The sequence below is a fragment of the Plutella xylostella genome, chromosome 28, assembly GCF_932276165.1.
Source record: "Plutella xylostella chromosome 28, ilPluXylo3.1, whole genome shotgun sequence".
NCBI lineage: Eukaryota > Metazoa > Arthropoda > Insecta > Lepidoptera > Plutellidae > Plutella > Plutella xylostella.
In genome coordinates this window covers 214,533-286,621 of record NC_064008.1, presented here as the reverse complement: position 1 = coordinate 286,621, position 72,089 = coordinate 214,533, and the positions used below count along the sequence as shown (strand labels likewise).

Below are 72,089 nucleotides of genomic sequence, written 5' to 3'. Positions count from 1 at the left end.
CGAGGCACACCTCCGCCTGCACCTACTATGCGGATGACACCGAGGACGCTATCGGCAACCTCGCTAAAACGGCAATAACAGCACCGAAGAAACGGATCCTCGAGTACAACCTAAAGATGGCAATAAAAAATCGGGACAAAGAGGTCGTTGCCCAGCAATCAAGGCTTTTGGCAACGCAAAATGGAGCGGAATAGGAGAATTTTGATTTTAATTTTATATTGACGGCCAAACCGTATTGCATGTATTTTATAGTTTTGTTATGTATAGTATATAGCATGTATTGTATAGTTTTGATATGTAGGTATTGTATAGTATATCATGATTTAATATTATCTGTATAAGAACTAACCAATAAAATTAAGATAGTTTTAAGAACACTGTCACACATTAACACCAGGCAAAACAACAGCGATGACAAAAGGAGTGTGTGGCCACTGACAGGCGTCTGTTAAGTTCTCTGAAGACAGCTGACACTGGCCCTACCCTTCAAATGTTTGTTGCCATTATAATTGTAAGTGTGACTGTGTGAAACAAAGAAAAAAAAAAAAAAAAAAAAACAAGAAATGCACAACTGGGGGTTTTTAGTCGGTTAAAGGCCGACACTACCTGGGTCCCCTTCCCAGGTGTCTGTGTAGATTTTCCTCCAGGAGTGCAAAAAAAAAAAAAAAATTATTAATAATATATAGGTATATATATATAAAAGATAAAATATATATATTATAAGCTTCCACATTGAGTAGTGAGTAGTTAAAAGATGAAGACAAAAAACAACCAAACTCTCACAATATATTGATCTCTCAAAAAGGCACGGACATAAAGTCTGTGGAGTGATAACAAAAACTTTAAAAAAAAAAAAAAAAAAAATGATTGATAGGCGGTTCCAGATTGACAAGGTACAAAAGTGTATAGCTACTTATGCAGCTGACTGTATCTATGCCTTAAAACAGTAGTACGACACACACATACACTTCATAATTAAGATACCACCACTTTAAAATAAACCTACGCTTGGAACTTAGCGACTATATGTATTCCTATCGCATTTAAAACAAGCCCACGACCGCACTAAACTCAATAAAAATCCAATATTCATACCGAGCAATAATAAACAGCCGTAGCGTATTAATATTACGACCTACAAGGCGGTGGGCGCTGATTTTTTAATAAAAAAATTGCCCCCAAACTTTAATATTGGGTATCTGTATTGCACAAAATAGAACAGCCCACGTATAACACTAATCTAAACCAATTACAATGTTATAGTCATTGTAGTAGAGTAGAAATTCCTTCGATAGGTGACGGTGGTTATTTGGTATAGATAGAGAGAAGGGTACACTTCGGGACAGTAAAATCGTGTGTAGTTTATTATAAGTTGCGCGCTGGAACTTCGCGCCTCCAACCTACCCGTACAGTGAAAGACAGATAAGTAGAACACCTTTAATGTTTTTAGTTTATTTTGTTGAGGGTATTTCGTTAAAGACTACAATTATAAGATTTAGAATAAATCTACGACCAGATTTTTATTTTACATTCAGTTCTTAGTGTTCATATTTTTGTTTTTCTTTTTGTATGTAACGGGAAAATTTAGCAAGGCCATGATTTATTTTATTGCTTACTTAAATATTATGTGTTATGATGAGTACGAGAAAAATATGAATATAAAATACTTATATAACTACCTAATAGTTTTTGCCTTTGCAGGCTAAGAGAAATCTTCGACTTCCCCAAGAGATTCAAAACTTGGATAGTATCAGAAAACTGGAATACCTACTAAAAAAGCGGGCGCTACCCGACTGAGCTACCACCGGTCTCCGCTGCTCAGCTGCACTATTTACTCATTTACTAGTATGCTGGTATTAAATTAATCAGATAGATAGATCAGCAGATAATGCGTGAATATTTTTATTAAACATTCTTAAATAAAATTAAAAAGTGTCTCAATTTCCTTGCCAGCCGCTGTACACAGCCCCTAATATTCGGGCCTTGCAGTGTAATAAACTTACACGGTTTTTAACTCAGGCCACCCCAGCCCTGTGTATCTAATACGCATTATCATATTTACATGCTTTTGTTATGGTTATGCATTTATCGGGCAGGCCAGTGGATGTTCGGGGTCGGCTGATGCGAACTATGTTTGTTTGCTTTTTAACCGACTTCAAAAAAAGGAGGAGGTTCTCAATTCGTCGGGATCTTTTTTTTTATATATTTTTTTATGTATGTTCACCGATTACTCCGCCGTTTATGAACCGATTTTGAAAATTCTTTTTTTGTTGTTTTGGGTTGAGCTCCCAGGTGGTCCCATTTTTTTTTCAGAATTTTATCTCACCCCCAAGGGTGGGTAAAGGGGTAAAAACAGGGTATGAATTTCCATTTTGGGCACATATTAACCGATTCTAATGAAATTAAGAACGTAAATATAGTTCTTATAACAAAAAAATATGATGGTGACCTTGAGCTGATATGATGATGGAAACGGAAGGCAGTCAGGGGAACTCCTCAACGGTATATAGCAACTACTTCGTGTTTAGGCTTGAATGATTCGTATTGATTAGTAGGACTTTTTGGTATCATTTGCACCTTACTTTTGATTGAAAATTATTACAAATAAACTAAAAACTATTAAATAAAATAATAATTTAAAAAATTAAAAAACCGACTTCAAAAAACCACTAAAATGTAAGAAATAATTTAAGGTTTACACAAATTCTACTCGTATGAGACAGTACAAATATACCTAAGCAGGAACTGTTCTTTTTTGAAGTTGGTGCCATATTTCTTCAGATTACTTTGTCACCGCACCAACATCAAAAAAGAACAGTTCCTGCTTAGGTATATTTGTACTGTCTCATACGAGTAGAATTTGTGTAAACCTTAAATTATTTCTTACATTTTAGTGGTTTTTTGAAGTCGGTTTTTTAATTTTTTTAATTATTATTTTAAATTGTAACAATAGAGAAAGTCAAGTAGAACTACATGAACTTGTTAAGTATTATATTATAATTTTGATCTGATGTACCCATTCTGTTGCGAAACAACGAGTTGTCTTCTCAACACATTTAATAAACAAAGACATAGCCGGTATTGATGATCCTTTTTTGATTTATAAAAAGAAAGTACGGTGACAAGTAACATAACATTTTGACATATAAAATAACAAACTTTGAGATCAATAATAAAAGCTATTGAAGGAAGATCATTTCTATTTATTGTGAGATATTTGACCAATTCTCTACATTTGTGGTCCAATCGAGTCCGGCATGGATCGACCACTACGCCGTAGTGCTAGATTAAACAAAAATGAAGTAAGTGCTGACCAAGAAAGTAGGCCTGACGACCAACAGCCGAGGGTGCCGTGCTCCGATCGATCATCGAGCGCGCGCTCCAGCGCCGCGACCATGCGCCGGCTGGCGGAGGCTCGGGCGGCTCGAGAGCTTGCCGAGCTGGAGGAGAGACGGCTGGAAATTGAACAACGGCGCCTGGAAGCTGAGCGCGCAAGGATAGAGGCTGGACTAGAGGAGGAAAAGGCCCAAATAGAGGTCGAGAGGTGGAGAAGGCCTCAAGTCGTGCCTCGCTTTCACGAGTGGAGAAGGCCTCAAGTCGTGCCTCGCTTTCACGAGTGGTACATTGGCTTAATCAAAATCACTCGCCCAAGCCTGAAGCGAATCGAAGTGACAAATTGCTAGGCCGCCTGTCAGCCAGAGACCTGCCTACGTTCTCTGGCGATGCACTCGAATGGCTGCGTTTCAAACACGCCTTCGAGTCGACGACTAGAATAGGCCAGTACTCGGAAGACGAAAACGTAGCCCGCCTACAGAGATGCCTGCGTGGAGGGGCGTGGGAGACGGTAGCGGCCCGCATCATCACCGTGTCCTCGGCCCAAGAGATCATGAAGACCCTCGAAATGCGCTTTGGAAGACCAGATCTTATAGTGCAGAAGATTATTGGAGAAATAAAGAAAATACCGAAGCTAAGTGGCTCTAGGACGGAGTTAGTAACGCTCGCGACTAAAGTTTCGAATTGTTTAGCTGCAATCACAGCGACCAACTGTTCAGATTATTTATACAGCCCGGATTTGGTAATGGAAATTGTAAATAAATTAACTGAGAACTTAGTTTATAGGTGGATAGATTATAGCGTTACCCAAGATGCCGCCCGCCGTCCGAAATTAGCCGCATTATCCGATTATTTGATGCGTGAGGCCGAACTAGTGTGTAGGGCTGGGGTAATGGAGCCGCAACTAAAGACTAAGACTTTTTCCTCAGGTTTTGGCCGTCATCCTGTGCTCGCGATGGTCGATGATTATTCCGATCCCGGTGCGACCAATGCGACTAATATGGCTTCGATCAATGCAGTTTCCTTTCAGAAGCGCGGTGGGCAGACCGACACAACACGACCATACTGTCCCTTCTGCGAGAAAGATGGTCACGACTTGGACAGCTGTTCTCCATTTAGTGCTAGGTCTGTGGACGAGAGATGGGACTGGATTTGTAATAAGAAGCTGTGTTTCAAATGTTTCAGCCCCAAACATCGACGTGAGCGCTGAAGGTCCAGACGTCAATGTGCCACGTGTAGTCGTGGGCACCACACATTGCTTCATCGCGAAGACTGGCTAAATTGGACCAAAAGTAAGCAGTCTAATGGCGATAATGATAAAACGACTGAGACTACGGCCAACTTATGGACTAAACCCGAACAAGAGGGGCGGAGGTATGTAGGAGTCTTACCTGTCAATGTGGAGGGTCCTGCTGGTAGCGTCCGCACGTGTGTCATGATAGACGGGGGGTCTACCATAAGCTTGATAGACTCCCGCCTAGCTGAAAAAATTGGTGCAGAGGGTCCTCGCGTGAACCTTAATTTGCAGGGCGCTGTCGGCGAAACGAAAAGAGAGAACGATAGCCTTGCAGTTGCCGTGACGTTACACACTTCTACGGGTTCCTTTTATTTGCCGAAAATACGTACTGTAGACTCACTCCGCTTGCCCACACAAAAGGTCGATAGAAAATTAATAGAAAGTTGTCTACATTTACAGGATGTGCCGCTAGAGGAGTATGATGGCTATCCGGAGATTCTAATTGGCCAGGATTATTTACAGCTGATATTGATAAGAGAGAACCGAGAAGGACGAGCGAACGAGCCTGTTGCTTCGCGGACTAACCTGGGCTGGGTACTTCACGGATTCGTATCATCTAGTTGTAAGGTAAACAAAGAATTCACAAACCATCTCCATCACTCTGAAGCTGACGTCGAATTACATGACTTGGTTAAGGATTATTTTCGTGTCGATACCCTTGGTGTAAAACATGAGGAGAATGATAAGTTTTCACCAGGTGAACAGCGAGCTATGAGTATTCTCGACGCGAAGACCAGGAAGATCAGTGACAGATGGGAGACCGGGCTGCTGTGGAGATCGGATGACGTCGCTCTGCCGGAGAATAAAGGGAGCGCAGTGCAGCGACTGAAGGTGATAGAGAGGATGATGGACGTTGACCCCGCTTTCTCGATTGACTATTCGAGGCAGGTGCATAATTTACTGGAAAAACATTATGCAGAAGAAGTCCATGAAACTTTGGCCGGCCCGAGACTTTGGTACTGGCCACATTTCGGAGTACGCAATCCGTCTAAACCGGGAAAGCTTCGCCTAGTGCATGATGCGAGAGCAGAAACAAAAGGCATTTCTCTGAATACGGAGTTGCTAGCAGGCCCTGAGCTTCTTAATTCATTAGTTGGTGTTTTGTTCCGTTTCCGAGAGAGGGCGGTAGCAGTTACGGGAGATATCAAAGAAATGTTTATGCGTGTCAAAATAAACGAAGAGGATCAGAAATCGCAACAATTTTTGTGGCGTGGGATGAATAGAGATCAACCTCCCCATACGTACAAAATGACTTCGATGATTTTTGGCGCGAAATCATCCCCGTGTACTGCTACGTACATTATTAGAAAGAATGCTGACCAATATGCTGAATCTCATCCGCGCGCCGTGATAGCTATTAAAAGAAGACACTATGTAGATGACTATTGTGATAGCGTGGACACAGTTGAAGAGATGAAGCAACTAGTAGCCGATGTCACTGCGATTCACCATGCTGGTGGATTCGAGATAAGAGGCTTCGTATCCAATAAACCTGAATGTCTTCCTGAGCCAACAGAGACGCCGTCGGTTAGCTTATTGCAAACGGAGAGCTCTCAGCGCACCTTGGGAATGATATGGAAGCCACAGAAAGATGCTCTTGGGTTCGACCTGAGTTTCAAGAAGTTGGAAGCAGACATTGTCGACGGATCACAAAAACCCACTAAACGTCAAATGCTTAAAGTCATAATGTCTGTTTTCGATCCTTTAGGTTTCCTTGGTCCACTGTTAATTCGAGGCAAAATTTTGTTGCAGCAACTTTGGCGAAGCGGCGTGAAATGGGACGAGTTAATAAGTGATACCTTTACACGAACCTGGAGTGAATTCCTGATAGATTTAAAGTCGTGTGGAGAGTTTATGGTACCTCGTTGTTATGGTTTCAGTGCTTTCGATCAGTTTCAACTGCACGTTTTTGTGGATGCCTCAGAACAAGCATTTTCGGCAGTAGCTTACTTGCGTAGACACAACGGTGAGGTAGCCTTTGCAGCTGGAAAATGTAGAGTCGCGCCATTGAAATTGATTACCATACCTCGTCTAGAGCTTCAAGCGGCTCTCATGGGTGCTCGGCTAGGCGCCACTGTTCAAAGGGAGCATGACCTGAATATTGTGGATCGTTTTTTTTGGACAGATTCCAGAGTAGTGTGGCACTGGTTACAGAACAAGACAAGAAATTATTCGTCTCGAATCGAATATCCGAAATCAGAGAGCTGTCAAATTCAGATGAATGGAAGTGGTTACCAGGCGAGTTAAATGTTGCCGATGAAGCGACAAGGGCAAAGCGACATGACGCCACAAAACTCAAATGGACGACAGGCCCTGATTTCTTGAAACTTACTGAAGATAGATGGCCAAAGATTACGCCGCCTACTATCTTAGATGACATTGAATATACAATGGCGACACGTACCCGACCAGCAATGCCACTACCTGACATTAATCGTTTCTCAAGATGGTTACGTTTGATACGAGCATCAGCTAACGTCATTTTATTTGTTGAGAGGCTCCGAAATAAATCACGAGTGTCTTTGGAGAGTCGGCATATGGATCGTGCTGAGCAATTGTGGATCATACAGAGCCAGCATGAAAGCTTTGGCGAAGATATAGCCAGAATCGAAACGAACAAGCCGATCGAGAAATGCAGCAAGCTTAAGAACTTATGCTCGTATATAGACGACAGTGGAGTTTTGCGACTGAAAGGAAGAGCAAGGGTAGTTCAAGACGTAGACACGGGTACACTTGATCCTGTACTGCTGGACGGAAAGCACCAGTACACGCGATAAATGATACGTCATTACCATGAAAAGGCCTTCCATGGGAATACCGAAACCGTCGTGAACGATCTGAGACAGAAGTACTGGGTGATAAATCTGCGATCAACTGTCAAGGCTGTTCAACACAGCTGTTTGATTTGTCGTCAACGAAAATCTCAGCCTTTACACCCCCCTACAGGAGACTTACCATTAGCGAGATTAGCTCATCATCACAGAGTATTCGCACACTGTGGGCTGGATTACTTTGGTCCCATGACTGTTACGATCGGGAGACGGCACGAGAAACGATACGGTGCACTGTTCACGTGCATGACGACCAGAGCGGTGCACATCGAGTTGGCCGGCAGCTTGACTACTGACTCGGCCATCATGGCGCTGAGACGCATGATGAACCGGAGGGGAAATCCAAAGGTCATTTATTCCGATAACGGAACCAACTTCCGAGGCGCGAACACTGAACTTAAAAGGGTACTGAAGGAGGTAGATCAATCGGAACTATCGAAATTTTTGACCAATGAAAGGATCGAGTGGCGCTTTAATCCACCGCTGGCTCCGCACATGGGCGGCTGCTGGGAGAGATTAGTGCGGAGCGTTAAAACATCGCTGAAAACGGTCCTCAACGAACAAGCACCAAAGGAGGAAACGCTGATGACATTGCTGACAGAGGTTGAGCACACGCTGAACTCACGTCCCTTGACGCACGTCTCTGTGTCGGAGAGTGATCCAGAATCTCTTACACCTAATCATTTTCTTATGGGTGGACCATCTAATGTACCCTGGTTGGGTAACTGTGATCAGGTTTCCCGAAAGTGCTGGAGAGACGCGCAACGGTTAGCCGACGCGTTTTGGAAGCGATGGCTGCGTGAGTATTTGCCCACATTGGTTCCTCGACCGTCTCGAGTACAGGATTGTTTGTTAGTCGAGGGGTCTTTGGTTTTGGTGGCGGATCCATCTCTACCTAGGAATGTTTGGCTTAGAGGAGTGGTTGTTAAAGTTTTCCTTGGGCCCGACGGTTTATGTAGAGTAGCGGACATTCGGACGTCGGGCGGCATATTGCGGCGACCACTAACTAAATTAATAATGTTAGGTAGTTCTGAATGAATTTTATTTTGTATCTTTTTAAATTTATGTATTTTTTTTGGCCGGGAGAATATTGATGATCCTTTTTTGATTTATAAAAAGAAAGTACGGTGACAAGTAACATAACATTTTGACATATAAAATAACAAACTTTGAGATCAATAATAAAAGCTATTGAAGGAAGATCATTTCTATTTATTGTGAGATATTTGACCAATTCTCTACAGCCGGTAATAATGCATTTCAAGATATGAGCCTCCTCCAAGACTGGGGCTTATTGCCATAGGCAGCAGCGGTGGGTTGGAGATATCGTACAACATAGACCTGTAACATGTACAAGAACCGAGAGGAAATCTAAACACCTCGGCTGGCGATTGAATCCGGGAACACTAGACACTAGCACAACAGTAAGAGTTACTAACCAATGCGCAATTTATTTTATTTATTTATGCTTTTATTGCACAATTTACAAAAGTAGATGTACAATGAGGTGGACTTAATGCTAATAGCATTCTCTACCAGTCAACCTGCAGGAGGTTCAGGAGCAGAAAGTAGGGAAGTGCAAAAAATAACAAAAATCACAATCAATCAATGAATCGCACAAAAAAAAGCAGTGACTTATAAAAATAAGTAGGTAAATTAAGGATTTGGTTAAATACAATTAAATGCTTACTCTTATCATTCATTCATAACTTATTTGAACTACTGCATTTATATTAAAACTTCTCTTTAATCCATCTATCATTATTAGTGGCAAAATTTAAAAAATATATCAAACTAACTCAACACTGAAGGTTAAAAAAGCGCCACGCGCCAAAAATTGTTTTCTTTTACCTTCAAATAATAATGGATGCGTGATGCAGATAATATTAATATAATAAACATGACTTTAGCTTTAGACTAGAGGGGAGACCTCGGACAGTGGAGGATATCTCACGTGAACCACTTGCAGTTGAAATAACACACTTATTGCTAATGAATTATGAGAAGCAAGAGTCAGGTGTTATCGGTCCGCTACTTTACTTGCATGAGGCATCTGATGATACATTTTTTGGTTACGAAAGTTACTGTATTGTAACTTGGCAGTAGTTTTAGCTGATTTATTATGCATACCAATAATTATGTACACGACTATACTGGGTGGAATTTCATAGCTTCCGCAGGCAGGTGAATGCACCCAACATAGTAAACAATTTTCAGTATGGAACCGACCCTGAAATCGAGACACTGTACAAATAGATATTTACTTCGCTACATGCAAGTCGTATAATTAATTTCACCCTGTATACCTATCCAGAATGGGTAATTGTAATTATTGTAGTAACTGGTAAGCAAAAACCCAGATTTTGATGTTGCGAGTCGTATCGCCCTTTTAGTTTTAGGTATACCATATAGAGTTACGGCACAAAATCAAGTACATATAACTATATCTGTTTCCTCTCGCTCTTTCTCCAAATTGATGACACACGTTAGAATTCAAATCCACGGCCTGTAGCATGAGAGGCCCATCCCTCGCTCTCTCAACAAGCCCTCGTCTCTCGGTACAAACATACAATTTTAATAATTTCCGTCAAACGCAGCGTTTCATTAGCGGAGCATTCCGAACATATTTCACTATCGCAGTCCTATTTCCATTCTGTAGCCCGATCCGGAAAAAACAGAGCTAACGTATAGAATCGAGTGCGAGTGTTCTATTCGAAAGTGCTGTCAACCTGTCAACAAAATGGCGGTGAGTTTTACAGCTATCATTGCATAGGTCATTCTCAGAATAATATAATGTACTCTGTGGTCATTCTATTCGATAGGTAAAAAGTGTTCGAAAGTGCTGTCAACTTGACAGCACTTTCGAATAGACTATCGAATAGAATATGCTGCGGTTTTTCATGATACGGGTACTGTTTTTTCCGGATCGGGGTGCTGGTATTAAACGTCCACGGCGCAAGCACTCTTAATCAAATACAGACGAAACAACCGACCTTTACCTTTCCTCAAGCTAAACCCACCCCTATCATCTGGACATACGATTCACAGCGAATGCACAGGTGAGCTGGTTAATGAAGGTTTCTGTGACGCTACAAATTTATCCCAATCGTTGGGTTGAGGGAAAATAGTCGGTAATAGTACGGGTTAGGGTGCGTGTTGGGTGAACGAGTGTGGTGGTTTAGTTACCTTTGTAGTATTGCTGAGAATGATTGCATTCCTCGCGTTTTGTGAACCGTGCTGGTGCTGACTGGAGGCTTTCACCACTTCGGGAAATAGGAGGCTTTGTGATTGTGTGTTATATATCATATTATGTAAAAGAATGATAGCGTTAGAAAATTAAAAATTTATCGGGAATATATTTTTGCCTAATAAAATGTTACAAATAAATTATGCAGATTGTAATAAAGAGATACCTTCGATATTGGAAAATGGTAAACGAAACAAGAGACCATGTCTGCTACTAGTAGAGTATAATCTTAAGTTCTTTTAATTATCTAAAGATACATTTAGCGTAGATTATGTTAGTTTTAAGAAGCGTCCGTAGTCGAGCGGGCCTCAGTGATCGTAACTGATCGCTGAGGTTAAGCAACAACTGACACGGTCAGCCATTGGATGGGTGACCAATTTCAAGTGGTACTTTTCTGGACGCTTCCGTGCTTCGGACGGCACGTTAAGCCGTGGGTCCCGGTTGCTGCTTCGGCAGCAGTCGTTAAGCCTAGTCAGAGGCCTTCGGGCGGCTTGAAAACATCTGACAGTCGGGTTGCCCACTTACCCGACAACTCTCTCAGCACAAGCTTGCTTGTGTTGGGGTCCACCAACCCGCACTTGGCCAGCGTGGTGGACTAGGCCTAAACCCTTCCTTCATTGGAAGGAGACCCGTGCCCCAGCAGTGGGGACGTAATGGGTCGTGATGATGATGATGTTAAGTTTTCTAGACCAAATAATAATAAAAAATAAAAATAAAGCATAAAACATCGCAGACTCGTATAACGTCACAAAGTAACGAAGCAGTTATAGGTAACATAAATAAATAGTAAAATTGAAAAAAAAAAGTTTTTATAATTGCTACACCTTTTCGTAGCCGCCTACGCGCTACGCTGCTACGCCGCTACGAGGTCCCGTCAAGTGGTTGTTGGGAAATTAGTTCAACGCGTTTACTGAACTTTCATTTATTGTCATTGTAAATTCGAAAGCATGTAGGTATGTGTTTCTTCTTTTGCGTAGTGCTTTTTAACTGGAACTATTTTGATGAATTAAATTTAATTAAGCCGAACGTGGCCTAAAAGCGCCTTACCGAGTGACCTATCAAGTGTATCGAACATGCGTCCTGTGTACCCTGAGCAGTCAGCGGCTGACAACTTTATCCAACATGGTGACAAACACTAGAGCTGAATTAGCGTTTTCACTGTGGTGGCAAGGCAGTGACGCTACCTAGACGAAGTCATAGAAAATGGCAAAGGCTTTTTTTCCTGGTATAAAATAGAGAAAACTTTTTGAAGCCAAGTAAAGCTTGTGGACACAATCTAGTACCTAGTAATGTAATAGGTGCTTAATTACTCATTTTACTATATTTATAATTAAAGTATTATATATTTAAATATCTATAAGTTTGTATTTAGTAGATAAATTATTATGTAAAAACTCCCGCTACAAATTTCATAATTACTTTGTATATGCAGTTGTGATGTTAAAATTAAAAGCTTGTTTTTGCTAATATTAGATAGTCGTGGTTAGATAATATTGGCTAAAACTGGACAAATATTGCAAAGTTTTAATAAACTTAATGAATGGGTACAAATTTATCATCACTGCTGTTTCAGAATAAGTTATTTAGGTACTACCAAGAATTACTGCGGAATAGTAGATAAATATATGTTACAGTTATTTAGGTGTTATAATAATCTTATTATAACCTTAATAACCTTATCGCCGTGTGGTGCCGGTGGAGTAGAATAGCACCACCCCTCCACACTCGGGGTGTCGTAAAAGGCGACAAATGACAGAGGCTGACCATATAGTTATCAATATCGGTCTGCGTCAGGGGCCTCGCTGACGCATAGGGACGTTTCTACCTCTTGCCGATCGTAGCGGCTCCCCGTTCCATTGGATTAAGAGAGGTAGGGATAAGAGTGCACCTGTGTTCGCGCGCACACTGTCATTTTCAAAAATGTTCTGTGCACTTTAATATTTCCTGCGCAAATGACTTGGTTTCTGACAACGGACTCCGAAAGTCCTGCGGCGATGGACAGAGGTAGAGAGGTCTGGTTGTGATGCTAACTGGGCTTTGTCTGATGTCTGCACGTAGGCGGCTCAGGTAAGATGGTCGCTTTGCACTGCACTGGGTTAACAGTGTGACTCGGCAGCTACCTGAGTGACAAAGCAGCTCTATTTAGAGGGGCCCTGCTTTCCCCAATCTGGGGAGGGGGCTAGAAAAGGTGTCCCAAAAAAGGTTTAACCCTAAATTACAGGAGGTAGTAACCACGGCTATCTCTGCATCAGTCAAGACGTGGTCGAAAGAGTCATAAAAAATATATAAAAACCGTCAAAACAAATAATATGACCTTCGCGGCGTGGAACGTGCGTACCCTCCTTGATCGCGAGAGCAATTTGGGTCCTCCTCGCAGAACTGCCCTCGTTTCCCGAGAACTCCGACGTTATGATGTGGATGTTGCTGCTATCAGTGAGACACATCTGGCTGAGGAGGGGGAGAGGGTGGAGCGCCTGGGCGGATACACTTTCTTTTGGAAAGGAACCCCGTCTTCAGAGCCTAGGAGATCCGGTGTAGGTTTTGCGATCAAAAACCATATAGCTTCTAAATTGGAGGAGCTTCCTGTTCACATCTCGGATCGCGTAACTACGCTGCGATTACACCTGGCCAATGACAATTATTTGAATGTCGTCAGTGTATATGCGCCAACCATGGATAAGAATGATCACCTCAAGGCCAAGTTTTACGAAGAAGTCACGCAAGCCCTCTCTAGGATTCTCCCCAGAGAGCAGGTGCTGTTGATGGGTGACTTTAATGCGAGAGTTGGGCGTGACTTTGAAGCTTGGCCTAAGGTCTTGGGAAGACATGGTGTTGGGAATATGAATAGTAATGGAGAACTCCTACTATCCCTGTGTGCTCATTTTGATCTGGCAGTTACCAACACCATGTTTAGGCTTCCGGCAAAATATAAGACCACATGGATGCATCCGAGGTCAAAACATTGGCACCTGATTGACTATGTAATTGTACGTCAAAGAGATATTTCCCAAGTACATGTCACCCGCGTGATGCGTGACGCTAACGCGATCTGTTCTACGGATCACCGGCTTGTCGTCACAAAACTAAGACTGCGATTGCATCCTCCTCGCAGATCGGAAGGAGTGAAGCCTAGGCGCCTCGATGTAGACAAATTAAAACGTCTAGATGGACGCCAGGCCTACGCTCACACAGTAAGTGGTGCGATTTCGACGTTGGACATAGAAACCGGTGATACTGTGGCTAACTGGCAAACGCTTTCGACCAATTTAGTCGTCGCGGCCTCGCAAACATTAGGCATACAAACGAGTAGGCACGAGGACTGGTTCGATGATAATGACGAAATTTTGACCAGGGCTATTCAGAAACATCGGTCCCTCTTACGTCGGCACCGTGACGATCAACAGGTGGAACAAGTTAAGCGTAGTGGTTCCGAGCTGCGGAGATATGTACGGGAAATAAAAGACAAGTGGTGGCAGGACAAGGCTAAGCGCATGCAGTGGCTCGCTGATACTAAACAGCTAGGTGCATTTTATGAAGAAGTTCGTAAACTTGTTGGTAATGTCATTCGTACTAGAGTGCCCCTGAGGACGCTCGATGGCACAGAATTGCTTACCAATAGGAAAGACGTGCTCAATAGATGGGGCGAGCATTTTAACACTCTGCTCAATGTTGACCGTGCTGCGGACATGTCGCACATCAGCTCGATGACATCATTCCCAACGATGGACAAGCTAGACGAGCCATTGTCTCTGCGAGAGGTTGTTATTGCCGTTCAACAACAGCAGAACAAGAAAGCGGTCGGTATTGACAACATACCCGGAGAACTAATAAAGTATGGGGGTGGTGAATTGCACGAAGTGATTTGGAAGTTGTTCGTTCGAATGTGGGACGAGGAGCGAGTACCTGATAACTTTCGAGTCTCGCGTGTTTGCCCCTTGTATAAGAACAAAGGAAACAGATCTGACTGCAATTCCTATAGGGGCATCTCTCTGCTGACTTCTCCGGGAAAAGTCTTTGCTCGGATTTTATTAAACCGCTTGCTACCCTTGTCTGAGGACATACTGCCTGAAACCCAATTTGGTTTCCGACCGAATCGAGGCACATGCGAGGCAATTTTCTCTGTTCGCCAACTACAAGAGAAAAGTCGAGAGCAGGGTCAACCGTTGTACCTGTGTTTTGTTGACCTCGAGAAAGCTTTCGATAGCGTGCCTCGAGAAGCCCTGTGGGTGGTACTGACGAAACTAGGCTGCACGGATAAGTTTGTGAGACTGCTCCGTCTCTTGCACGATGACATGCGTTGCTGTGTCAGTGTGCAGGGCGAAGATTCAGAGTTCTTCTCAGTGAGTTGCGGCGTAAAGCAAGGCTGCGTTCTCGCTCCAACTCTGTTTGCTCTGTACTTTGCAGTTGTAGTTCGGGAAACCTTACAAACCTTGCCTGATGGTATCCGTATTCGTTTTCGTGCAGATGGCGGTGGTGTCTTCAACCTGGCTAGACTTAGAGCTCACACCAAAGTGTCTCATATGAATATCACTGAGATTATGTATGCGGATGATTTATGTTTTGTGGCAGAATCCCCAGATGGTCTACAAAGACTTATGTGGAGTCTTGATGAGTCGTGTCGAAGATTTGGGCTTAAAATCAGCGTAAAGAAGACAGAAGTGATGGTATCTGATACGCTGAATAGTGTCCCGGTCGACATAAAACTCGGTGATGACTCGCTTAAGATCGTAGACCAATTCAAATATCTGGGCAGCACCATTACATCTAGGTGCCAACTTGACAGCGAAGTCAACAGCAGAATCGGAGCAGCTGCTGCAGCCTTCGGCAAACTTCGTACCAAGGTGTTTCGGTCACATGACGTTAAGCTCCCTACGAAAATATCTGTGTACATGGCGATCGTTCTGCCCAATCTCCTGTATGCCTCTGAAACATGCACCCTGTACCGCAAGCACATACGGACATTAGATAGATTCCATCTGAAATGCCTACGCGACATTATGAACATTCATTGGTCGGATCGTGTTCGAAACACGGAAGTTCTGCGACGTGCCAATGTCGGTGGAATAGAGGCCTATCTAATGCGACGGCAGCTGCGGTGGGCTGGCCATGTCTCCCGAATGTCTGACAACAGAGTGGCTAAGCGCATCTTCTACTCAGAATTGCAGGAAGGTAAGCGGAAACAAGGTGGCCAAATTCTGCGATATAAAGATGTGCTTAAGCGCCACATGAAGCGCTGTCACCTAGACTCGTCTCGGTGGGAGTCGATGGCTGCAGATCGGCCCGCGTGGAGGCATACAGTGCGCACTAAAGTATTTGAGTTCGAGAGGAGGCGACGGGAGGAGCTCGACGCTAAGCGTGACGAGTTCAAGGCCCGACCAGCTGCGGCCATTAATTATAATTACGTCGGAGGGGTGCTGACGTGCAGAGTATGTGGTCGTACATGCACTGCAAAAATTGGCTACGTCAGTCACATGAGAGCCCATGAACGAAGCTCTCGCTAGTCAGGACCTACAGTCGCTGTGACCGAAAACGGTCTGGATAGATATATAACCTTATTATAACCTAAGATTAACCTAGAAGAGCAGGTTAATAATATTTACTTTTTTTCTCATGGAAATTAAATCCACTAGGTACTTAGCATTACCTACATTTCATACTTGAAATACCCACTTCTTTCTAATCCACTAGTTTTAGAGATCAAGTCTTATTTATTTATTAGAAGACCAACAAATGATACACTTGTTACATACATCTAGGCTACATAAATAAAATACTTAATATATAATCTTTGTAATGAAGAGACATTGAATAAAAATATTGAACTAAACATTTTACTAAGTTAACTGATAAGTAACTATTAATAACATTAGTCAACTTTAAAAAATAAACAAAGAAATTAACAATTTAAGTATTAATTAATAATTTAAGCAACTTAGAAGTGGAAATTAAGTGGTGTTAATGTGCTTTATTCTAAGGACTCTAGGTACGGAAAAAACAAATGAGCGTCAGGGTCGATACCGTCTGCCCTCCCCCCATACCCCTGCACCCCCCCGAGGCATGTCTTATTCAGCGGCAGCCGGACTTACAAGACATGCCATGGGGAGAGGAATGGAGAGTTTTTTATAATGTCTCTATTTTTGCTTTGGCTTTTTCCGGGAGTTTTGCTTTGCCTTAAAAGGTTGTCCAGTGGAAACTCAAAATTACCCTATGTGTTAATCCAAGGTGTCAGCTTACTACATGCTAAATTTAATGAAAATTGGTCAAGCTATTTTCTCGGTAAGTAAGAAACATCCATCCATCCATACTTACAAACTTTAATTTGTAACTCTGTTACGGTTGAACCAATTTTTATGAAATTCGGCACGTCAATAATACATTACCTATAATAATTGGAGATAATTTAGCAAAAAAATCTAAAGTTGCGTATTCGTAAATAAAGCGCGGGGCCATTTTCTAGTTCTAGCTAACTATTGTCAGATATAACTAGAGCGTGTGGACGCACCTCAACAAGGCCATTAATAGACTAGGTAGGTACCCACACTACATAGGCAGGCACTTAGATAGAAATATACCTACATTCCAAAATATATTGTATAGGTATTTATCTAAATAGATGCCTTTATGTATGAATCAAACTAGTTTGGTACCTACTGGGTGCCATAAAAAGAATATTCTAATTTATAATTTTTGTCCTAAGAGTTCTTTACAAAAATACACCTCATTCTAAAAGTCAGGGAAAAAATCCTAAACGGTTCATTTCAGAATTCTATAAAAACAAAACAAGTATTAATTTAATAGTAAAAAGAAGTTCAATTTAATTCTAACCCTACAGTGCACAGACATAGGTATCTAAAACTTCTAACAAACGGTTCTTCGCCGCGTCGAACACAATTTCGAATTCCGAAGCGGAAATATTTGAGCCTCGCTTCAGTCGAGTCGAGAGTCCTTATTTATTTCGGCTCCGCTCCGGGCAGCGGCCGCTATTTGTTTTTTCCATTACAAAGCCAAGAAACGCCCATCGGATATAGCAATAATATTTCAATATCACAACGTGAATTCCTCTTCCAAAGTGATTTTCCTGCGCTCCCATTGGCCGACGCGCCACAAAGCCCCGAGCGCTCGATATTCGAAACCCGCGACAGAAAGAGATATCAACACCCGGCCGTTGTAGGCAAACGGTGGGATAAAACGAGACAGATATACATTTCTTGGTATATGAATATTGTATGAACAGGAAAGTCTCGTATCAATAATAAGTGTACGAATGAAATAATAGATTATTCGTTTGTTCAAATCGAACGTAAACAAAATGTTAGCGACCATTACGGGGCACGCACTCGGGGGGAGCTAGAGGTCGGAGGGTGTTGGGGCGAGTGCGACAGAGACAAACAGAGGTTTGGTCGTTCCGTTTATGAATTGGGTTCGGCTACATTGTGCGCGCTATCTGTTTTGTAGCAGTCGCTGTTCGGTATTCATATTAAACGATCATTTTAAGGGTTAACCAATCAAACGGCAAATTCATACAAATTGATACTAAACGAGTTATATTAATTTTATAACAAAAATTAAGTGTGTAAATAAAACTAATTAAAACTAATTGGGTTTAATATAACGCTAATTATTTTGTATTAAACGCGGGTTTCTGAGAGTTTTTCGCGCGGGATTTGATCCGAACTTTTTCTGCTCTCCTTTTTCTGAGCGGCCAGCGTTTTCCAATAAATAGTTCCAAATTCAAAAGTGTCCGGTTTAAAAGAAAATGTTTGTGTGTGACTTTGGGCCTTCGCCGTTCGTTCGGGCGTGTTGAGTGCTGTATATCGGGGAGTTAGGCCGTGAGTACACTAGGCCAGTGAGTACGCGAGGCCAGTGAGTACGTTAGGCCAGTGAGTACGATGGCATCATAGGGCGCGGCGGCGGGTGGCCGAGGGAGGCCATGCTCAACAACATCACTGCGGCTACTCTCGGAGGTCAGTACTTGGATCTCAGAATAAGTAATGATGGCTTTAAATAGGCCAGAGTTCAGATCTTATAACACCAAAGCTAGAGACTACGGTATGAAACCGTGATGATTGGAGTAGGTAGTCAGTAAGATTAGCTTTCAGTCGCATTCGCTGACTTTCCAGGGTGCGCCCCGGACATATCTTGATAATGCTTTATTTGATAGAAGGCTCCTTACAAGCCTCCCATGAAGAATCCATCACACCCAAATTAATTCAGATTGGAAAGGCAGAACGTTAACCTATTGGAATATAAGAGATTGCTTATTAATTTCCGGTATCAGTGATAGGAGTACCTACAATAGGTATGTAGATGTATTACCTATGTAGATCACTTAGTCTTTCGGCTATAGAATAATCATAATAATTATCTTAACAGAAATCCAGAGGCTGAACGGTTTCCTGAACCCTGGTCTTATGCTATTTCTTCTTTGATCTCGTGGATTAATAAACCAATATAATACATTTTAATTTTAAAATAATGCACTTACCTACCTATTTATTTGCAAAAAAAAAATGTTAGACGTGTATAAAAATGTTTTGTAGGTAAGGATTTTCAGTGATTTATGTTGTTTACTTCAGTTCTTTTACGAACTACTTCATATCATTATGACATCATGCAGACAATCCCCAATATTTAGTTCATATTTTAAATAACATTTAAATTATAGTGAAAACTGTTTAATTTAGCATTTCGACTACAAACATACTGAATGATTTTAGATGGTCCGGAGGACTCATAAGTTCACTAGTCCATGTTTACAACTGAACATGTTTAATACGCGATTAATAAAGCTAAGTTCAATTTTAGATACGTATTGATAAATTAGACCTTCGCTACAAATTAGTGATTAGAAAAATGATGTCCATGAATGTGTTTATGACAAGAGAATAATCCTATTGTACGTATGCAACACATCCCAGCAGCTTTATAGCCCCTTGCATGCAGTTTCTACCTAGCTAGTCGAATTGTCTGTCCGAGGTATACATAGTTGTACAATTGTATATACATAGTCACATTCCTGCATTATATTAAGGGGATAATTTTATTATGTACAAAGGTTCAACTCAGGATAGAATAGAAAAGAATGGAGATGCACCAAAAGAGCGTCCTAGAGTAACGTATAGTCTGTCCCTTATATACATCATATATGTATACAACGTCCAGCGCAATCTGGGTAGTCAGCGACTAAAGCTAATCTAGATCTAAACTAATCTAAAATAATCCTGACAAATCTTAGATGAGGCTTTTCCGTTTGTCACCGACATGATAAGAAGAAGAAGGAGATTTATACTCGTACTTTCCCAACATAATGTCATCACATATCAATTTCCGCAAAACTTTCTTCTAAAACTCAATTGCTATTTGATTCAGCAGCAAGTTAGCGTTATAGTTAGAATAGGTTAGGTCTCCTGTGATTATTATGAAAGTAAAAAATGAAAATGAAAAAATCTTTATTAAAATTTAAAACTTTAACTTAAATCACAACACACTGTGATCCTCACACTAGGTAACACCTGTACCGTGAGAGATCAGGTTCGAACTTACACAAAAACAAGCCGTAAAACACAGTTTGTCACGCAGGACGTTAAATAAAAAGATTTTTTGTATTAAAATTATTTAGGCATGCATATAAAAAATAAAAGTAATTACGTATGCCAAAAGTGAAATATATATAACATATGGAATACATAGATACATAATATATATAAAATAAGAATAATATAATATATATTATAAATGACTAAGAAATGCACATTAACAGGTTCTCTGCATCGGAGTAGGATGATTCGGTCAACCAGCGCAGGACTACCACTTTGGCTTCTCTATTGGATAAATGTTTGATATTACATTGCCTGGCGATTTCATTAAATATGTGAGCTGTTATAAAGGGTGCAAAACGCCTGGCAAAAGCCGTTTTAATTTTGGGCAAACGGATTACAAACACACGTTTCTCTAGGATGTCCGCGTAATTATTTGAGTTTACAGTGTGCCTGTATGCAATTGTGAAGGATTTTAAAATAAATAACTTACGTACACTTGGAACTGCGATTTCCTCATAGAGCGTTTTTGTTGAATATTGACGGGGCTTTTTCAGGAATACCCACATAGCAACCTGCGGAAGATATCCGGCCGCGGCTTGTACCACTTGGAATTATCCGCAAAACAGTTCCCATTCGAATCTAGCCTTCTATACCTTGGTAATACCTTCAAGACTGAACGTTGTTATACCTACGTCTAGTATACCTTTTTATCATGAAACAGTACTTCACAGTACCAGTTTCATAGTACCTCTATGGGGGCACCCAAAGACACAGGAAGTAGAGTTTATGATACATACAGTGAAAAAAATACCTACCACAACAAAACATCCAATAAATTCAACACCACCATTTTACAATCCCAAGTTTACATTCCAATTAAGTGTCCCCGCGAACAATATCCGTCCCGGCCGGGAGTCAACCCGCGACCCCAGTTTATGAGACGACGGTAATCCGCTAAGCCACCGGCGGTATTATTGCAGTTATTTGTATGGGGTGTTTAATTTGTTTTTCTGCACTGATTTAGGTCGACGGCGATACGGTTTGCAACCTACAATGTGTGTTAAAAAGTTTAGCAATTTTTTTCTCATGTGTGTTAAATGTTTAGGTAGCAAAAAACAATTAATTGAAGCCAGCTCTAATCAAGACTACACTTCCTTCTTTGAAATTCGATTTTGTGATTGGCCGGGTAGACTCCATTTATTTCCATATACTAGCTGTTCCCGCGCGCTTTGCTTAGCCTCAAAAAGCTTTCCCGTGGGAATTCCGGGATAAAAAGTAGCCTATGTTCTTTCCCAGGGTCTAGATCGTATGGATACCAAATTTCATTCAAATCCGTTCAGTAGTTTTGGCGTGAAAGAGTAACAGACAGACAGACAAACAGACAGACAGACACAGTTAATTTCGCATTTATAATATTAGTTTTATTTATTTTTATTTTATTTTACAAAAATAGACACACCAACAGTACATATGATCATACATTATCAAGACATAATTAAAGGTATTATTATTCTATCTATGCACCAATTACAGGCGTGCAACAGCATTCAATAGGACTAACGTAAACAGTTATTTAAAATTTAAATAAAATTATTGTTAACATGCAAAATCTAAACTAAAATATACAATATTTAAAGCCATGTACAATAGAATTATAATATACATATATTTACAAACCTAAATTGCTTAAATGAATGAAATGAATTAAAAATAAATTAAGAATAGGTATATACAAATAAAATCGATTTATAATAATTATTAAGAATGTCTAAAATAAAATTAAATCAAATTTGAAAAATTATGTTACATTAGTTATTATTTGAAAATTAATGGTGATAATTATGGTTGCAGCAGTTTCTTCTTCCAAACAATAGGGGAGTCATTATAAATATCTAAGTTATATTTCGATTCTAACTCATTGTAGCACCTTTCAAACCGGTTTATCGGGGAAAATTTACCAATTTATTAGTTAGGATTAGGATTAGGAAGTTAGGATTCAGAAAAACGAGCGTCTATAGAACTAAATTGATAAAATTATTGTGCCTTCGGAATAATCACTACCAATGCCAATGTCTAGACTTTTCCACATGCATGCCCGCAAAAGCCTTATTGAAAAGCAATGCTCAGTTCAGGCAGTTACTGGAAGCCAACGACTCTTCGAGATCGCTGCCCGCTCGATATTGCTGAAGTTTTGTTCACGACTGAAACTTTCACAATTATGTGCTGTCTCTTGTAAGTCATGAAGTTATTTTGAGGGTGACTTTGGCGATACGGCTAGCGGACTATCGTTTATAACTTTTATAAATAATACAAAGTCTGATCTGAAAATAATAATATACACACGAGCAATGAAAAAGTTCCACTTAGAAAAAGTCGACAATTAATGACACAATTTTTTCAACATTTAATTTAAAATTTAATCAAAATATTTACAGTTTTAGTTGGTTATATTTTGATGAGTTGTTAACTATTCTTCAATATTTCAGACGGCGTCATTAAGCTAGTCTTTTCCGTTTAGGTGTAATTTGGTGCTTTTTTCAATGGAACTTTTTCATTGCTAGTGTTACTTGAATAAATTATAAAATTTTGATATTCAGGTAGTCTCGGGATCTTCAATTCCACCATATCTGTTCATTTTATAAACTCTACAACTCTACATATTATGACCATCTCTTACTCTCAGCTCCCATGTGACTCAAGTTGCTACTATTTTTGTACCCATTAATGAACAATCATCAGGTTTTCAAATAATACTTCTATCTGTATCTTAGCAACACCTCTCTACATTTCATCATCTCTTTCCCTCTCCAAGTCACAAGGAGTGGTGAAAACCACCAATACTTCCCTCTTTATCCCTCCAGCACTACTCTACATATCACCATCTCTATCCTGTCACAAAGAGTGATGATAGCCACGAATACTTCGCTCTATTTCACCAGTGCTACTCTTCATATCACCATTTCTACCCCCAGATCTCAAGGAGTGATGACAACTACTAATACTTCCATCTCTATCTTACCAACCACCGTCTACATTATTATCACCATCTCTTTCTCTCTCCAGCTCTCAAAAATTGCTAAGAACCACCAACGCTTCCCTCTCTATCCCACCAGCACCACTCTACATATCCCCATCTCTCTCTCCAGGTCACAGCTGTCACAAGGAGTGCAGACTTCCATGAAAATTTCCCTCTCTATCCCACCAACACAACACTACACATCCCCATCTCTGTCTCCAGGTCACAAGGAGTCCTGACCGCAACCATCTGTAGCCCATAAATCACCGTCTACATATCACCAACTCTCTCTCACAAACAGCACTCTACATATCCCCATCTCTCTCGTCAGGTCACAAGGAGTGCGGGGACGAGCCGAAGCACGAGCCCAAGTTGTTGGAGCGCCCGCACCATGCGCACGCGAGGCTACACATCGCCGGCATACGACACGAACACAACGCAGGTAGTGCATTGATGCTTTTGTTAGAAGAAGTTAAGGAGAAATGTGAGGAAAGAAAGCAGTGTATGTTGGATGATGCGATAATGTCTTTTAGTATTAGGATGATATCATGATTGGTTTCGAACACAACGCAGGTGATACATTGATGCTCTTGTAAGGGATGGTTGAGGAGATGTGGGAAGAAAGATGGCAGTCCATTGGTGCATGGTGAGCAATGCGGTAGTATCGCCTCATGTTTAAGTGGTGACATTATCAGAGTACGTAAGACGTATGGTCTCACACTGCCGGGTTTGTCTCGAACGCAACGCAGGTTGATTGATGCTTCTGTTAGCAGTATTTGGAGAGAATGTCGGTTAGTATATAAGTTGATTATTATTTAAAGTAGGGTAACGTAACGTACCTAGGGACATTTTCGACTACCCCAACTTTGAATGAAGCTATCGCAGCGTACAACTAAGATATGAATGTGAAATTTTCTTTATTCGGTAGGATATATAATCTATTATCACTAGTATTTGTGCTAAAGCTTTAGTGTGGCCGGATTTTATTAAATTAAGATAAAAGTAAAAATGCTTGTTTTGACCCAAGGTACGTTACACGTTTGTACCTTGGGACACTGTTTCCTATAGCTTTGTACTATGGAAAATGCAAACTTCTAAATAACGCCTTATATTTCTGTTCTTATTGATTTACTGCATCTCTCTTCTGTCTAGTTTCACTCTGGCACTAATAAGAACAGAGATATAAGGCGTTATTTAGATGTTTGCATTTTCCATAGTACAAAGCCATAGGAAACAGTGTCCCAAGGTACAAATTTAATCGTGTCCCAAGGTACAAAAAAGCAATATTTAACCAAAATTTAAATATCTTTATTTTTAATTTAGGAATCTTACAGACAATTGCCATGTCATAAAATTAAATAACTGAAAAGTTATACGTGACATCCATGTTTTTATTTTGAGCATGCCTCAATGAGATAAAGCAACACAAAAAACTATACAAAAGCTACTTTTGACTCAAAAAAACTTCATATTGTCTTCACCACACACTCGATGTTCAAATTCAAATTCAAATTCAAATTCAAATGGTTTTTTTTTTTTTTTCAAATTTTTCAAATTCAAATTCAAATGGTTTAATCGACGTAAAATTTTACAATTATTTGTCGATAGTCATCTACCACCATTTCACAAAGGCCCCGTCATTGAGAAGGAAAGAAATGGCGAAAGAAACTCCTCGAGCATCTTTTCAACTTTTTCCTTATAATCTATTACAATTTTTACTTATATCTAGTACCTACAATTTTACTTAAGTACCTATATCCATTTCATTTTTTCAATAGCCTTAGCTGAGGTGGACAAGACCACGCGTTTTTGTCGTTTAAATAATCATTTATACTATAGTAAGCTTTACTACATAATGTAGCTTTAACATAATTCTTAAATTTTTGCTCAGTAAGGTTTATTGCTTCATTTGATAATTTATTATAAAAGCGTATACAGTTCCCCATGAATGATGTGTTTGTTTTCGAAAGTCTGAGTGTGGGGAAAAGCAACTTATTTTTGTTTCTGGTCTCAATACCGTGAGTGGCTCCTACTTTACTAAATGAATTTAAGTTTTTACGAACATACATAATATTTTCATAGATATATTGGCATGGAACAGTTAGTATACCTATTTCCTTAAACGTATCTCTTAATGAAATTCTAGACCCTAATACATATATGGCTCGAATTGCTCGTTTTTGCAGAACAAAGATTTGATTAATGTCAGCCGCTCGTCCCCACAATAGAATTCCGTAAGACATAACACTATGAAAATAACTAAAATACACAAGCCTGGCTGTATCTACATCTGTTAACTGTCTAATGGTTCTAACCGCATAAGCTGCAGAACTCAATCTACCGGCTATCCTCTCAATATGGGGTCCCCATTGCAACTTTGAGTCAATTGTAATACCCAGGAATACCGTTTCATTTACTAACTCTAGCTTATCGTTATTCAATGTCAAATATGTCTCTACTTGTCTTACATTAGGCAAAGTGAATTTAATTCATTTTGTTTTCTTGGAGTTAAGAGCTAAATTATTTACAGTGAACCAATTAGCAACTATGGAAAGAGTACTGTTTGCATTGTCAAAATTGACTTCTTGTCGCTTCAACTTAAATATAAGTGAAGTATCATCAGCAAACAGTACTATCTCACATAATTTATCTACCAAAAACGGTAAATCGTTAACATATACAAGAAACAAGAATGGTCCTAAAATCGAGCCTTGGGGAACACCCATACTGACAGTACAGCCAGCCGAACGCACTCCATTTATGTCAACTAGTTGAGTTCTGTTGCTCAAGTATGATTCCAATAATGTAAGAGCTTTGCCAGTTAGCCCATAATATTTAAGTTTCATAAGTAGAGTGGCATGATCCACACAATCAAATGCTTTCGATAGATCGCAAAATACACCCACAGCATCAAGACGTTCCTCCCAAGCACTAAATATGTGTTTGACCAACGCGACACCAGCGTCAGTTGTAGATCGACCTTTGGTGAAACCGAACTGTTGGTTATGGAGAAGGCCGTGAATACTAAAGTGCGAAAGCATTTGATGCAGCATAATTTTTTCAAATATTTTACTCAGTACTGGCAAAACTGATACAGGCCTAAAATTATTGGGATCATTTTTCTCACCAGATTTAAAAAGCGGTATTAGTTTACTAAGTTTCATCAAATCGGGGAATACACCGACCTCAATGCATCTGTTAAAAAGATTAGCCAAGTGGGGTGCTAGGATATCAATAACATGACTAATAACTTTAACGGACATGCCCCATAAATCTTCTGTCATTTTTAAATTTAATTCTTTATAAGTGGTAATTATGGTCTGTGTATTTATACCATGAAATTGAAAGTCGAGATCGCAAGGCGGTGCATTCCCTCTTAGCAAACGTTCAGCTTCAGCGCAAGATGAATCAAGGTTCTCAGTTGTAGCTAACGGTATACTACGGAAAAAATCTTCAAAGACGGAAGCCACTTCTTCACTAGATGAAACAATTTTATCATTAATTTTAAGTTCAAAATTTAAATCACGTGGTTTATTCTTCCCGGTTTCAGTATTAATGATATTCCATACGGTTTTAATCTTGTTATTAGAGTTTTTAATCTTTCTATTTATATAATCTGATTTAGCTTGGTGGCAAACGGCTTTGAATATCTTTGTATATTTCTTTACATAATCTCTAAAGTTATCGTCATGAGTAAATGTACGCTGTTCATAGAGATCATATAATTTACGTCTGCTCTTATAAATTCCCGATGTTGCCCAATCATTAAGACTTAGTTTACAATTAACATCTACTTCTTTCTTAGTGAACACGTTTTCAAATTCTTGAGACAAACCTTGAAATATTTCCTTAAAGGCATCATTGGGATTTCTTTCAGAGCTTCTACAGTAGTCAAGTTTACTGTTCAATCGAGATTTAAACTTATCAATTCTGTATGATGTTACTGGTCTGAACTTGAAAGTGGCTGACTTACGTTCAAAAGTACAAGGAAACGTAATAATTTGCCCACTGTGGTCGGATGGTAAGCAATTGATTACAGAATGATTAGTAAAATCACAATTACAGTAAATATTGTCAATACAAGTGGCTGAGGTGGGAGTAATTCTGGTAGGTTCCAGGAAGACATTACTTAAATTATATGACTTGAACAAATTAATTATACAACATTTCATAGAAGTCTCAACTAATAAATCAATATTAAAATCTCCCACCACGACCACTTGTTTTGAGCTCTTAGATAAGATGGTAAGACTATCCTCCATCACTTTCTCAAATACTTTATAGTCAGAAGAGGGGGGCCTGTACACGCTTAAAATTATATACTTGTCCATCTCAACACAAGCTAGTTCAGCTATTCTTTCGACCGATAATTTTACAATGTCTTTCCTATCCTTACATTTTAAATTTTTCTTTACAATTATTAATGATCCTCCTTTGTCTAACGATTTCCTATTAAATGAGCTAATAACATTATAATTTTTTACATTAAAATTCATGTCATCATTTTTAAGGTGATGCTCAGTAATACAAATTATGTCTATGTCGTATTGTTCTAAAAATAACTCTAGCATTAGAAGTTTGCGAGAAAGCCCCTGAATGTTCTGGTGTACAACTCTCAGTTGCTCATCTCTTGTCGTGCATGGCAGTTTAAATTTACATTAGTATTACTACTAACTATCGTATCAGTTGGTCCTACTTCTGTTATACTACTTATAACAGGGTCATAAATATTGTAAGCTAACAATTTAGCTATCTGTCGCTTATAAAACTTAGGTACAAATAATGTACTCTTAGTCAAAATAAAATTATGAATAAATTTATTTGTATCGAAATACATCATTCTTTCTCTGTCACCAAAGGTCATGTTAAATAATAACATATTTAAATCACCTATGTAATTATTCTGCTTTGGAGTAAGGGAAAGCACAAATAATGGTTTTCCTAACATTAATAGAAGAAAGTGCGTCATTACATTGAATTATGTCCTCTTTCTCTACTTCTATGCTATTTCCTACTAGTAATACTATTGTAGTATTCAAGCTGTATTGCCCTGACACTATCCTATCTACAATTTGCTTAAATGAGGCACCTGGCATACATATATTAACTACTTTTTGCCTGAGATAGTCGTTCAGCATATAGCCCATTTTACTACCTAACTTATCAGAAAAAACAATTGTCTCATAAGGAGAACAACTGTAGCTACTCGATGGGGCTTCTTCTTGCAGACTGGTACATGAAGACGAGGCTGGGGTCACTGCGGGCTGCTTTGACATTGGAGTATAGAGTGATGGCGTGGCGGGCTCGTCGTTGCAGAATCCATCTGGCCGGAACTCATCTGGAGTGCACGTGGTGGAGGCCGGGGTGGACTGCTGCAGCTGCTTGGCAATGTCACTGGTATGAGTGCCAGGTGATGCATCTTGGGTGGCCTCTGATAGAGCCAGAGCCGCTGACATCTGGGAGCTGGTGGTGTTTTCCTCAGTAGATGGTACCCTTGGAGTGTTTAAGACTAACTTCAAGTTATTTAGTCTTTGTTGTAGCATCGCCATATTTATCTCGTACTGTTCGTTGCAGTCTGCGAGCTCCTGGTTTTGTTTAGAAATTTCTTTCTCGTATTTTTGGACCAGTGTTCCAAGTCTCACCTTTTCTGTTTTTAAAGGTTGGTGTGGGATGGTCTTATATTTCTTGATTGTTTTCTTAGTTCTACTTATAAATCTATTTATTCTACAATATTTCTTTAGTTTATTTGCACCTATTATCTTGATTTTCTTTTCACAACAATCATCATATTGCAGTTCCTTACAAGGTGTGGTTAGGTCTATTGTAGGCACAGTTTTTGAGTGGGAGCTAACTAGTTCGTCATACAAGGCCATTGTTTCATTATTTGCATCATGCTGTTTCTTCTCATTCAGTCTGTGGATTTCAGCATTTGACTCTGCCAGCTGTTGTTCAAGGCTGTGAATCTGAGACAGGGTGACTTCGTGTATATCTTGGCATTGCTGGTATGAGTGTAGCAAGTTACTCAACTCGTCACATTTGCCTTGCAAGTCCTGACATTGGATATCTAACTCGGTCACAACATTCTTCAGGGATGTGTTCTTTTTCAAGAGACATTCAAATTCCTTCTCATTTTCTTCCCGTTCTTTCATCAGTTGATCAGACAGGTCTCGAGATGCTTTAAGGTCTTCGAGTGTGTTCCTCAGCTGGAGCTCCAGGTCACGGGTTTGTGCTTTCCCACGGGTCATCATCTTTGGTAGTTTCCTGAAACCACACGGGGGAGTACGGTAGTATATCGATAGATAATGAAGATTGGTAGTTAAACTAGTGAGATATGAAATTGTTTATCACTGTTACAATGATTACAGGACAACAAGGTGTTAAAAGATATTAAAAATAAGAAAATATATATATTTATGTAATTATGTAAGCATAAAAAGTACCTAGTTTACTTATTTGGTAGCTAAGCTAGTCTAAGGAAGTGAATGTTAGTTATCTATGTAACAAGTATAGGCATTCAAATTCACTTCCACATATTAGTCAAGTGAAACGAGCACACGAGTCATAGAAGGATTTATGTCCCTAAAGTACCTAAACCAAGACTACAGGGATGGGGACAAGGTTATGTTAGTACTTATGAAAAAATAAAACCTACAACACAAGTTTTAAAAAATATAATATATAAATTCTATACTGCAACTTGTTCTTCTAACTATATTGTGATTAAATTGAAATGAAATAGAAAGTATAACAATGAAACATAGGGAGACTACAGTTATTGATAGATAGGAATACTAAAGTGAAAATACTAAATTATAGTAGCAAATTAGTAATGAAAAAAAAAAGGGTAGGAAATACAAAATTAACGGAAAAGAACGTTGTAATAGGTGGTTATATAGAATTAGACAAGATATTAAGACTAAGGGGAGAAAATACTTAATAATTATAGATAATTTTACACAATACTCGCCTGATATTTCGTTGCAAATTCGAAATTTGACAGGTCACCGGTGAGTCCAATTTCCAAGCTCACCAATTAGGTTATAACTATGTTGTGAGGCACAAAATTCACTTTAGTTACTTGAATTAGCACTAGATTTTTACTATTACAATGATTTTAAGCTTATTAACTAGTTTTTAATGAATAAAATTAATTTAATTTTAAGCAGCTGTTTCATTGACAGCTATTCGCCAGGGTTGCCAGGCGAAAAAAAAAAAAAAAAAACGATGCTGGTATGATCACGAGACTCACTAGTTTTGCCAAGCGAGTAAAATACTATGCCTAGGGTAGAATTTTAATGTGTTTATGTAGCCGGTTTTTAAAATACAATCAATGTCCCGAGGTACAAGCGTCCCAAGGTACGTTACGTTACCCTACGTAGTATCTATGGCGCCCAATGCTCAACATTAGCTGGAATGTTTTGATCACAACGTAGTAAATGCATTGATGCATTTGTAAGGAATAGTTAGGGAGCAGTAAACGGAATGGAAGCAGTGGAGAGTGAACAATAACAATGGAAGTGATGCATTGCTGCTTTTGTGAAGGATGGATGGAGTGATATGACATGAAAGGTAGCAGTGGCTTGTGAACAATGCGATAAAACTTGTTATAGATGTGTATTATTATCTCCTCTAGATGTACATGCCACAGCACAGCGATTTCCACCCTTACCCCCAACTAACAAAGCTCACTACCGCAGGTCTCCACCAGCAGCACACCCCTCACATGTCCGCGGTGCCGGTCAGCATGGGCTCCTCCGCGTCTGACAGCGACAAGCCCACCAAGCAGAAGAGACACCGGACCAGGTGAGAGTAGAAGGGGATCAGGGGGTCTAGATAAAGTGGTAGTCGCATTTAAAAAAATAGAGACTATTATTACTTGATGTAATGAAAAAGTTCCACTGACAAAATGTCGAAATCAAATTAATGACCCCAATTTTTTAAACTATGTTTTTGATTTAGAACTTGTACAAAATATTTACATTTTCAGTTGGTAATATTGTAATGCGCTGCGAAATGCAATTAAATATTTGATTTGATTTAAATCAATTAAATATTGCAGACGGCCTCATTAAGCTAGTCTTTTCCGTTTAGGAGTAATTTGGTGCTATGTCACTAGAACTTTTACATTGCTCGTGAGTGCGTTATACTATGAATTTGACTCGACTAGACAGGCATAAGATTTTTAGACAAAAAGACTTAGCAAAAGGCACACCTAACCTTGTAACGGAACCAGGGTTGAAGGGTTACTATGATATTTAGTGGTTATTATGTATTGGTAACAAAAGAAACTAGGCAGAAGAGACTCAGCACTAGTAGAGCGAAATAGGTCTAGATATAGTGGTTAATACTATGTGCTGATGAGCGACCAAGAAGATCACGGGTGTATGTGTAGTCTAGTGTTCTATTCTCATAGAAAACTGCGAATAATGTGTACTTAGTATAGCAATACCTACAGTATCATTTATTTTACCCCGATATGATGTCTAACCTTAAACACTAATAATTATAGTGATATATTCCCTCCATCCGAAGGTTGTCTGGCAGAGATTGCTTCAATTGATAAGACCGCCTTTTATACCCTAATTAAGTTACAACGTCAATGTAGTTATTATTATTTGGTGTAAAAATAAAGTGTATTCTAACTATCTATCTAATAAAAGTCCCCATTCGCAGGTTCACACCAGCACAACTGAACGAGCTGGAGCGCTGCTTCTCGAAGACGCACTACCCAGACATCTTCATGCGGGAGGAGATCGCCATGCGCATCGGACTGACTGAGAGCAGGGTGCAGGTCAGTGGAGATTACACCTAGATGTAGAAGAGTTAGAATTGGTATTTGGTTAACGTAATTACGGAGAACAGGGTGCAGGTCAGTGGAGATTAGATAGATAAAATTCAACTTTCTTACATATACAACAAATCACAGTGCCAGAAGATATAGGTACATAGTTGTACTTATAACTAAATAGTAGCTATTAGACAGGTTTGTACTTTGCAAGTTAAGGCCTTAGGACCTATCACAGGCTAACGTGGCAATTCGATACTATACTTGCTGCACTTGTTGTAGAAGAAATGGAGGTAGGCATTGAATTATTACAATTGGAAATCTTCGGGATAGATATGAAGATCTGGGTACAGACATTGTTGAACAGTGTCTTCAAGACACTAAAGTGAGATCTAAAATATTAATGAGAAAGTAGTAGATGTAACAAATTAGAATAAGTATTTATAACTGTTTTCTACAAAAAAATTACAGTTACAAAAGCGAACAAAACAAAAACAACGTTGTGCTAAATTTATTTAAGCCGGAAGAATATTACGTTATCAATATTCTTTTATGAATGCAAAGGTTACCGACTGGAGACCGAACAAATATCATATAACCCCGATACTATGGCAACCCACAATATCACGTCTGTTTGACCGACATCGGCAGGTGAATATAAGCCATAAAAGTTCTTTTGTAAAATCAAAAACCTCCGGACCGTTACCGATGATACGATTGTGTTTAGAAGCGTGTCAGCAGGAGTGATTGAAAATGTTTTAATGTGGTTCAGTATGATAATAAATTTATATAATAATAATGATGTATTAGTTCTACGGTAGTGAATAATGACTAATAATGGCATGAATCAAATTGATGACATTAATCAATAAATCAGTGCGCGTCTCTTGGGAGTGTTATGGAGTATTAGGATCCTAGAATGTGACTACAAACGCCATTATCGTGAAATATTTCATATTTCTGATTACTGGCATCCCTATACCTACCTACCTACACTAGGAGCAGATTCGATGACTTCGGTAAACAATTATTGAAATTAGCAAAGCCGAAAGAATTTTACACACAACAGTGAAAGTATGAGATCGTAACCGTCATACTCATAAACTAACTACTACACAAATCAAATCAAATCAAATATTTTATTGCCATAGGCATATTCATGAATATAACTAAAACAAAATAACTAGAAGCAAGAGTTGCGGGAACCCTCAACGCCAACGCTCGCAAACAAACACCTTCACAGAAAAAAACAAAACTCAGCGGCCCCTGGATCGTACCTTGCGGCACCCTCTTCGCACGTACGGACCAAATGTTGCACTAGCCCGACAGTTTTCACGCAGCCTTCCACACATCTCAACTGCACTTTAAACAACTCTACACTGTATCAGAAAATATTTAGAATCCATTTTTGTGTGCCAAAACATTTCAGCAATAACACTGAAGGGTATTGAAAAATCATCTCAATTCTGAATTTATTAGCCTCTAAATTTGATCGTGCAGGTTTTGTTTTAAGGCTGGTTTGTGGTAATGGTCTACCTGTAACAGCCTTGGAACTCGTAAAAAGGTTTTATGCGCGGTCTGCATTGTTTGACGAGGCCATAGTTGAGAGTGGAAATGTCCAACGATATTTTATGTCAATGTAGAATTTACCAACATGGATACTGAAAGAGTAATGACTTTTGTGAAATAGTGTTAGTAGAGTATTTTCCATATCTCTAAGACCAATTTCCAAACAACCATAACGGAAAAACTGTGTAAAGGGACCATTTAGTGAACATATTAAGCATACAGCAAATCTTTCTTAGATATTTTTAAACGCATGTTATGAAATACTAATAGCTCCTAATGATTAGACCTGGCTCGTGCTAAGCCGATAAATGCTCAGTAAATTGGTCAAACGGCGCCACTAAACGCTTCGCTAATCATTACACCAAATTGTTTTGATCCACATGTGATTTCGGATCACACATTGAGTAAATTTTCATCTTCTCTGCTAATAGTTTCTGCAGATATACCTAGGTACTCACTGTTTCAATAAAAAAGTCCACATTTAGCTTAGTATGTTAACTAGGTATATTAGTTTTGATTATAATAAAATTAAGGGATCTCGAAATGAGGACCATTGAAGGCATATTGTTATTTATTTCAGCGCATAGAAGCAATATAATACTTAATCTGTCTTATGTTGTTATCTTAAATTGTTTTTAAGTCAATAAAGTAGTATTCTATTCTATTCTATGTAATATTTAACCAAATATATCATAAGTAGCAATAATATGGCATGGAAGATCGCAACTACAGATAACTTGCATGGATGGCATATGAAAGTAGCGCAGTTCTGTGGTTAAATGATTTATCAGAAGCGTTGCACGCTTGAATTTTTCGCTTTTCTTTGCATATTCGATTATCACAATCAATTTGAAACTTTCCACGTCCTAAAAGTCATATTCACCTATCAATAGCCTTCTTCACTGCTTAACACCCTCGACAATAATACTCCAATTCGTATCTCCAAACCTTTCAGTGTCCGATAAATCGATAACAGCTACTAATCCGTCAGTCACACTATCCGATCGTCACTTGTCACGTCTCTTGCTAACTGCTACAGCTGCTTGACTTATCCCATTAGATGCGTCTAGTTTATCGCCAAGTGTTTGTTCGTTAAGTCATCTGTCACCGGGTTTAACTACTGTGGTAGCTGTGTCTGTATTAACTTTACTCATTTGATGGTCGTTCACGGTTGTTACTGCCTTGTCTAGTTCAGGTGAGTCTTGGTATTTGCATAGTGATCAATGATCATTAATATGTTATCGGAACGGAAAGGTTGTTGGGTTAAACTATATAAATATTGGTGGGGTTTTTACTAAAATTCTATAATGGCGTCAATCAAATGTTTGGCATTTTAGTATTTTTATATCTCGTGCTTCGGTATGGAAACTGTCTTATTGAGTAAGCTATATGTATTTACTGCTTGTAAGTAAAAGGAACTTTGGTTTAAAATCAAACAGAACATCTCGAAAGCTAACATAAAATATGCGGTCAGGTTTTTTCCAAAAATTACACCTACATTTCACAAAAGATTCGTTTACAAAAACTCAGTCTGACTCTGAACCACTTCGCTGTATTATGTGTGGGCTCGATAAATAAACACTCCGTATATGCCGTAGGTACAGGCGGACCAACTAACAGTGGTCTTTAAAAAGAGTCGTCCGTGTTTCCCTACCCACACTAACTTTGCCTAACGTAATCATCACTTAAGCACTTTTAATCGCTCTCAGAAACATAAAAAAGCTGCAAATACTTAATAGTGTAACTTTTTCTGGAAAAGTCACTTAAAAATAGTTGGTTTTTTGGCATGGCAAAAGCGCGAAATACATAAAAAAACTTTTAGTTTAAAACAAAAAATTCAGAAAAGCTTTTTGGAAAGATGACATCAAGTTTACTGCTTTGGTAGTACCTACTTTAGAAAGCATGCAAGAGTTTAGAACTTAAATTAAAGTCGTCGTTAGTTTCAAAATCAACCACGAAAAACAAATGCCGACCAACCATTCCGTAGAATCTCACAGTATGTTGCGAAGTGGCCAGTTCAGTAAAATTTGTGGAGAGAAAAAAACACATAATGTTTTTTTATTGACGCCCGTGTGGCCAGCAGTAAAAACATTGAATCGGCTACTGTTTAACGAAGTTTTAGTAGTTTCCGATGAGAACCGCTTGTGTCCCAAGTTGTGAATTGATCCATTGAGCTCCGTTGAATATCGAATGAATCGAAATTCGGTTGTGAATCGGATTGTGCATGACTTGATTTAAAGAAATTATTATCTAGTTTCCTAGTCAAATTTATTCTCTCGGTAGACACAAATTTTAAATAAACTGATTGTTTTAAATTTTGAATTCTGTCGCAAAAGTCTCTTTTTCCATGTTCAAAATTTAAGTTTTGCTAGCACTCTATGTGCTAAATGTAAAAGTAGTAAGAAAGAAAGAAATAGTAGTAAGAAATCTTTTTCACTATGTACGGAGTCGAAAATGCTTGGAAATAATAATTTATAACATTAGTACCTACACTTGGATTCCGTTCACAATGTTGACTAAACTTCAACATTTACTGAATAAACTTAGTAACATGTGACTATTGAGTAAAGTATGAATCCGTGACTTCGCATGTTTAGATTATTTTAGTTCTTATAACCTAAGTCTACATTAAGGTCTAAAGAAGGATACTCACTTACAAACACTAAAGATCTGAAATCATGCACAAGTGAAACTTATAACATCCTAACTTTTTTCTGTGGTAGGAAATTAAGTTTAGAGTTTTTCACCCAAGATCCGAGTTCAAATATATGCCCTTTAACAAATATCTGCCCCGGCCGGGAATAGAACCCGGGACCTCCGGCATTGCAATCACAGTCACTATAATTATAACCACTACACCATTCGTTCGTCATGAATATCATACCACGATACCTCACACGTCACCCAACTCATACAAAAGATGAAAGCCGCCGACAGAACCGCTGTAATACTTTTATGACGATGCTAAAATCTACTGTTGTATGAGTATTGTGTTTATTTTTAGATTTTAGGCGGTAGCCAATGTTAATTGTGCTCGCTTTTTGAAATTAGGTATAGAAATTTTAACCTCAACCGGAAATATACGATGTTATACGTTTTGTGGTCTATGAATTCGTGTGTTCTACACGCACGAGCAATGAAAAAGTTGGATTTACAAAATGTCGATGCGCAATATTTACGTTTTAGGTTGTAATATTCTGATGCGCTGTTAAATGTACTTCTGTCTATAAGCTAGCCTTTTCTGTATCGATACCGATCGATTAACGCAAATTTATAGCGTCATCATCAGCCAACTTGCCGCCTGCCCACCGTCTCCGAATCACAAATCTACCTAGACTGAATCTATCTAGTACCTATAGACTGTCAGTCCTACGACAGAAACACATCAGCACTACATTAAACCCCTGTTTAAAGGATGATTAAAAATTTACTCCACGGCCGAACGCAATGCCGAAGTCACAATAAAAATAAACTACGACCCTCCCCGCGTGTCGCCGGCATTTGTTTTACAAATCCTTCCATTATTAAAAAGATACATGTGCATAGTGATGTGACAGATTTATTATATTATTCGAGAAATTATAAAATCATTAAGTAAAATAATTAATTATTAACGTAAGTTAAAAAGTAATAGTAAGTTTTCGTATTAAGTCCTGGCTAAATTAAAATGAGTCTCTGTAAACCTCGCTAACTCTAATAATGATTTCTTATTTACCTGTTTATTCGTAAATGTACGTGCTAAATGAAAAATATTCCGAATTCTTGAACATTTCAACCTGTAATATTCTCATGAATTCGTGAAATTCCTTAATTAAGTTTACAAATTGAATACTGTTTTCAGAATACAACTACAATGCTTTACTATACGAAGGCGAGTTATATTACAACATAAAATATGTTTTAAGTTTTATTCAGATTCAGAGCCTGTTCACAAACAATTGAACTTAATTTTGTATCCAGATTTAGACCATTTTTTTTTAGATAAACATACGATCAGATACAGCGTAAAACTAAAAGTAGTAGGATCCAGCAGTGACAAGCGCGCTGGCCGACATCTGTCAAGCGCCCGCGCGACGGCAGACAAACACAGAAAGTCTTTTTACTCGATAAATTATTCGCTAGTTTTATTTTCACCGGCTGCTAATAGTGTAGTGTTTTTGTGAAAATTGACTTCCTGTGTCGGACGCTCATGAATACTGGACTGAATTTATATATATCTAAAGGTTTTCCTGATACGGTCCATTCAGTGTTTATAGCGAGGCAAATGTATTTGTTGTGTTTGTTTATTTTTGTTTTCGAGAGGATTTATCTTAGTAAGTAGTATTAATGCTGTTGTCTTTTTATGTCCTTTAAATTTTCAGATGTAATTGGAAGGTTGAGAATAGATAGGTTGTTTAGCCATTATTTGGGAAAAGTCTATTGCTATCAGATTTTTATGTGGGATATAAACTCTTACTTCCAACTTAACTTGTGTACCTACTACTACTCGTACCTACCCATCATAACTTAATGAATATTAAACAAGAATTAATAACAACTCAACTAATGTTTTATGCTTACTTTAAACTTGGATAGGCCACAATTCCTACGAAAAGCCTTCGACATAATAATATCTTCAACAGTTTGTTTGTTGCTTGCACAATAATCGATAAACTTATGCAGCAATGACCCCATCCCTAGCTAGGGTTGCTACATTAGCATGCGCCGCTCACTGAATTAAGATTTATTAGACCAATAACTTACCGCGTAAGACCAGCACATAGACAGAGGCTGGTAGCCTCTGGGTTCCGGTCAGACAATTATAGTTATGCTGAACAGCAACATTATATTGGTTGATACAGTTATTTAGTTCAGTAATACCTACCTAGTAAACACATAAATAATAGGAATAAAATATTGTTCACTTGAAATAAGCCCCTGCCGAATCTATATAATTTTTCATATTTTGGATCGATATAAATACCTACTTGAATTCGAACTAGGTAGAGTTAAATTCAGGATTCACCTGGCACATGCATTCCATGCAAGTTGATATCATATTATTGATTAATATGGCCATTTTTTTAAAGATATTACAGTTTTGTAGCACAATGGAATGTATTACAATAGTTCGTGCACAAAAATACAATAAAGTTTATTTTCAAGTAAGTCTCTATTGCGTAAAGGTCAACAAACCTCCAATAGTGTTAACAGGGTTGTCTATTATTGCTCACCCATGTCTTGCGTGAGTCCGGCTATAACTACCAAACAATTTAACCAATCAATTTAATTGTAACGATGACCCCACAAAATCAGAGTCAAGGTGCGTCCTGATAATAATAACAATTTATGAAGGAGAGCCACCTGGCGGTCAGCTGATGAACTATTTAAATGCAGTTATATGGATTGACAGATTATCGATATTATGCAATTAAGAAGTGCGTTCTAACAACACTATTGATCAGAGTGTAATATTGGTAGTTCTCAAATTATTGAATAGTGTCGTTAATTATTATGGTGTCATGTTTTTATATGTAGGTATAATAATTATGATAGATACCTATGAAATAATAATAGTACTTCAGTAATAATTATTGGGTACGATAACGTAACCAACATAAAGGTATTTTTATAAAGAATATTAAATAAATAAAACCGCAAAAAGCATAATAAAATTCATCCAAAAAGCCGAACAGCCCATAACCACTTTTTCACTATAAAAGATAATGTTACGGGGCAAGCGAAAAAATATAGCGAAATAGGGCATAACGCGATATGGCTGGCTTTGCAAGATTTAACGTTATACCTAGCCATTTGCAATAAAAACTTATTGGAGGATTTGGCGAGTTAATTTCGGTGGCGAGGGGTCGGTATATTAAAGTTGGTGTTTGGGGTCAGTGCGGTTCCCGACGGGACCAGGCTTCTTGCGAGTGAACTGACTTTGCCGTGTTGTGTGTTTGTTTTAATGGTATTCTACTGTACTCTGCCTATCCTGGATTAATGTTATGCTTATGGATGACAGGGTGGCGTAGTGTTTCGTATCTTATAGCAGTCTTACCAGGATTCAATTTCTTAAATTAATATAAAAACCAGTTTTTAAATTAAAATAACAACATATCTTCAGGATAACCTTTAAACTGTAGCAAAAATTTGCATTCCAAAGCTATGCAATACATAATATTATAGGTATCAATTACAAAGTCTAGGCGTTAAAAAACAAGCTAGGTTGTGTATAAATAAACATATTAAAAGCTGTAAGTCGGTAATCCCTGTTAGTAATATAAAGCAGATGTCGACGCGTGATCATACAGATTTGAAAGTCAATTTACACAGTATGGGGCCGACACAGTGCAGTGAGCAGTGGAGACGCTTCCTCAAGCGTTTCATCTGGTTCAGCCTATAGAAGTTCACTGTTGCAGGCCTCTTCTAAAGCACGGCATTGGATGTAATCTATACCTTTCTGCATTCCGCCAAACAAAAGTAACGAAACTGGTAACTATTTCTCAGGTTCGTTACTATTTAAGGTCTCGTTACGGTACATATACAATAATCTACATACCCTTAAAACTACTCTAGACTATGACTGCTATTCCTATTCACCATGCGGACACAGTTTGCTCTAGATAAACATAACGTGGGTTATAAAAATATTCCCTGTATCACTTTTGTTTCTAAACGATTTTTTGTATAAGCTGTATACCTACTTACCGATTTTTTTTACGTTTTCTTAGGCGAATAAATTATATTTTTACTCGCTTAAATTATCTTCACCGCACATTAGCTACACTGTGTTACCAGCAATAGCTATAGGGGAGTGGGTAATGAGACGGGGTGTGTACTGTTAATGCTGGCGGCCTCAGATTTGTGGGCAAATGACCTTGCCTTTATTTGTTTAAAGTATTAAATATTACAATACTATGAAGGAAACAAGGGAATGACAAACCTTCTGAATGAATCATTACATTAGTCATTGCGATTGAGTGAAAGTCCGTTTTGAAGACTGTGATTACTGTTAACATTATAATGGCTGATAGAGCATCACACCGCTTTAATATAAATATAAAGGTTATAGAATAGAATAGAATATTGCTTTATTGAACACCACATAAATCAGACATACAAAAAAAACATACTTATAGACTAGAACTACTCGTAATGTACAATAGGCGGCCTTATCGCTGAGGGCGATCTCTTACAGGCAACCTTATATATAGCGGAAACAAAGTGACAATTTAGAGTGCGGTGTACCAACAATAACAAAATAATAATATAACTAACTATGTACCTACTTATAGCCTAATATAAACCTATAATACTGTAATTCATACCATAAACAATACATACTATACATAATTATATACATACATATTATACAAACATACATATATACTTAGTTAATTTAATAACATTATTATACTATACAAATTATAAAAGACATATAATACAGACACGGACTACTTACAATGATAGATAATGATTTTTTACCAGTGTTTTAAAGGTTTGTGGTGATTTAGCGCTACGCACATTAAGTGGCAGAGAGTTCCACAGCTCAATTGCCCGAACCGTAAAGGAGGTTATTTCATTTTTTTTAAAAAAAAGCTCTAGCAACTTTTAATCTCAACACCATCATAGCCAGCCTATAGCATCCACTGCTGGATGTAGGGCATTGTAGGGCTCTCCCAAAGTACGCCATTGGATGTGTGCCGAAATGACGAGGTGGACTTTCCATTGAGTGCATGAAAATAAGGATATTATTTATAAGAAAATCATTTGGAGTGTATTTGTCTGTCTCTGTGACACTGACACTACGCACTCACGAGTATCGGGGCTTTTAACTACCGTCATGATCTCTCGGGAATCGAACCCGCGTTACTGCACAGCCGCGATCTCGGCCATTGCAGCAAAGAGCCGGTAGTTAGAACATCGCTGTTGTAGCCATTAGAGAGGCAAGCGCCGGCGTCCCGCGGGGGGCTTAATTCTCTTTGCATGTTCCTGTCACCCCCCCCCCCGTCCCTCCCCGCGCCGTCCCCTCGCTCGTCTGTCGGAAGGGCGCCGTTTTGACAAGTTTTTCGCGGCCCGCGATTGTTTTGTCGGCATTTGTTTTCGGTTCATTTGTCTTTGTCTTTTTGCTCGTATGTTAGGTTTTGTTGTTTTCATTACAGATACTCTTTGTGTATGTTAAATATATGTGTGGGACTCGTTATTTATACTTGTCATATATAAATATTATTATGTATTTCTTTGAAATCAGGAAAATTGTTATAATATTTTGTTTTTACTTTTCTTTAAATACAAGATTTCATCTCGCAGACTTTAAAGGATAAAGGATGCATATATTATATATATATATATATATTTAAATTTTATTTCTACCTATATGTATAAATAAATTTTACGTCTCTGGTGTATTTAATTGTTGCCGACTTTTCGTCTCAACCGAGCCCCTAAACCCTCAGTATAATGTAGGCAGACTGACTTCACAATGTTGACTTCGGTAATCCGCCGGATTCAACTCGCATCTAAATTGAAAACTGTCTTTGCGCGGAGTTTCATTAGCGCCGGCCGTTTCTCCAAATGACTCGTGACGACTTTTACTGTGACATTTCTAATTAATAATAATTTTTCGGGTTCCTAGGTTTCTTTTTGCAATAAGGTGGGGTTTCTAAATAAAATTTACGTCATGTATTTGTATGTATTTTTCTAGTATTCATTCAGATTTTGTTTAAGTTTCTAATACATATACAACTACTTCTTAAATCAAGGCTAAATCGTTAAAACTCAGAAGCCACGTTTCATTGAAATACCTAAGAAATGGATTACCTAAGTACATTTTTTTAGGATACTTACTTAACTTAAACGTAACAATCAAAAGGCAGGCCAACTAATAATCACAATACTCCCAATACAACCTCAAACCTGTTAAGCACAAGGTTGAAACCAGCCATTCCGCCCTGAAAGCTTCAGGGTACCTATTACAATTATCCGCAATGAGTTTTGTTCCGAAGAGTCGTGAAAATCACCGACCTCGTCGTTCGAATTCATTTCTACCGCTTTGTTGGACTTTTGCCTCGGTGTTGACCGTTCCGTAAGTTCTATGGTTATTTAACAACAACTGAAAACAAAAAAATACTAATTGTGAGTTGCTGATTTTATTATTACGAGGGCGGTGTGTGTGTGTGTGTATGTGTGTGTGTGTGTGTGTGTGTGTGTGTGTGTGTGTGTGTGTGTGTGTGTGTGTGTGTGTGTGTGTAATGTGTATGGTGTATTTAGATAATAATCATCCAATGACTGGTACAAATTTTAACACCTCTCTGTTTGGTCTGGGAATAAGAAAAGGCACATTTGACTCCCTAAATTAAGACGCATAATTACAGAAAACGGTTATTATTTGTGACACGAATCTATTATATTCTCGTACAGTAGTAACTTACATAATAATATTTATGTCTAACCCAATCTTTCGGATACTAAACACTAAAACAAAAATAAAAAATATACCTAATTATTATACCTAATCTCTTCTTAAAACGTTTAAAAGGGCGGACGAGTCGTCCGCTTCATGCAAACATTTATATAAACGTATAGATATAGCTATAAGTACGGACATATATATTTATACGATCGTTTTCTCTAAGCCCCGCCTAAACACAACGATTCCTAAACTTTTATTAGCTTCTATCGATTTGGAAGCTTTCGTGAAGCTTTCCACCTCAAACTTTAGTCGCAGTTTTTAAACAGCATGGTTTGGCGCTATTATATTAAAAGTGTAAATTACTGACAATATTATACAGTAGTGTAAATTGCAATGTTTCATATATCCGTTTTAACTAAGTTTTAATCATTTTTATTACAATTTAAAAAGACAAACGTGCGATAAAACCAATTGAAATCTGTTCCGAACAGTTTAATTAATAATCACTTACGTATTTTATAAATGCTTCTTTAGGCGATAGGCAGAGCTACTACCTATACACTCAATAATATTATAGAAAATATCCAAAAACAAAGCAAAAGTGGAAAAAACATAAAAACAAAAAGTAAAAGAGACCATATTTTTGACGAAATTGAAGTCACATTTATAACAAACTAATCCCTGCTACAAATATGGCGTACACATTTTCATTAGTTAACATTAATAATAACAATAGGCAAGGGCCCTACAGTTCAGAGCCGCTGGTTGCGGAAGCGGCGAGTGGCTAGTGATGGGCGAACGTAACTCATAAATTATTTATTATCGATACTTCCGAGCTCGATGCTTCAGCTTGATGTTTTGTTTCATTGAGGTAGCTTGGTTAAGTTTTTGTTTTTACTTGTATGTGTCATTATATTCAGAGTTAAAGGGAATGTAATAAAATTATAGTTTGAAATAAGTAAAAGTACAAGAAATATCATACATTAAGCTATTGTTTAAAATATTGAGAACGTCAAATTTCAAATGTTTATTATAAGATGAAAAAAAAAGTCTCGACCAGATGCTTCTCAGGAAAATTATTTACATTATATATTAACAAGTCCTGATTCCAATCAATTAAACACGTATAGATATAATCAATTCAACTAAACATTTTATTTATTTATTTAAATAAGGAATACCAGCAGTTAACACAACAGACATAAAACAACATTTTCAGCAGCATAAGTAATTTACAGTCAGGAAGGTCTACTTAATGCTTCAAATCAAATTAGTGCAAAATAATTTTCTATTCTATCGACAAACCGTGTCCCATCCATACAGCCCCCATAGCGCGTGCGCGTTCTATCGAGCGAGCCGCTCCACTGCACCACACATACAGCCTTATGTACCCCTTATATACTAGCACATACATTCCACAGCCCATGTGGGGCTGGTACATAAGTGTACATTCCTTCCACTTGGGCAAAATGATTCGTTTCAGACGGAATTGTTGGGCCTTTGATGGAGTTTTAGAGCCTACGAGTTGAGGGTAATTGATTTGCTCTTGTGCAAGGTTTAGCGTTTGTATTTCATTCTTTTTTAAGCTTTTACTTATACCTAACTGTTATAGTAAAGATATAAGTTTATAATATAACTTAGATTCATATTTTATCTAACTATTAACCTTTTGCGTCTCGTAGTCGCGATATCGGCCGAGAAACTTATATGTGAATGATTTATATTGTATCTGATAAAATGCTACTAATTAGCTGGCAGATTGAGTATCGATGTTCTTTAATAAGTTATTTTTTCTGAAAAACTTATGAATAATGCTGAAACTTAAACAGAAAAAAGCATTTTGTCTACTTTTGTCGACTGGCTCTCTCGAATGGAACTTATGTGCATATCCCCTAGGTCTAAACGGCCTTCCTAAGCTTGGACCATTTCCCACCACGCTGGCTGGCTGAGATGTCTATGTTCAAATGTTCGACTGATGGGTGATAATGATAATCGTTTTAATATTTAGTCTTATTTATCTTACCTACTCCTAAACCACAGTCTTTTGTCTATCACGCTACGGGATGCAATTACATATATAAATGTGTACATGAATAGTGTGTTGAAGCTGGCAGTGGCAGTGGGTGCTCGGAGGCTGTCGGTCTATTAGCACTCCACGCCGCGCGCCTAGCGCGAACCATCAGTGGTGCAAGTCACAAGAAAAATGAGATATCATCATCACGTCCCCACTGCTGGGGCACGGGTCTCCTTCCAAGGAAGGGTTTTAGGCCTAGTCCACCACGCTGGCCTAGTGCGCCCGCCGACTATCGAAGAAAGCCTATACTCTTATGTTAAACGCGGTTTTATCAAAACTGCTAGGTAAGTAAATCTGTTCGTCATGCTACCAATGTTAGACCGTATCTCCTAATAACTATGTATTACCCAGCTAGAAGTATATTCATTTCATGTAGAAACGGCGGTTTTTGTATTTTTGAATAGAAGAAGTGATATTCTTTGGCGTTAAGTAATATGGCTTAAAACAGGCTCCAGCGAACCATCTATCAAATATCCTATCGACAATTTTTTTTTTTTATGCGATTTGTACTCTGAACCTATTTTCCTCACGCTCCCGCTACCTCCTGTCACCCACACCACATTCACTTCTCACTCGTGTCTAGCTCTCCTCACGAGCATCAAACACACGGGGTGTTAACTCGCCACTCACGCGCGGCCGCTAGTTGCTAGGTAGTCGGTACCAGGAGAGTAGGAAATAGAGGAGGCTGTTTGGAAAGTTTCTGTTTAGGGAGTTTTTGTAAGCGTTCTTGTTTTCGATAATTATAATTTTTGCTTACATCGAATAAGCTTATTCTTTACTTTTTGAAAAGTACCATGAAAAAACAAGCAAAGCTTACTAATAAAAAAAATGGTAGTAGGTACAGTTAAAAAATAACCAACTCGGAAGTTGGCTCAATAAATATACATATATCTACCGCTGTGGGAGATCAATGGCAGCAGATTTGAGACTCATTGCAGGGTTACAGGATCGTTACTCTGAAGACAAGAAATAAAAAATACACGGTTTTCTATGCTGCGTGAACATTTTTAAGCATTCTACTAGATATTTACATACTTTAATGTTTAGCGCTACTTTATTTAACTGTAAAAGACCGTTTCCCGTTAGATGTGGTTTAAAATATTTTTAGTACCCATAATACTAATACAGTTCTAATAAAAACAACTTCATTTATTGTATAATTATATAGACCTAGAAAGTACTGTAACAGTACTATAAGCTACTTCTTATTCCGGTATTCCCACGGGAAACCCTTTAAACCCTAGTCGTGGCTAAGTAAATAAATCCAAAATTGATACTTGGCGTTTTCTCCAGTCGGGGTTGATGTGACAAATGATGTGCGATTTCTGGATGGATTTGAGGATTAGCCGTCTTGCAGGCAGCAGCGAGGGTGATGGAGGATGCACGATTGAAAACTCATTTCTATGCTTAGGTAGAATTGAAAGTCAACTCAGAGCAAGTCCAAGAAGGGAGATTTTAGGATTCCTATTGTACCTATTATACTTTTTGAGTTAATACAGGCTGTCATTTTGTCTGTGAACTTGCCGTCGGAAGAACAAAGTAACATTAACTAACCAATATTAGAGATTATTATTACACATTTTTGTACATTTTTAACTGACTTCAAGAAAAGATTATGTAGATATGTTTTTTTGGTATTATTATTGATTTAATAAAAAAAAACAATGTTTTAATGCGGTTTCAGAGCAGAGAAAAGAACATGAAAACAATGTTTACAGTTCCTAAAATATTTGGTAAAATTCAGGAGGAAAAACTATTGCGGGAAAATATAGGTCCATATTTAACGTACTTTTCAGAACAGCACTATTGCACTAGGATACAGGTGCATAAAACATGGCATTACAGAAATAAAAGCACTCAACAAAAATTAACAGTGCCAATGATTGCGCGAAACAAAAACATTTTCTTTTCCGACATCAATATAAAGGTGCACTCTCACCTGTAGCATTCGCGTGTAATTTAACAATAAAGATTTCAGCATTACATCAGTGAAGGAAGAGAACCGAGCATTACAATACCTTGTAATGATATAATGTGTAATTTCTTGATTCAACTTGAAATATTAATGCGATTCACTTCTCCTATCTAAGTCGAATCAATATTAAGTATATTACACATTACACGCCAATACTCGTTAGTTAGGGAGGTATTATTGTAATGTAATGCAAATACGAATCTATAATGTTACAGAGCCCCTATCACAGGCTTATGTGGCAATACGCTAGCGTTGTACGATACTACACAAACATATGGAAAATGAACAGTGCCAACGTAGTCACTTTTGGAACTAACAAATGACAATGGGAGTTTGGGGACCTATTTTTTTTTTTTTTTTATTTATTAGGGAAGACAAACAGCCATACATTGAAAATCTTATAAATAACATAAGTAAAAAAGAAATATAAATGTACAGCCCACAGCGTCATCCACAGAATTATAAAATAAAGAGGTGTCAAGTTGAGAGGTTATATAAAATTAAATCAATTAAATTAGCGATGACAAAAAAAAAACAATAGTTACTATACTTAATATAGATATACTTAATATTCTAAGAAACCTGAGACTATGATAATGTATCGATAACATTTCTTTTAAACGAAGATATGGACTGGTGAAATATGTCAATATTTATAAAAAAATTGTTGTAATTATTTACCATGCGACAAAGAGGTGCGCGCTTACCTGCATTAGTTTTACTATGTGAAGTAGAGAATAGTTGGTAGGCGCGAACCTCCCGACGGAGAACTGTTCGTGGTATTACATAGCAGAGTTTATTAGTTAAGTCCATACAGTCGTACTTATTGTGGCATATACCATACAGTGTCATAGCCTCTAGTAGGGTACGTCTGTCTTCCAATGTTTGCATTTTATATTTTACAAGAAGCCTACTGTAAGATAAAGTACCACGGTGGCACCTAAAATGCATAGCACGCAAAAACTTTCTCTGCACTCTTTCAATAATCTCCCTATATTTAATATACAGCGGATTCCAAACACACACGGCGTATTCCAGTTGAGGTCTAATTAGGCTTTTATATAGATGAAGATAAGTAGAGGGTTTATGGAAGTCGTGAGAAGCACGCATTATGAACCCGTACAATTGATAAGCTTTATTAACAATCTTTTCAATGTGTAAATCTAAATGTAGTTTTCGATCAAATAGTATACCCAGGTCTCTGAGCGAATCAACTCTCTCCAGAGGCGCGCCGCAAAGAGAGTAGGTAAAATTTATATTTGTTACTTTTTTTGAGAAAGTTATAAAATTGCATTTGTCTAAGTTAAGTTTAAGTTTATTTTGATCGCAGTAGACGCTCAGACGATTTAAGTCTTCCTGAAATAAATAACTGTCGTTTATGTTGTAAATGGGTTTGAAAGCCTTAAGATCATCTGCGTACATTAAAAATTTTGAGTTCAGAAAGCATTGTTTAATGTCGTTGATAAAAAGAATAAACAAGAGGGGGCCTAGAATAGATCCCTGAGGGACGCCTGAAGTAACTACAATTGTATTTGACTGAAAACCATTTATTAATACTCTCTGACGTCTATTGGTTATGTAAGACGCAAACCAACGAAGCAAGTCTCCGCGTATGCCATTGTATGCGATTTTATCCAATAGAAGTCTGTGGTCCACCTTGTCGAAAGCCTTGCGGAAATCTGTATAAACAGCGTCCACCTGTATCCTGTTATCCATATGTTCAAATAAGTAATTAGCAAATAAAATAAGATTTGTTGTCGTGGAGCGCTTTCTGACAAATCCGTGTTGCTCTTGAATTAGTGCATTGTGGAGGATAGGGTATATTACATCGTGAACCAGTCGTTCGAATAATTTCGACAAGGTGGACATTATGGATATAGGTCGGTATTGACCTACTTCATTTTTATGACCACCTTTATGGACAGGTGTTATATTAGCTAACTTCCACACAGTTGGAAACACTCCTTCCGTTATGCATTTGTTAAAGATAATACTTAACGGTGTACATATTTTGTCCGCGACACGAGTTAAGAAAATAGGAGGTAATCCATCTGGTCCGGCCCCTTTAACAAGGTCTAGTCGCTTGAGCTCTAGTAGAACGCGATGTTCGGTAAAGTGCAAATTATGTATCAGTACATTGTTATTATTACTGCAAGGAGGCAAAGACCATTTATTTATATCAATTGTCGAGGGTTCGTATACAGAGTGAAAATAATCTGAAAACATATTACAGACAGTATTAGGATCACTTGAGGAATGGCCGTCATATTTCATTGTGGAAGGTATACCTGACTTATTACCTATGTCCAATTAAGATGAGACATACATCGTTGGATAGCTCTTTTCAAGTGAGCAAAAAAGTATTATAGCGACAAATCCGTATAAGTTGTCCATTTTGAAATATATTTGTCGGAAGGAAGTATTTTTCTATGGCATTGCACTCTCTCTCCTGATGACAGTTAGGGCATAATAATTTTCCTGCTTTCATATACTTATCTTTTTTTGCACCTTTTCACCTTTTTACTTGTACCTCCTGTAGGTTGGCTGGTAGAAAATGCTTTTAGCATTAAGTCCACCTTCTGTACACTTATTTCTCATATTTGTGCAATAAAGTATTAAATAAAATAAAATAAATAAAATAAAATAATACACGTAAACACGTATTATTGAAACTGGAGAAATTACTTTCAATTGGTTTTATTGTAATACTATATGAAATATGATCATTTTGTTATAAAAATTAAAAATGAATGTGAAAAACTAACAAAAACATTAAATTACAGAAATAAAATATAAAAACTTTTAAGGTACGATTATTCTGATTGGACAGTAAATCAAGACTAGCGCTTCCGTTATTCATATTTTGCAAAAAAATACCTTTTCAACGACGTATCACTCATTTCTATTGGTGCTGGTCCCAGCTTCCATATATTGGTGCCCATCATCATTTGCACTACATTTTGACAGTAACAGTTGACGATACGCAACGTTAATGTAACGGAGGTTTGAAAATCTTGTAATCTCTGTGCAGCGTTCTCGTGAATGTTCCCGGTGAGTACGCACCTTTAGACAAGCGATGCGCTTTAAAAATTCATAGCTTATTTTCGCCACGAACGCGAAAGGAGGGAAAGAGACCTAGTGTGCGAGTGAAATAGCGATATTCATTTGCCAACTGTCACTACTGTCGCCGGCAAGTGTCCGCTTTATTTAAATTTATTTATTTTTCTGTCACGACAGGTCACGACTTTTTTTGTGTTTTCTAGCGGTTTGAGCGAGCGTGAAGGTTTATGTTTGGGTGGCGTTATGTAAATGTTAACCCGAGTGTATTTAGGTAGTTCTATGGTCTTAACATTTAACGTGTGCTGAAACTTTTTATAGATACCTAGTAGCTACTACAAAGGTATGAGAAAAATCTACTTATCTAGGTTAACAGGTTAACTAAAATATTTTGCGATCGCGCTCTAATTTTATGTCTAAGAAAAAGTAGTTCAATCTGTGTATCCTATACATACATAGGTACTTTTACTATAAGGTTATTAAAATGAATGAATCAAGTAATTTTATTTTTCGAAAGCTTGTTATTTACAATCTGTTACAATAGATATAAGATAATAATAAATATAATAGGTTTTGCTCACGTAGTTACCTACGTTTATGGTCCAAGGCTCAGCGTGGGAGGCCCCCTCGATGCTTGGGAAATACAAAGTAATCTTGAGATTCACACACAAATTTAACTTGTCCGTTTATAATAATAATAATAAACAAATATAATGCCTAATGGCAGGTGATGATATTTAACCGATATTTCCCAAAATCACAAATAATCTGATAATCGCGACCGCGTCGAATTACAACAACTTAACAAAAGGCTGACAACGAATGACTTCTTGTCAAAGTGAAATTAACCTACCGTACAAAAGGAGTTGAAATAAATCTACCCACATACCTAGCTACGAATATTAAAAGTGTTCGTTCGGCATTGAACACAATCGTTTATATAGTATTTACACTAAAAATTTTTTTTTAAATCTTTTACGCCTACACATTGCTGGTCTACCACGGAACCAGATTTTTCAATGCTCTAAAACTCTAAATTGAACGTCTAGCGGCATCTAGCGACAAGTAGCGGAAACAAAAATTCTCTTATTAGTTATTTATTAGGGTTCCGTATAATTATTTTAAATCATAATAATTACATTATTCCATATTTCATCTTTAATAGATACATTTCTATGCTAAGATTCAGCGGTTTAGTCGTTAAATCACAAACTAATCTATTTTATATTTAAATAATATGTTTGTTATGAAGACTGTCTATAAATAACAATAACACCGCAGACAAATGACTGGATAATCGAACAGCAACATTTACTTACCAGACTAATGGCCCGGTGTAGCGCCGGCCGCCCCATCGGTCATTGCGTCCCTAGGGACGGAACTGTAGCATCGCCGGCGAGGGTCAGTGGAGACGTAAGCTTGACTGATACTGGGATGGGAAGAGATTTATTGTGGTTCGGTTTTGTGCGCTGTCTTAGTGGGTGATTATTGGAAGGCGGATTTTGGTGTGAGAAAAAGGTTCGAAGTTGCAAAGTTGAGGGGTGGATAATGGATAACTAATGCCGCCAATGATTAGATAAATAATTTTAAATGTACTCACGAGTGTTTTAAAAGTTCCAGTGACATATAAAACGTCAATAGATGGTGGAAATTTTTCATTGCACGTGAGTATATTACCTACATCGTGCTGGTACCTAAAGATACTTGATTTCGCACCCTCTTCTATAAAACTCTGCTATCTTTAAAAGCAGGGAGGGATAAGACGTTAAATATGGCCTTTCCATTATGTCGTCTCATTTTCATCATTTATCAGGGTTTTCTAATGATAATTTTGTAGCGACACTATTAACACAACAAACTAATAAACCAAACCTGCCCTTTCCAGGTGTGGTTCCAAAACCGGCGAGCGAAATGGAAGAAGCGCAAGAAGAGTACCAACGTCTTCCGCACTCCTGGCTCCCTGCTACCGTCGCACGGCCTTCCCCCCTTCGGCGCGGGCGACCCCGGCGTGTTCGGCGACCGGCCCTGGTCCATGCCCGCCGGTGAGTGGACATGTAAGCTCTTGCGCTCTATGCCACCCTGGTACTTTTGTGTTGTGATGTAGCTAGTTTTTGGTGTAATTTACTTGTAATTTATGATGAGTTTGACCGCATGGGTGTCGTTTTTGCTTTAGGTAGCTATTGATGATCCTTTTTTGATTTATAAAAAGAAAGTACGGTGACAAGTAACATGACATTTGACATATAAAATAACAAACTTTGAGATCAATAATAAAAGCTATTGAAGGAAGATCATTTCTATTTATTGTGAGATATTTGACCAATTCTCTACATTTGTGGTCCAATCGAGTCCGGCATGGATCGACCACTATGCCGTAGTGCTAGATTAAACAAAAATGAAGTAAGTGCTGACCAAGAAAGTAGGCCTGACGACCAACAGCCGAGGGTGCCGTGCTCCGATCGATCATCGAGCGCGCGCTCCAGCGCCGCGACCATGCGCCGGCTGGCGGAGGCTCGGGCGGCTCGAGAGCTTGCCGAGCTGGAGGAGAGACGGCTGGAAATTGAACAACGGCGCCTGGAAGAGCAACGACAGTTGGAGCAACGGCGCCTGGAGGCTGAGCGCGCAAGGATAGAGGCTGGACTAGAAGAGGAAAAGGCCCAAATAGAGGTCGAGGAGGTGGAGAAGGCCTCAAGTCGTGCCTCGCTTTCACGAGTGGAGAAGGCCTCAAGTCGTGCCTCGCTTTCACGAGTGGTACATTGGCTTAATCAAAATCACTCGCCCAAGCCTGAAGCGAATCGAAGTGACAAATTGCTAGGCCGCCTGTCAGCCAGAGACCTGCCTACGTTCTCTGGCGATGCACTTGAATGGCTGCGTTTCAAACACGCCTTCGAGTCGACGACTAGAATAGGCCAGTACTCGGAAGACGAAAACGTAGCCCGCCTACAGAGATGCCTGCGTGGAGAGGCGTGGGAGACGGTAGCGGCCCGCATCATCACCGTGTCCTCGGCCCAAGAGATCATGAAGACCCTCGAAATGCGCTTTGGAAGACCAGATCTTATAGTGCAGAAGATTATTGGAGAAATAAAGAAAATACCGAAGCTAAGTGGCTCTAGGACGGAGTTAGTGACGCTCGCGACTAAAGTTTCAAATTGTTTAGCTGCAATCACAGCGACCAACTGTTCAGATTATTTATACAGCCCGGATTTGGTAATGGAAATTGTAAATAAATTAACTGAGAACTTAGTTTATAGGTGGATAGATTATAGCGTTACCCAAGATGCCGCCCGCCGTCCGAAATTAGCCGCATTATCCGATTACTTGATGTACGGCACTGCCCTACATTTTATTGCTGCGTTAGCAGTTTACGCTCGCCCGGCCGCGCGTGCATCAGTTCACAATCAATCGCCGCCGTGTACTCATTATCATTTACTTTAAGCATTAATATCAGTACAATATAGATCTTTAAACGTATTCAACTCTCGTCATTTCGCTCCTATTTTAGAGTACGATCCCTAGACCGTACATCTTAATGGTCCTTCGAGCAAAACGGACCTCGCGCGTCGGTAAATCAATCGTTGTGTGAGTTCGTAAACTGGAACTGTGGATTCAGAGCAATCAATCATACTATCATAAAAAACCTATCAGTGAGTGAGTGTATCTTACCCATCATCAGCAGCAACAACAGGTCTCGTTGAGAACTGTTATCATATCAAGGAGTGAGCGCGTGAGTTTGGATCGACAGGAGTCGATTCTAGCAGCCATCAAGCAGTGCGGCAACCATCAAGTAAGATCTTTCCGTTTTATATCACATCAATCAATCAAGCAATTATATCATCATCATCATGTCAGCAACAATGGAAACTCTCTTGGCAAATCAAGCAGAACTTGTTGGGGTATTTAATCAATTTATATCAAACTTCAAGAAAACAGGAGCTGAGAGGAAGACTGTTGACTATTTCAAAAAGAAGTTAAATCAGTTAGAGCAATACTGGAGCGAATTCCAGAATAATCACTTTCAGTTATGTCAGTATGATAGGGATCACTCTTATTTTACTACTTCGCAATTTGATAAAACAAAGCAGGTTTATGAGAATATCAAAGCAACCATAAAAAATCAATACGAAGCACTTTTATCGCGTCCGATAAGTCCAAACCCAGCTGCTCGTGAGCATCAGGTGGAGCAGGCGCCCGCCGCCGCCGCCGCCGCCCTGGCCGGCGCTCAGCAGCCGGACAAACGTAGTCCTGGCGTCCGGGACTATGCATCATCTAGCAAGTCGGAGGACATGCTTCGCAAGCAAGCAGCCAATTTCAAGGCATTTTTGAGAACCGTCGGAAACATCGACTTAGAGGAGATTACGGAAAAATGGGAATTAGAGAGCACTATTAAAACCTTGCAAATGAGATGGATGGCAATTGACTCTCTTCATTGGGAGATTGAATCAGAGCTGAATGGAGAAAATGAGGCCTATGATAATACATTTAGTAAGCACGAAGCTACGTTCAATCAGTTAAACAAGCAAATAAACAAGAAATTATGGTCTGTTTCGCATAGAGAATACGCTACTCCGAGAATGGATGTTCCCGAATTTCATGGCAGCTACAGCGAGTGGGTGTCATTTAAAGATCTGTTTACGGAAGCTATCCACAATAATTCATCTATATCAAGTGCGCAGAAAATGCAATTTTTGAAGAACAAGGTCAAAGGAGAGGCTGAACGATTGATACAACATCTACCTATCAGTTCGGATAATTACGCTGTTTGTTGGGACATTCTCAACCATCGGTTTAACAACAAAAACGCCATATTTAATTCGCACATCAGCACTCTCCTAAGCTTTCAAACTATGCAGCAGCAGTCGCTGGGGCAAATTAAGAAGCTTCATGACTTATCAAATGAATGTCTGAATGCAATCAAGAATCTCGGAGTGGATATCTCATCTTGGGATCCACTGTTAGTCTACCTGTTATCAAACAAATTAGATATTCAATCATACAATGACTACATTGAATCAAGAAATAATTCCCGTGAGCTTCCCGTGTTGGAGGACTTCTTAAAATTTTTAGAAATAAAATTTAACATTCTCGAATCATCGCAGAGGAAAGAGGGCATCAAAAAGTCACAAGCGACGCAACCGCAAATTTCATCAAGCAAATCTCAACCTAAATATCAAGCTCGTTACGAATCAAACAAATATCATTCATCAAATAATTATGGCCATAAAACTTTACAAGTTTCTAGTGCAAACTCAGCAAACTGCCCGCTTTGCAACAAACAACACATGATTTTTCGATGCAACACATTCCTGAATATGCCAACGGAGGCAAGAATAAAAACAGCACAGAAATTTAATTTATGCAAAAACTGCTTATATGATCATAAAGGCAACACATGTTTTTCGTCGTCGCGATGTCGCAACTGCAACGGAAACCACAACACACTTTTGCATTTACAGGAAGGTAAAGCAAAGTCAATGACATCAAATGCAATTCAAACTGAACAAAACAATCAAAACACGTCATCATTGAAGAGCAATTTATCAATCAAGGAAAATAATGAAATCCTTTTAGCAACAGCCTTGGTTAAGGTTAAGTCAGTAGATGGATCAGATCATACCTTGAGGGCTCTGGTGGATCAGGGCTCCCAAATATCACTTATAACTGAAAGAGCAGCTCAGCAACTGGGCATAAAGAGGCAGAAATGTCAAGGAATCATAGTTGGTGTTGGAGATAAACATAATAGTTCTAAGGGTACCATCGGCATCAAATGTACGTCCTTGAACAGTGAGTTTTCCTTCACAACCGGTGTATATATCATGAATCATCTAATCAATCATTTACCAAGCAAGTCGTTCCCGAAGCCATCATGGTCGCATATCAATCACATAAAATTAGCGGACCCTGAATTTTATCAAAGTCGAGAGGTGGACTTACTGCTGGGAGCAGACATATATTCGATGATAATGTTGGATGGAATAATTAAGGGTGAGGTCCAGTCGCAACCCATAGCACAGCAAACACACCTGGGTTGGATCTTATTTGGGACTGTTAGTAAGTTTCATTGCAACGTCGTAATTAACAACCTTGACGACATCAAGCAGTTCTGGGAGATGGAAGACATCACCGAACAGAGCACATTATCAAAAGATGATCAATTCTGCGTTGAATTATATCAGAAAACAACGACAAGGCAGTCGGATGGCCGTTACGTAGTGAAGTTGCCACTAGTACCAGATTTTCAAGAAAAACTTGGTACATCTAAGCCGCAAGCAATAGCGCAGTTCAGGAACCTGGAAAAGAAGTTTTATCAAAATGAAAAAATAGCAACAGCCTACAAGGAATTTATCAACGAATACCGCTTCCTGGGTCACATGGAACCCGCTAGTTCAAGCAGCTCCGCCCCGCAGTGCTATCTACCGCACCATTGTATATTGCGCGATGAGTCAGCAACTTCGGCTCTCCGTGTGGTATTTAATGCCAGCTGCCGTACTAGTACCGGCTTCAGCTTGAACGACCTTATGCACAGGGGACCAAACCTACAGCAGGACCTGCAATCATTAATAATTAAATGGCGACAGTATCAATATGCTTACACAGCGGACATCGAGAAGATGTATCGGCAGATTCTCGTACATCCAGAAGAAAGGCAACTGCAGAAGATCATTTGGAGAGATTCTAATCAACAGCCATTACAAGAATATCAGTTATCAACCCTTACTTATGGGATGAAACCGGCTGGCTATTTAGCCATGATGACGCTCAGACAGCTTGGAAAAGAAGTCAATCAGAGTGAAAGCGAAGTAGCAAGAGTTCTCGAAGAGAGCTTTTATATGGACGATTTGGTCCACGGGAGCCACTCAATCGAATCAGCATTAGAGCTGCAGGAACAGCTTATTAAATTGTTAAAATCAGCCGGCTTTAACCTCAGAAAATGGGCTTCCAACGAAAAGCAAATATTAGAACAAGTCCAAGGTGAAGCGACTCAATTTTCATTTGATTTTAAACAGGCTGAAACAACAAAAATGCTCGGCCTGAGGTGGAAACCTGAGTCAGACATATTTGTGTTCCAACTGAAAGTTGAAGAATTATCAAAGTTAACGAAAAGGGCCTTATTATCAGACATTTCAAAGTTATTTGACCCGCTGGGATGGCTGTCACCGTTAACTACAAAATTAAAATTACTCTTCCAAAAGGTGTGGCTGACATCTTTAGACTGGGATGACCAACTACCAGAAAACCTTATCAAGGAATGGTTATCATTCAGAAACGATTTGCAAAGTATCAATCAAATCAAAGTGCCTAGATGGCTAAATACGAAAAATCAAGACAATGTCGAGTTACACGGTTTCTGCGACTCGTCTATAAAGGCATATGCATGTGTTGTATATTGCCGCGTCAGCAAGGACGGTGAATCAACCGTAACACTCATAGCAGGAAAAGCTAGACTGGTGCCCGTAAATAAGAACATATCGCTGCCCAGGCTGGAACTCAACGGCGCGGTGTTACTGACAAAGCTAATGAGTAAAATTCGTTCTTGTCTATCAAATCATCTTATCAAAACAATAGGTTGGACGGACTCAACAGCCGTGCTTGGATGGATTCAAGGGGACATTGGCAGGTGGACGCCTTATGTTGCGAATAGAGTGCAACAAATAAGAGAGATCATGCCCCCCGAAAACTGGAATTACGTAAAATCCAGTGAAAATTCAGCAGATTGCGCCAGTCGCGGCCAATCAGCCTCACAGCTTAGTGAAAACAGGTTGTGGTGGGACGGGCCAGAATGGCTAAAATCATATAAATCAGATGAACCGTCACAACAAACGGTATTTATCACAGATTTAGAAACGAGACAGTGTAAACAAACAAACGTCATTACCACCGACGATAACATAATAGGCACTCTGTTAAGCAAGCACAGCAAATTGGTGCGAGTAATACGAGTCATAGCTTGGCTGCTCCGTTTCACAAAGACAAAATCAGTCAAAAAAGAACCTTATATCACTTTATCAGAAATAAAACAAGCAAGAATCATCATCATCAAGTATGTACAGGAAGTAGAATTTTCGGAAGAGATCACCAGACTAAGAAAAGGACAAAAAATCAGTGCCGATAGCAAACTATTACAGTTAACGCCATTCTTAGATAAAGATGGACTTTTAAGAGTAGGAGGCAGGTTAAAGCATGCAAATATCACAGAAGACCAGAAGCATCCCATCATCATACCTCATAATGGTAAACTGACCGAGCTGTTAATCGACAATGCGCATACCTTGTCACTTCACGGAGGGCCCCGTTTAACCTTGGCTACCCTAAGGCGACATTATTGGATAATCGGTGGCAACAGAGCCGTCAAAAAGTGTTTAAGAAGGTGCGTAATCTGTAGAAGAAACACGCCAAGCAAACAGATTCAAATAATGGGAGAACTTCCTGAAGAACGGATCACACCATCAAGACCCTTTGAGCATACGGGAGTAGATTTTACTGGATTCATTGACGTTAAATCAAACAAAGGTCGTGGGATCAAATCAAGCAAAGGTTATGTGGCCGTCTTTATATGCATGGTGACTAAGGCGGTCCACCTTGAACTCGTGTCAGACCTATCAACATCCTCCATGATAGCAGCAATGCGTCGTCTAGCTGCCAAAAGAGGTGCCCCCTCCCACATCTACAGCGATAATGGGACCAATTTTGTAGGGAGCAGCAGGGTAATCAAGCAGGAGCTATCAGAACTGAAAGAAGTATTCAATGAGGAATTCTTCGACGAAATAAATCAGATGGAAATAGAATGGCATTTCATCGCCCCATCGTGGCCGAACGCTGGAGGCCTCTGGGAATCAGCCGTGAAGAGCTTCAAGTATCACTTCAAGCGGGTCATCGGAAATCAGAAGTTAACATACGAGGAGCTATCAACACTACTAGCACAAATAGAAGCATGCCTCAATTCAAGACCGTTGTGTCAATTATCAGAAGATCCCGATGATATCAATTTCCTGACGCCGGCACACTTCTTATCAGGTGGTCCAAATCTTACACTTGTCGAAACAGAGAGAGACGAACGTACGCGATGGTGCTTATCACAGAAGCTATTCCAAGATATCTGGAAGCGGTGGAGAGACGAGTACTTAGTACAATTATCAAGCAGAAGCAAGTGGAGGCAATCAAAAGAGAATGTCAGAAAAGATGACGTTGTAATCATCAGTGATGCGAACTTACCACCTGGCAAGTGGGCAATGGGAAAAGTTGTAGAAGTACATCCGGGTAGCGACGGATACGTCCGAGTCGTGACGTTAAAAACCAAGAGCGGATTCTTAAAAAGACCCGTAAATAGATTATCACTGTTACCAGTTCGTAACTACGACGAGATTGTCAATCAACCACCATCAGAAAAGCAGCATCAGCCCTCGGAAAAACCAGCAATAAAACGATCTCTAAAAACAAACGCAATCAGCTTTATATCATTGGCACTATCATTCCTATTTTTTATGACGTTAGCAACTGTCGGCCAATGCAACACAAATATCAACTATAACTCGTCGAATAAAGGAATTTATTTTGACAGACTATCAGGTATGCAGCTAGTGATGGACGAGTGGAAACTCGTGGTTTTCTACGATATGAACCCCTACTGGCAAGCTACAAAAACACTAAACAAATATAATAAATTACTACAAAGAAGTTGCAACTCAACAGAAGGTACGGCATTGTGTGACATAATTCTGCTACAATTACAGCACGGGTTCGCAGAAATAGAGTACAATGACCGAATACTGCTGAATCAGCAAGGCTCCGAACCCGGTAGACAGCGTCGTGGCCTTATCAATGGTGTCGGTTACGTCGCGAATAGCCTCTTCGGATTGCTTGACGACAACTTTGCGCAACTATATCAAAAGGACATCAGTGAGATAAAATATAATGAGAAGCATATACTATCATTAATGAAAAATCAAACTTCAGTGGTAGAGGCGGAGTACAACTTTTTAAGAAGAATGACCGAATCTATCGACAAACAGCATAAACACATCAATCAGCAATTATTAACAATGAATCATGCCATAAACACTATCAATTCCGATATACAGATCCTTCACAATGAAAATAAATTTGCCCTTTTATCAATTTTAAGCAGTAATCTACTCTCCAGTTTAAAAAGTGTTCAGGAAACCTTGTTGGATATGATTACAAATATTTATCATGGTAAATTCAACCTAAACTTAATATCACCAAGTCAACTGAAAACAGAGTTAAACAAGATATCCGGACATCTCTCGGCAGACCTAAGCTTACCAATCAGTAGCGTGCAAACAGACCTCAAGTACATATATCAGCTTCTTGTTGTGAAGGCAGCCGTCACAAAATCATCCGTGATATTCGAGATCAAGGTCCCATTAGTCAGCAGAGACCACTTTGATACGTATAGGACTTTACCAATACCTAAAATACGAGGCGGCATGATGTTATCAGTGCAACCCATATCAGAATATATAGCGATGAACCTAAAAAGAGATACTTACATACCTATCACGAATGAAGAGTTAGGAAAATGTATACAAAATTATGAATCAGTCTTGATTTGCAAGCTAGACAAACCCATTTATCAATTAAACTCGGACCAGAATCTCTGCAAAAAGGATCATAGAACAAATCAATGCAAAGTAGAAGAACAAAAATGTTACAGTAAATGGATGAAATTGAATAAAATCAACACATATATTTTTATTTGCTGCACCGAACAATGCACTTTGAAAATCATATGTGAGAATCAAATTACAATGAAGCAAGTAACGAGTGGGGGACTTATTTCTATTGAAAATGGTTGTGTCATCAAAACAGAGGACTTCACAGTTTATTCGCATAAGGAGAGATCATCTGACATTAGAATAACACCTAACGTTAATATACCAGAAATTGCTCAAATTAATCATATAATAAATATATCAATATCAGATAATTATACGATACAAGGGAATGAGTCAACTATGGATCTACGAAACTTAAAGGAATCCATCGAAAAGTTGAAGTCGAGTGAGAATGTTGAGTTATCATATCACGACATTCATCACTACACGTTATCATATGTGCTGGTGACCATGATGACGTCAGCAGCAGTAGCAGGAGTGGTGTGACGCTACCGCCGCCGCCGACGCGCGGCCGCAGCCGCCGCCGCCGCCGCCGCCCGGGCCAGGAGGCCTAGGCTACCCAGGCCACCAGTGGCACCCGCCGCTGGGGTCAGTGAAGATCCGTGTAGTAGTGGACATAAAGTGTTTGTGTCTAAATTCGTGAGTGAATCTATGGGCAATTTGAGTGAAAACGCGAGTGGCTCTATGAGCAATTTTCGTTTAAATGAAAAAGTGAATAGGGCATCATCACCTATCATTTCTAAAATAGTTTTCACGGAAGATACGAATCTTTAGAAGCTTAATTATCATACTAACATAGGTTAACTATTGTAATTATCATCCTTGTTATTAGCATAGCTCATCATCATTTTAGTTTAGTCAGATACTAACAGTAGGTAAATAGTTAGGTAGTAGCAATTTTTTTTATCAATCAATTTTATTGTCTTAGTTCCTATCTTTGTTCAGCTGTGTCTGTAATGTTACCTAAATACTATCAGTCTTTTTTTTCTGTCCCCCGGGAATATGTACGGCACTGCCCTACATTTTATTGCTGCGTTAGCAGTTTACGCTCGCCCGGCCGCGCGTGCATCAGTTCACAATCAATCGCCGCCGTGTACTCATTATCATTTACTTTAAGCATTAATATCAGTACAATATAGATCTTTAAACGTATTCAACTCTCGTCATTTCGCTCCTATTTTAGAGTACGATCCCTAGACCGTACACTTGATGCGTGAGGCCGAACTAGTGTGTAGGGCTGGGGTAATGGAGCCGCAACTAAAGACTAAGACTTTTTCCTCAGGTTTTGGCCGTCATCCTGTGCTCGCGATGGTCGATGATTATTCCGATTCCGGTGCGACCAATGCGACTAATATGGCTTCGATCAATGCAGTTTCCTTTCAGAAGCGCGGTGGGCAGACCGACACAACACGACCACACTGTCCCTTCTGCGAGAAAGATGGTCACGACTTGGACAGCTGTTCTCCATTTAGTGCTAGGTCTGTGGACGAGAGATGGGACTGGATTTGTAATAAAAAGCTGTGTTTCAAATGTTTCAGCCCCAAACATCGACGTGAGCGCTGCAGGTCCAGACGTCAATGTGCCACGTGTAGTCGTGGGCACCACACATTGCTTCATCGCGAAGACTGGCTAAATTGGACCAAAAGTAAGCAGTCTAATGGCGATAATGATAAAACAACTGAGACTACGGCCAACTTATGGACTAAACCCGAACAAGAGGGGCGGAGGTATGTAGGAGTCTTACCTGTCAATGTGGAGGGTCCTGCTGGTAGCGTCCGCACGTGTGTCATGATAGACGGGGGGTCTACCATAAGCTTGATAGACTCCCACCTAGCTGAAAAAATTGGTGCAGAGGGTCCTCGCGTGAACCTTAATTTGCAGGGCGCTGTCGGCGAAACGAAAAGAGAGAACGATAGCCTTGCAGTTGCCGTGACGTTACACACTTCTACGGGTTCCTTTTATTTGCCGAAAATACGTACTGTAGACTCACTCCGCTTGCCCACACAAAAGGTCGATAGAAAATTAATAGAAAGTTGTCTACATTTACAGGATGTGCCGCTAGAGGAGTATGATGGCTATCCGGAGATTCTAATTGGCCAGGATTATTTACAGCTGATATTGATAAGAGAGAACCGAGAAGGACGAGCGAACGAGCCTGTTGCTTCGCGGACTAACCTAGGCTGGGTACTTCACGGATTCGTATCATCTAGTTGTAAGGTAAACAAAGAATTCACAAACCATCTCCATCACTCTGAAGCTGACGTCGAATTACATGAATTGGTTAATGATTATTTTCGTGTCGATAGCCTTGGTGTAAAACATGAGGAGAATGATAAGTTTTCACCAGGTGAACAGCGAGCTATGAGTATTCTCGACGCGAAGACCAGGAAGATCGGTGACAGATGGGAGACCGGGCTGCTGTGGAGATCGGATGACGTCACTCTGCCGGAGAATAAAGGGAGCGCAGTGCAGCGACTGAAGGTGATAGAGAGGATGATGGACGTTGACCCCGCTTTCTCGATTGACTATTCGAAGCAGGTGGATAATTTACTGGAAAAACATTATGCAGAAGAAGTCCATGAAACTTTGGCCGGCCCGAGACTTTGGTACTTGCCACATTTCGGAGTACGCAATCCGTCTAAACCGGGAAAGCTTCGCCTAGTGCATGATGCGAGAGCAGAAACAAAAGGCATTTCTCTGAATACGGAGTTGCTAGCAGGCCCTGACCTTCTTAATTCATTAGTTGGTGTTTTGTTCCGTTTCCGAGAGAGGGCGGTAGCAGTTACGGGAGATATCAAAGAAATGTTTATGCGTGTCAAAATAAACGAAGAGGACCAGAAATCGCAATTATTTTTGTGGCGTGGGATGAATAGAGATCAACCTCCCCGTACGTACAAAATGACTTCGATGATTTTTGGCGCGAAATCATCCCCGTGTACTGCTACGTACATTATTAGAAAGAATGCTGACCAATATGCTGAATCTCATCCGCGCGCCGTGATAGCTATTAAAAGAAGACACTATGTAGATGACTATTGTGATAGCGTGGACACAGTTGAAGAGATGAAGCAACTAGTAGCCGACGTCACTGCGATTCACCATGCTGGTGGATTCGAGATAAGAGGCTTCGTATCGAATAAACCTGAATGTCTTCCTGAGCCAACAGAGACGCCGTCGGTTAGCTTATTGCAAACGGAGAGCTCTCAGCGCACCTTGGGAATGATATGGAAGCCACAGAAAGATGCTCTTGGGTTCGACCTGAGTTTCAAGAAGTTGGAAGCAGACATTGTCGACGGATCACAAAAACCCACTAAACGTCAAATGCTTAAAGTCATAATGTCTGTTTTCGATCCTTTAGGTTTACTTGGTCCACTGTTAATTCGAGGCAAAATTTTGTTGCAGCAACTTTGGCGAAGCGGCGTGAAATGGGACGAGTTAATAGGTGATACCTTTACACGAACCTGGAGTGAATTCCTGATAGATTTAAAGTCGTGTGAAGAGCTTATGGTACCTCGTTGTTATGGTTTCAGTGCTTTCGATCAGTTTCAACTGCACGTTTTTGTGGATGCCTCAGAACAAGCATTTTCGGCAGTAGCTTACTTGCGTAGACACAACGGTGAGGTAGCCTTTGCAGCTGGAAAATGTAGAGTCGCGCCATTGAAATTGATTACCATACCTCGTCTAGAGCTTCAAGCGGCTCTCATGGGTGCTCGACTAGGCGCCACTGTTCAAAGGGAGCATGACCTGAATATTGTGGATCGTTTTTTTTGGACAGATTCCAGAGTAGTGTGGCACTGGTTACAGAACAACCCGCAAGACAAGAAATCGTTCGTCTCGAATCGAATATCCGAAATCAGAGAGCTGTCAAATTCAGATGAATGGAAGGGAGAGATTAGTGCGGAGCGTTAAAACATCGCTGAAAACGGTCCTCAACGAACAAGCACCAAAGGAGGAAACGCTGATGACATTGTTGACAGAGGTTGAGCACACGCTGAACTCACGTCCCTTGACGCACGTCTCTGTGTCGGAGAGTGATCCAGAATCTCTTACACCTAATCATTTTCTTATGGGTGGACCATCTAATGTACCCTGGTTGGGTAACTGTGATCAGGTTTCCCGAAAGTGCTGGAGAGACGCGCAACGGTTAGCCGACGCGTTTTGGAAGCGATGGCTGCGTGAGTATTTGCCCACATTGGTTCCTCGACCGTCTCGAGTACAGGATTGTTTGTTAGTCGAGGGGTCTTTGGTTTTGGTGGCGGATCCATCTCTACCTAGGAATGTTTGGCTTAGAGGAGTGGTTGTTAAAGTTTTCCCTGGGCCCGACGGTTTATGTAGAGTAGCGGACATTCGGACGTCGGGCGGCATATTGCGGCGACCACTGACTAAATTAATAGTGTTAGGTAGCTCTGAATGAATTTTATAATTTTATTTTGTATCTTTTTAAATTTATGTATTATTTTTTTTGGCCGGGAGAATATTGATGATCCTTTTTTGATTTATAAAAAGAAAGTACGGTGACAAGTAACATGACATTTGACATATAAAATAACAAACTTTGAGATCAATAATAAAAGCTATTGAAGGAAGATCATTTCTATTTATTGTGAGATATTTGACCAATTCTCTACAGTAGCTATTATTTATAGGTGCGACGACAAGAAAAGCTGTTTTGTGAGGTTTGTTTTCCGTTAGATGTCTCTCAACATGTGCGCCATATACAAAATAGCAGTTACCTATATCGCCGAAGTATCCATCAAACATGAGGTTATGACTGGAAAGAGAGCTCCCTGCTCCCTTCGGCGCGGGCGACCCCGGCGTGTTCGGCGACCGGCCCTGGTCCATGCCCGCCGGTGAGTGGACATGTAAGCTCTTGTATTTTATGCCACCCTGGTACGTTTGTGTTGTGATGTAGCTAGTTTTTTGGTGTTATTTTTGATGGATTTGACTGCATGGTTTCGGTTTTGCTTTAGGTATCTATTATTTATAGGCGCGACGACGAGCAAATAGGTGCGACGACAAGAAAAACCTTTTTATTCGGTTTGTTTTCTGTTAGATACCTCTCAAGATGTGCACCATATAATTCTGATTTGGATTATTATATACTTTTTCGAAGTATCCTAGTAAGAGTATATTAGTAAGAGAGCTCCCTGCTCCCCTCTCCTGGACTTCCCCCTTCGGCGCGGGCGACCCCGGCGTGTTTGGATACTGGCCCTGGTCCATGCCCGCCGGTGAGTGGACATGTAAGCTCTTGCGTTCTATGCCATCCTGGTACTTTGATGTTGTAAACGTGGTTGTGATGTAGTTTGTTATTTTGTGATTTGACTGCATGCTGCGAGTCTCGATTTTTCTATATTTTGCATGATGGTCCAGTCATATTATTTCCATGGAAAATCAGTACATTTTATCAACATATAAGATAAAATAGAGAGGCATCCTAAAATTTACAAACTGAATTGGCAGTGGGCCGGCCTATCTCTTGAAGAACCGATGACCGGTGGTGTCAATTTTCATGGGTTCTTGAATAGAGTATGGCAAGGTGTGCATGGGAACCTTCACCAATGACTAAGGTCGTAGCTTAGGCTGCCGGTAGTGGTAGATAAAGAAGTCCCAGAATGTTGTGGCCACTTGTGGCGCTCCTCGGACAAGCCTATATTCATGAGTTGACAATTACGGCCTTATAAATACGATAATTTTAACCCACAAACGTTATCTCCCCAGGTCTCTCCCAACTGTCCCAAGGCGGCGTCTCGATGGGCGGCTTCGGCGCGGGCTCGCTGCCGCAGCTGGCGGCGGACCTGGCGCCCTCGCTGCCCATCTCCTCCGTCGGCTCCGGGCAGCCCTACCAGGGTCACTATCCGCTTAACTCTCTTGGTGAGATTGATGGTTTAAGTCCTTTAAATTTCTTAGTTTTACCGATAGCTACTGGCTCTGTTCAGATGTTGTCAAAACTTTCAGCTCAGGGTTTTTACATATGTCACTGGCACTGAAAATGTTCCAATGAGAAAAGCACCAAATTAACTACTCCTGAACGGAAAATGGTGTCGGTCTTTTGTAAGTGGAACTGTTTTATTGCCCGTGAGTATATAATATTGTCTCTTCACTTATAATCTCTCATTTCATGCCCGCCAAAAAGTCCCCAGTTGCTCTTATGTGGCAAAGAATCCTGACCCTTCTGAGAAAGCAACGGTCACTCTACCACCAACCAACCTTCCATTCTACCTTCCAGGAGACACGATGATGTCGTACTGCAACAACATGTCGGCGGCGCAGCAGTCGCTGGAGGGGTCTCCCACGCCGCCGCACCTCGCGCACCAGACCAACAACGGCTCGCCTAACAATGCTGGTAGTTATAGTAGTTTGGTTTCTTGATAGTCTATAGGTGTCTATATCTCCCCTCTCCTCTTTGGAGACATGTTAATATCTATCTTATCTCTGCCCTCACCCGTTTGGAGCCCTGTTAAAGTCTGTTCTCTGGCCGCCTTATACCATCTTCACCTTAGTTTTGTCGGTGACAAACACAAGAGCTATTGTATGTCACGGTAGTGAAATATTGCTCAGATTAGAGTCAGGTACTGACTGCTCAGGATATATAAGGAACTGGTGGATACGTCTCCTTCCTTTCATGCACCATTCTTTATTTAAACGCTGGTTAACTTTTTGAAATCTAACATACACTCGCGAGCAATGTAAAAGCTCCAGTGACATATGGAGCAGCAATGACAGGTGGATTTCATTGCTCGCGAGTATTTACAGTCTTTCAGAGTACTCTTTATCAAAACACTATTTATTTAGCTATTTACACACTTCCACTATATCCTTCCTCTTCACAAACTACCTCATTCATCAGGTAACAACGGCACCGGCAACGGCGACTGCGAAGAAGAAGGGTGGCGCGGGCACTCCATAGCCGCCCTGCGGCGCCGCGCGTCCGAGCTCTCCGCCGCCATCCCGCCCTACCTGCAGCTCAACTACGACGCTCACAGCCCTGTCTACTGAACTACTGAATCCGCGTCTACTGAAGCCTCGTCTACTGAACCCCCATCTAATGAACCACAGATTACAGAGCCTGTGTACTTCTGAACAACAGATTAAAGAGCCTATGTACTACTAAGTGGCAATTTCGCCATAGTGGGTTAGAGCATAACCAGAGATTATTGCTTGACTTTTGACACATCTGTCAAGAATTTAATATGGAGATGACGTATAATTGATCAACCTTTCCCTGGTTACGATCTAACCGATTATGGAGAAATAGGAGCTAAACCTTCGGGGATTACAGTCGTGAGTGCATATGTATGTATGTATGGAGCTAAACCCGCTACCGTGCCACCACCAAAGGCTACCAATCAACCATCTTTATGCCTAGTTTCACCATAGTTTGTTAGATCATTAACACCCCTGTTACATTGTAATGTCATCAATTATACGTCATCTCCATATTAAATTCTTGACAGATGTGTCACAAGTCAACTACTAATCCCTTGTTATGATCTAACAGAGTATCTTAAAACTGGGGCTTAAGCAGCATGGATTGTCTGTCAGTGCAGCTACAATCTGAATTGATTTGGACAGATGTTTGACGGATAAGTGATGCTGCTTAAGGATTGGTTGGTGTTGTGTCGGTGGTGGTAGGGCAGCTGATAGCAACTAGCCCAAGGGGGTCGCTTTATCAAACGAAAAACTAAGTATTGGAGTGCTGCTGCGCCAGTCACGGCTCTAACTTGTAGCATTAGTTTTTGCATGAGAGCTCTCGTTGAGTGGTTTTTTGTAAACCTAGAGTAACCCACCAGCGGCTTATTATGATTTGAAAATAATGCCCTAATGTCGCACTTTCGTATCTACGTGGCTATTTCGGAGCGTTGGTTTAAAAGTCAGCTATTTTACTATTTCGTTGAATCATGTTGGAGGCACTTGGAGGTTCTTTTCACCAAAACGTCGCGCGTGAGCCAGTTACAGTAACATACGGAAATTAAGTTGTACCTTTTTTATGAACAAAAAACGTACAAAATAAGATTGGAATACTTAATTATACATTAAAATTCCACATCAGTATAATTTACAAGGTCGGATAGTGAGGCTACTTTCGCTGTATATTATGGCCGCGCTATTGTTTGAGCTTCAACTGAGCCTGGGGCCCTAGGGTATAAATGTCATACTTTCTCCCCAGGGACTGTGAATGATAGAATATTTGTAAAATAAGTTCTTATTGTGGTACTATGAGCTGTATTCGAAAAGTAAAATGTATACGCATTCGTACAATAATAAAATAATAATATTTGGAATTTAAGCTATTTATTAGTAAGTGATGTATGTTAATGGAGTATTATGTAGTATTTAACTAGGATTATTATAAATTTTTATGTAACGATTAATATTTTAAAATATTGTGGTAAAATGTAAGTAAATAGATATGGATTTGAAAACATTCCGAAATGGCTTTATTGTATTTAAAATTGTCTTTCTTCTCAAAACGTTAATCATTGTAAGTTTTTCCAATTAATAATATTACACAGTCAAACGATGAATTTCACGAAGAGTATTTATTGTCAAACCACTATTTCACGTAAATGTTTTTGTTAATATAATTATTCATTTAAAGTTCCTATTTCAGTCTCATTATTTTAATATTGATTTTAAAGTAAGACTTAATAAAAAAGACAGTTAGACATACACCGAAAAGAATATTTATTCCATACAAGACCGTATATTTAAAGCTACTCGTATGTAAGCATACTATTTTATTCGGGTTCCAACTTTGAAAAAGCTTTTTTAAGTATTATTTTAGGCAATTAACTAAAGTAAATTTCATCAATTTCATAAAATTTCCGTCCTTATTGCAGTTTACGGAACCCTTATTTTAATTTACTTTCAATTTTATTTTAATGTAGTTTTAGTAAAGTAAGTAAATGTGTATAAAAATAATTGTATTATTTATTTCTCAGCAAAGCCAAAGCGTTTTACTAATTTAGTTAACATTTGGTTCGTCACGTGTAAGTAAAGAACTGAGTGAAAAATAGTTCGTTGTAATTTATTATTAATAATTATTATAATATTATTATTTTTACTAAATATTGTAATAGATTCGCTCGCCCTGTATATTTATATCCGTGGTCTAGTACGTAAGTGATTATGTTAGTTAAGTATTAAACATACAATAAAATAGACAATGTTCAGAATATTTTGTCTTTAATTGGTTTCATTTCGATACCTACACTTACACGAAGATATTAATAATAACTATGCATTAATAATGTAATATAAGAAGCAAAATGTCCAAAGACCAAAAATAACATTAATTATTGTGACACTCATTCGTGTAACGCCATCTGTTATCGAGTAGCGCAACTATTTCAGTTCCTGAATTAACCGTTGTTGGCTAGTGTGACGATAGTAACCATGAAAATTGTATTGACTAAACGAAATAACTACGTACTTTTGTAAACAGCCGGAGTCTAATATCTTCACAGTAAAGTTTAAGCATGTCGATAAAGTCTCAGAAATCTTTGAATGAGGAAATCTCTGAAATATGGGAAAGGAGTTATTCAGTGCGCAGTTTGTCAGAGGAAAGTTTAAACAGGTAAGTTACTTAATAAAACTTAAATTTTTTATCGATTTTAACAGATTTAACAGATCAAAAAGGTATTGCTTAATTAATTTCACAAAGTAAGAAGTATTGATATAAAGAAGTATAATAAGTAAAAGTAGTATAAAACTGATTATATTTTTCTGTTCCGGAAAGATATTTCATCCATTTTGTAATAATTATAGTCTAACAATATTTAGGGTATTATACGTTATCTTCGTAGTGTGTTTTAGGACATAATGAAAGCGTTATAATAACGAAAGTACTTTCAACGTTATATATTATTTTTTTGTTTATTAAGCCTCTTACTAATCAAACTAACTCCCAACTAACCACCCCTCCCCCTTCCCCTTCCAGTGCCGACCCGCACGACTCCGACAGTCTCTCCCGCCAGCTGCTCCACGCGCTGACTCCGCCGGCGCTCAGCAGACTGAGACGAGCGTTCCGGGTGCAGCAGATACGGACACTGAGGGATGTCACCAAGTGAGTAGAGAGTTGACGAGAGAAGTCTAGTGTTTGTCGCCGAAATGCGAAGAATAGGGAGAAGCGGAGATTCGACGATATAAAATTGCAGCTACACGGGTTCGTTAACGGCGTAGATAAACCCATTTTATGCTCGTTCCACCAATCACAGTACGACAATACGGCATATTTATGGCGAATCACGATATAGTGACGTTTTTTTCTTTCATTGGTTGATTCTATTATCAGTTATGGTATTGAGTGCTATGGTTCAACTTTTAAAACTCATATAGACAAAATTGAAACTTTACAAATCAGATTCTTAAAACTATTGGTAGACAAAAAAACTAAAGCCAAACTAAATCACGATTATAAAAAGCTTTTTAAAATATGCGAAATTCTTCCAGCATCGTTAAAATATAAACACAATGTAGCCGTAAGCAACCATAGCAGCCAGAACCATAAAATACTAAAACAGCACGGACTTAATACAAGATCCGCAACCCAAGGAAAGTTTGAAACTACAAGGGTTAATAACTAATTTGGCGGAAGAATGCTAAAAAGACAGGTTCCTAGATTAATGAATGAAATGCCATCTCATATTAGACTCGAGAAGAATATAAATAAATTTTCAGTCATGTATAAAACTTACCTCTTAAACACTATCCAAAGTACCTAATTGCCTATAATGTATCAAAATTAACTTTATACCAGTATGTATATGTCATCAACATATTAAATCTTAAACTCTAAAACTAATTGTTCCTGTTTAACTATAATGTAAGCTAGGTATATATAAATGTGCATATGTGCTACTAAGCTATGATAAATTTGTTATGTAGTGCGACTCCTTACCCACAGTCAAACCATATTAACCTTATTTGGTTTTGTGGGGTGTATGTAATAGCATAAGTTGTTTTCTTTGAATAAAGATTTATTCTATTCTATTCTCTATTATCTACATCGATGAAGAACCCGTGTAACGGCAGCCCTGATTCGTGGAACGCGTACCTATAAAACGGGTTTATAAACGTCGATAACGAGTCCGTGTAACAGCAGTAGGTGTCAACATTAAGCGTGGAAATACCATAGACACTAGACAGTCTCTCCCGCCAGCTCCTGCTCGCGCTGACTCCGCCGGCGCTCAGCAGACTGAGACGAGCGTTCCGGGTGCAGCAGATACGGACACTGAGGGATGTCACTAGGTGAGTAGATAGGTGGTAAGATAAGTGGAAAAACCCTAGTGCTAAGCCAAATGTGAAGAACAGGAATGAGTGGAAATTCAAAGGTGTAAAA

General features: G+C 39.1%; 1 protein-coding gene across 2 annotated transcripts; it reads left to right on the top strand.

Annotated features, from left to right (window-relative positions):
• Positions 1-18,167: 18,167 nt before the first annotated feature.
• Positions 18,168-67,746, top strand: LOC105390346 (homeobox protein orthopedia). Of its 2 annotated transcripts, none has more exons than XM_038111265.2 (8): positions 18,168-18,672; positions 23,595-23,705; positions 30,961-31,066; positions 31,937-32,054; positions 52,000-52,156; positions 66,467-66,619; positions 66,975-67,091; positions 67,596-67,746. In XM_038111265.2, the coding sequence occupies exons 1-8, from the start codon at positions 18,639-18,641 to the stop codon at positions 67,742-67,744; spliced, it is 945 nt and encodes a 314-aa protein (XP_037967193.2). In that variant the 5' UTR covers positions 18,168-18,638; the 3' UTR covers positions 67,745-67,746. The 2 variants fall into 2 exon arrangements, with proteins under 2 accessions (XP_037967193.2, XP_048487216.1); XM_048631259.1 differs by having other exon boundaries at positions 52,000-52,168.
• The last annotated feature ends 4,343 nt before the right edge of the window (positions 67,747-72,089 follow it).

Bases quoted from the DNA above. Each gene is read 5' to 3' on its own strand.
- LOC105390346 (XM_048631259.1), top strand. From the start codon at position 18,639: ATGCTCAACAACATCACTGCGGCTACTCTCGGAG. The intron at 31,067-31,936 runs GTGAGAGTAGAA...CCCCATTCGCAG, and splicing joins CAGAAGAGACACCGGACCAG to GTTCACACCAGCACAACTGA. The intron at 67,092-67,595 runs GTAGTTATAGTA...CTCATTCATCAG, and splicing joins CGGCTCGCCTAACAATGCTG to GTAACAACGGCACCGGCAAC.